The 72,089-nt window shown below is 40.9% G+C and overlaps 1 protein-coding gene across 2 annotated transcripts; it reads left to right on the plus strand.

The window, feature by feature from the left end:
• The first annotated feature begins 23,316 nt into the window (after positions 1-23,316).
• DIRAS2 (DIRAS family GTPase 2) lies at positions 23,317-53,782 on the plus strand. Of its 2 annotated transcripts, none has more exons than XM_002742694.5 (2): positions 23,317-23,674; positions 49,759-53,782. In XM_002742694.5, the coding sequence occupies exon 2, from the start codon at positions 49,795-49,797 to the stop codon at positions 50,392-50,394; it is 600 nt and encodes a 199-aa protein (XP_002742740.1). In that variant the 5' UTR covers positions 23,317-23,674; positions 49,759-49,794; the 3' UTR covers positions 50,395-53,782. The 2 variants fall into 2 exon arrangements, with proteins under 2 accessions (XP_002742740.1, XP_008990752.1); XM_008992504.5 differs by having other exon boundaries at positions 23,602-23,859.
• The last annotated feature ends 18,307 nt before the right edge of the window (positions 53,783-72,089 follow it).

Raw genomic sequence — 72,089 nt, forward strand, 5'->3', positions numbered from 1 at the left:
CACAGGAGAAAATGTAGAGGCAGAAGAGGACACATGCGGGACCAACACCAGGCAGTGAGCTGCACTGCCTAGGAAACTACCTATGGCCAGAGAAAGAGTGGCTTTGGGACATGTCCAGGGACTAGCAGCATGGAGACTTTGCAGCAGCCTGACTCGTGGTGAGAGGCAGCTGACCCTGGTCAGCACTATGAGAGGTGATCTGATGGGCTTCATCAGCATCTCTTTCTCTGACCCAGCAAATTCTCAAAGGGCAGGCAAGTGCCTGACAGTGCCTTGCTCTACCGAGCAACCCCTTCCAGCTAGTGGGCTTTGGCCTGTTTTCACCTCACCTTATCCACCAATATTATCCCATTTTATGGTTGAGGAAATTGGGCACTAAGAGTCAAGTAACTTGCCCACTATCTCGTGCTGGCTTCCCTTTCGGTCCGACTATTGGGGGGAAAACTACTCATTGCCTGTCTACCTTTCTCCATCCACCTCTGGGTTTACAGGGGCACCATACCCACACACATACACATATACCCCCCCACAAACTCACACTCCCCCCCCACGCACACATACCCCCCCAATTTACACACACACACACCACACATACATACACCCCTACCGAGACCATCTCGATCATAGAGACCCCTACCCAAGCAGTGCTGAAGGCATTAAGAAGCAGACACCCAGATAAAATAGCAAAGTGGGACTATCAGGGGCCAACAGCCTTCTGAGCTGAGCTCCTCACGGAGCTGACAGCATTCCAGGCTGAAGGCCTCGAGCAGACTCTGACCCACGCATTTATTCTCTCTGAGCAGGTGATTATTATCAACAAACAGGTGTTCTGTGTTTTCTCCTAGAACCAAGATAAACCAGGTAGGCAGCTGGTGCCTGCTTACCCCTGAACAAGGACAAACCAGAAAGTATTCTACACAAGGGAGCCACGGGGGCAGGGTGACAGATCATGTTCTTAAAGGATTGATTCAACTGGTGTATTATATGCATATACTGTTTTGCTACTTTAGAATGTCCCAAGCAGTTTTCCACTTGGGAGGGGTGGCTAGTTCCTCGCCGCTGTTCTTAGCCAACAATATATTTTATCATACATTCAGCATTTCTCAGCACATCCCCTCACACTCACCCCACACACATACACATATATCCTCCCCACAAATTTACACACACACACAAAAATTCACACACACACACATACATACCCCCACAAATTCACACACACCCACACACATACATGCCTCCCACAAATTCACACACACCCCCACACACATATACCCCCCACAAATTCACACACATATCCCCACACACATGCACATATACCCCCCACAAGTTCACACACACACATTCACATATACCCTTCCCACAAATTTACACACACCACACACATGCCACACACACACACCCACAAATTCATACACACACCCACACACATACATGCCCCACACAAATTCACACACACACCCACACACATACCCCTTACAAATTCACACCCACACACCCACACACGTATATGCCCCACAAATTCACACACATATCCCCACACACATGCACATATACCCCCCACAAGTTCACACACACACATACACATATACCCCCACAAGTTCACACACACACACCACACACATACATATACCTCACACACACAGACACACATACCCATGCACTCAGTCACATTCACAGACACTAACACCCATACATGCACATTCACACACATATGCTCAGTCACATTCATACACACATGCACTCACAGTAATTTCACACTCACATACACATTCACAGATTCAGACACAAACATTCACACACATACGCCCATACACTGACACACTCACATTCACACATACACTTGCACACGTTCTCACACACATACACACATTCACACACATACACTCACATTCACACACATATACACATTCACACACATACACCCACACATTCACATACACATATACCCACACACATTCACACATTCACACACATACACTCACACATTCACACATACACACACATTCACACACATTTACACACATACACATATTCACATACACACATCAAACACATATTCCATGCATTTACCTCCCCAATACCAGACATATACACAGAGATACTTTGCATGTGTAGTTTATATATACTTTTTATTAATTATGTTTAGTTACAAATTTCAGAACCTATTTTGTGAGAAGAAAATACACATTCTCCTATCGCCCTTGCTGTAAGTGCTGCCTTACACAATAAGTGGGTCTTGAGAGTTGAGGGAATTCTTCAAACACCCTAATTTATGTCGCTGCAGCTCTGATCTGAGAATGTGCTCTGAATTAATTGACAAACTTTGCTTTCTTCACAAAAGACACTTGATTGCTGGCTGCCGTCTAATTATTCTGAAAATATCATGGGGTTACAAACTTTAGAAGACGCTTCTCTGTTCATGACTAAGGTTTTACAACCCTGGCACATCACCCTGAATAGAAGGAAAAAAATTTTTTTTATTTAAAGCACCATAGCCAATAAAAATAACTTGATTAATTTAATATAATCCATATTTAAATTGAGCTGGATGATAATTTTTAGTATAACAGTGTAACTGAAGGGTGTAGATTATTGTTTAGAAGGGAACTTTATATTACACAGATAAAATAATCTACTGGTAATTTTAAACAGTCATAAAGGAGATATGAAAAGTGTTTTTTGTTTTTTTAAAGATCACACATTCATGCAATGTGTATGTGTGTGTGCACATGTCTAAAATACTGGTAGAATAAAATATATATATATATAAATCCCTTTAACAAAATGTTAATCCAACCCTATGGAGATCTCTTGCATAGCATGGTGCCTATAGTTAATAATAATGTACTGTACACTTGAAACTTACTGAGAGCAGATCTCAAGTATTCTCATCTCTCTCTTTCTCTCACTGTCACACACAAGGAAACTCTGTAAGATGATAGGTTAATTAGCTTAATTGCAGCAATCATTTCACAATGTATATCAAACCGTCACATTGTACACCTTAAATATACACAACATTTGTCAATTATACCTCAATAAAGCTTGAGAAAAATGATAATCCTACCCCAGGTGAATTTTTTTTTAACCATCACAATCTACATATGGGATTAGTCCAACTATATAAATTCATTTGATTTGAGTCTCACTTTCACCAAATTAGCTTGATTTAGTGTGGAAAATGACCAATTTTACCAGTAGTTTGGAAGCTGGTGAAAATTCAAGCTTTAAGTTTGTGAAAGAAACTTTTGTTTTGCAGTACGTCAAATATATTTATTTTTAGCTCAGGGAAGTAAAGATTTTTCTTAAGCTTAAGCATGATGTAGACTTAAGCAAAATTTGACAAACTATTTGCATTCCAACTATGGTTTTAAATCTGAGACTAGTCTCCCTTTATTCTTAGTCAAAAGTGTCTATGATGTATAATATATTTTTAAAAAAACTTGCATTTTCCTGGTTGCAAGAAGACAGGAAAAAACAGGAGGTGGTCCGCACTCCTCACCAGCCTGCAGTCCCAATTAGGATAAGTGATTGATCTCTGCCTGGTCCTGAGTTTCAGCTGGCATGACTGAAAGGAGTTGCTGACTCCATCTTTGGTTTAAGGCACATTGGGAGTTTGTGCTTGATGGTTGAAAATGTGCTTTCAACATCAAGTAACATTTTCATTCTCAAAAATAAAAATCGTCCTCTTTCCTAGCTGCTCAATTTGCTTTGCAAAGCTAGGGAAACAGAAATAGGGAATCATGGCCTAAGCTTTTCAATGTTAGAAACATTTTAACATTATTTATGGTTTGTCTAGGAGTCTTTCTTTAAAGAGAAAAGAATGAGACTGATTAATGAACAAAAGTAGCTTCTGGTGACTGTTTTAGAATGTTGTGTTTCTTTCTAAATCCATGCCTGGGGGACATGGTTCCAAGATAGTCATGAAAATGGAGAACTTTCTAGAACCTTCTAGATATTTCTAGAGCCTCTTGTTAGGCCCATCGTATCCTCAATTCTGCTTCCTGATGCTTTTCACCACACATGTTGACCAGGTCTGCTCATCTGCCTTGGAGCTCAGTGTGTGACAGGGGCATTAGAGAAATTGATGTTTTTGAATGCTGGTTGTGCCAAAATAAGATCAAGTGTGCCTTTTAGTGCGTAGTGAATCTCTACATCTACATCTTTCAAACTGGGTGATTTTGGACAAGTTACTTGACCTCTCTGTACCTGGCTTCCACATTATAAAAATGAGAGGATAATGGAAGCTTCTTCATAGAGCTGTCATGGAATTTAAACAAGATAATACAAATGCTTAGAGCAATGCCTCTGCAAAGCAGGAGTTAGTATGATGAGATTTTTTTCTTTTTGTTTCACTCTTATAGTGCCAAGAAAGATTTTCTGAAGTGGCAACAACTAGCGTGAGCCCTGACTCTAGGATCCTCATTTACTGTCCATGGTGCAATGTACTGATACACAAATCTTCTATGCAATCAAACACAAGGCAGACAGATGCCATTGAGGTGCCTGAGGATGGGGGCCAGCCTGCTCTGCACCCCTCCTACACCCTCCTCTCTTTCAAGTCAACACTTGCTAAAGGCATCATCACAATGTCAGGGTTTTTGCACTCACTTATGTGAGCCAGGGCTCTTAAAGCTGCCTATTTAAAAAAGAGACATGCTGGGATATAAAAAGCTTCAGTACATAAAATGTTAACTACAGGGAAATGCCAAATGCTTGTATTCATAAGGGAATCATATGAAAACGAAAATATGAAAGCTCAGCTTTTGGCCATCTTTCTAGGTCCTGGGACCACACACTGGTGCTATTAGCCAGCAACACTTATTTTTTCTGCTAAAATGACCAACCAACACACCTCTGGGAATGAAAAGCATGCAGTCTATTGAGTTCTGCAATTCAAGTCTCTTTTTTTTCTTTTTTTTTTTAGATGGAATCTTGCTCTGTCACGTAGGCTGGTGTGCGGTAGCACAATCTCAGCTCACTGCAACCTCAACCTCCCAGGTCCAAGTGATTCTCTTGCCTCAGCCTCTTGAGTAGCTGGGACTACAGCTACCTGCCACCGCACCCAGCTAATTCTTTTTTTTATTTTTAGTAGAGACGGGGTTTCACTGTGTTAGCCAGGATCATCTCAATCTCCTGACCTCGTGATCCACCCACCTTGGCCTCCCACAGCGCTGGGATTAGAGGTGTGAGCCACCACGCCCAGCCGGGTTCTGCAATTCAAGTCATTTTATTAATTCAGATTATGAATACTAATCAGCTTTTTAAAAAATTGTTTTTCAAAGCAGAGTTTTAAAAAGTGTTAAATCTGGGCTATTATGAGGATGGCGATGAAGCACTCCTTAAAATCTTTACTTGTGCAAAACCATCGAAAAAATTATAAAAGAAAAATTAAACAGAAGATGATGCCTGTGGGACAGGCGACATAGGGCAGCCAAGTAGGCTGCAGATGGGCACAATACCAGCAAGCAAAGAGCCAGCTCACACACTTACAATACTTGGAGCCAGAAAATTGCTGCTATACCCTGGGCCAGGACCTGGGACCCAGCTTGCTCTCCAGCTGGCATCCCTTGGTTTCAGATCTGTGATCTTAAAGCTGTAGCAAAGATTACCATAATTGCTGCTTACCCACTGAGATGAATTTTCTTGTAACAAATGAGATATTATTTAAATTTATTTTAGCTGTTTTGTGAAAATTGCTTTGTAACTCCAAGGTGGCATTATTGGTTCATATAGCAACATAATTGCTGTGTGTATTCTCTGTAAAGAAACTGTGAAGGAAATGGGTATGTGTGTCATGGACCATTAATAATAAATGAGGCAAAAGCAATTTACTTTGCACATTTGCACATAATCATTTATATGCCCTTCCAGCAGGTATCTGTGTGTGTGTGTGGGATGTGTGTGTGTCTTCTTGTCATTGTGTTTTATACCAGAGATCTCTGCTTGTGGCGCCTTTCAAACCTGATCTCCAGTATCTGCTCCAGCATAATAATGCAACGGGCAAAACATCTTTCTTCCTCCAAACCTCAGTTTTGTTATTTGTAAACTAAGAGCTAGATAGATACTGAGGCCCTTTTGCACCCACAAGCCTACTCATGCAGGCAGTCCTGCCTGCCCATTGAGCTGTGTGAAAGCTGGGACCCATTTCCACATCACCAGGGGAGAGCTGTAGATTTGGAGCCTGCCTGCCATCACAAATGATTTCTTTATCCACATCACAGCTTTAACACATTTCCTCTTAGGAATCTATTCCAAATGGAAATCTCTGTATAAAATTTAAGAAATGATTGCATAACTGAGGTTTTGTTAAGAAGAAGTGAAGGTGACTAGAGTCTAGATAATGGAACACAAGGACTCAAAGCCATAAATGGCAGTTTTCAAGGCAGGACTTTACATTTTGCCCTTGGCTTTAGGTTTCTCACCTGGAAAAGGTGTAGGCACAGCCTCCTGACATTAGCCAGTCACCTGAACACTTCTACTCTGAAGCAAGATGCAGTTTGGGGACTGCACATGCTTTTTGCATGGTGACACATCAACAGAATTTCTGGCCCCAAGAACTGCGAGCTACACAGTGAAAAAGAGGCCTAACGCCCTGCCTTCTGGTATAGCTGAGTCTCTTTTCCAACATGCAGCTATCCACCAACCCTCACATGTGAGAGTGTCAATGACCAGGTCCTCTTCCTGGAGCCTTATAGGAGCTGTATGAAGAAACTGTGTTCACCCATTCACATCCTGATTTACAGACTAACTGAAAAACACAGAGATTAGAGAACAAAGTCATTAGCTCAATTACTGGACAAAGTTGGTTTGGAAGATGTGGCGAAGATGGGCAGCCGCCATGGCCCTGGGGCTAAGTCCTGAATTAGGCAGATGTAGGCATACACTGGGACACAATCAGTTGTGTTGCTGAGGGCAAGCAGATCTGACGGTGTAGGCTCCGTGATTTCTTCCCAGAGCACCTGCCTGACACAGAACTCCTGAGCCAAGCCGGAGAGGCTAGCAAAGTGGGCAAGAGCTCTCCATGAGGAATCCTGAGTCCAGGAAAAGAGCATGAAGTACCCCTCTGACCCCTCAGCACCAGACTGCTTTCTCAAGCCTACCTTCTAGATTTCCTCCATTCTGACCTGGCCACTGCACACCAGCCCTCATGTGGTCCCAGTGAAAGAATTTGAGCCTCTGCATTAGTCGTTGCCTTGCTGTTTGTTTGCAGCATCAATTCAGATCCTCTGTGTTTGGTGCACAAAGATTTCCAGAGAGTTGTATCCTCCTCCTCCTTTCTTATTTGCCGTCTGCCTTGACCACCACCTGCCAGGGATCCTCTGTGCACACCTCTTCTTTTGTGCATCTCTTTGCTTTGTGTATCTTGGCTCACCCTGGTGCTGTAGATAGCACAAGATTGGTTTGCTTGAGTAATTTTTTTTTTTTTTTTTTTTTGAGACGGAGTCTCACTCTGTCGCCCAGACTGGAATGTAGTGGTGTGATCTTGGCTTACTGAAACATCAGCCCACTGATTTCAAGCAATTCTCCTGCCTCAGTCTCCCTAGTGGCTGGGGTTACAGCCACCCATCACCATGCCCAACTAATTTTTGTATTTTAATAGAGACAGGGTTTTGCCATGTTGCCCAGGCTGGTCTCCAACTCCTGATTACAAGTGATCTGCCCACCTGGGCCTCCCAAAGTGCTGGGATTACAGGCATGAGCCACAGTGCCTGGCCTGCTTGAGCAATTTTAAAGAAGGAATGGGTTAATTATCTTTAGATTTCATTTCATCTATTTACATTTTTGATGTGAAAACTATGTTTAGTCTTAGATCTGCCATTTTTATGGTATTTTTGTCTGAAAGCCTCCATTTTTGCACTTTGCTATTTGATCTGTGCTTGTTTTATGCATAGAGGATTGCCTATGTCTGAATGCTTTCCAAAAATTTGGAAGTCATCTGTCTACTAAAAAAAAATCAATATATTTGACACCAAAATATATTTCTTTGACCTGTTTTGAGATGCTGCCAGAGGGCCAGAAAACAGCAATAGCCCTGCAAGTTTGTCTTTTCTGGGGGGAAATTTACATCTGTAAATAACCTGCATTAATACAGTTGGGCTTTCCCTTGTCTGAATCTAGGACAGACAAACTGAGTCTAACACCTTAAATATCTTAAATAAACATTTACCATCTATTCTCTCTGAGGACTGCTATTTGTGATGCTTTATCTGCATATCAAGACCACCTTTACCAGCTAGGCCTCCTTTTCTCCTCCTCCCACATCCTGTCTTGCCACTAAAACTTGATTTACCACCATAACCTGTTTTTGGTTATGCTCTGAGCCTGCATTCTTTCTCTCAACTCAAGATAGTATAAAACTTCTGTACCCCACTGTCGGCTTAGGTCTTCATTCTGAAGCCTCCTGTTAAATAAATTTGTATGCCTTTTCTCTATTAATCTCTCTCTCTCTCTCTCTCTTTCTTTCTTTCTTTCCTTTTTTTTTTTTTTTTTTTTGTTTACTTTGCGATGAAGTCTTGCTCTGTCTCTGAGGCTGGAGTGCAATGGCACTATCTTGGCTCATTGAAACCTCCTTCTCTCAGATTCAAGCAATTCTCCTGCCTCAGCCTCCCAAGTATCTGGGACTATAGGTGTGTGCCACCACACCCTGCTAATTTTTCGTATTTTTAGTAGAGACAGGGTTTCACCTGTTAGCCAGGATGGTATCGATCTCCTGACCTCATTATTTGCCCACCTTGGCCTCCCAAACTGCTGGGATTACAGGTGTGATCCACCATGTGCAGCCTAATCTATGTTTTTGAGTTGATTTTTCAGTGAAACAGCAGGGGACCAAGGGCTTGGCCCCATTAAAGTGAAATAAGTATGGCCTGAGAAGGACTCTGTACTTTCTTATTTGAGTACTTGTGGACGAACCATAACCTGATTTAATAGGTAAAAAAGATTGAAAACCTAATTTAGGAATATGTCCTATAGCAACGACAGAGTATTGGCCAATCCCAGCAGCCTTACTTAACCACTCATAGACTGCTGAGTGATCAAACCGTGTTCAAATAAGGCAAATGCCAACCTGTAACAAATCCAGCTGTACATTACTTTCCTTTGTCTATAAATTTGTTCTGACCATGAGACATACCTGGAGTCTCTCTGAATCTGCTGTGATTCTGGAGGCTGCCTGATTTGTGAATTTTTTTTCTTGCTTAGTTGTATTCTGTTAAATTTGGTTTGCCTGAAATTTTTTTGTTTGTTTGTTTGTTTTGGTTTTTTTTGAGACAGAATCTAACTCTCTTGCCCAGGCTGGAGTGCAGTGGCACAATCTCGGCTCACTGCAACCTCTGCCTCCTAGGGTCAAGTGATTCTCCTGTCTCAGCCTCCCTAGTACTTAGGACTACAGGCATGTGCCACCACACCCGGCTAATTTTTTGTATTTTTAGTAGAGACGGGGTTTCACCTTGTTAGCCAGATGGTCTCCATCTCCTGACCTCGTGATCTGCCCGCCTCGGCTTCCCAGAGTGCTGGGATTACAGGCGTGAGCCACTGCACTCGGCCTGCAATTTTCTTTGAACAGATCGGGCATCAGAGGTGGGATTTGAAGTAAAATTCCAGCGACCGCCAGGAACACCAGGTGAACCTGCGGAGCCTGTCGTGTTCACTGCCCTCTTGATTGTAAATGGAGGTCGTGGATGAGTTTTCTCTTGGATTTTGAGCTCCACTAACTTGTGTTTCGAGCTCCCTGAGTTTACTTGAGCAATACCAAGATTAGACTGGGTTCAAGATAGAATTGGATTTCATAATTAACTGGATTGGATTCAGTTAGAGGCATTGGACCTCGGGTAGGTACCTTATTTTAAGAATGGGTTCATCTCAGTCTAAGGAATCTAGGACTCCACTTTCCCAGACTGTAGCTAATATTATGTATAAAAATTATGGCCCCAGAATGTGTTCGTTTTTAGAAAAATGGGTTAACCTCACTAAAAAAAAAAAAAGAAAAAAAGCCTAGAGTTAAGATGGCCACAATGGGGAAGTTTTAATTTGTATAAAATTATGTTTGTGAGGCATATTAGAAAAGGGGGATCAAAAACCCCAAAAACAGTGGGACATATTCTTTCATTGGTAAGCAGAGGCCTCTAAAAGACTAAATTAATCCAAATTGTCTCCTTGGCCTGGCGCAGTGGCTCACACCTGTAATCCCAGCACTTTGGGAGGTCGATGCAGGCAGATCACCTGAGGTCGGGAGTTTGAGACCAGCCTGACCAACATGGAGAAACCCCATCACTACTAAAAATACAAAATTAGCCGGGTGTGGTGGCACATGCCTGTAATCCCAGCTACTTGGGAGGCTGAGGCAGGATAATCAGTTGAATCCAGGATGCAGAGGTCACGGTGAGCTGAGATCGTGCCATTGCACTCCAGCCTGAGCAACAAGAGCAAACTCCACCTCAAAAATAAATAAATAAACAAATTGCCTTCTTAAAAGATTCTTTGCAAAAAACAAATGAAAAGCTTAAGCAACAGACTAAAGACAAGATAAAACTACTCTGACTGAACTAACTCCAACTATTCCTTCACTTTACCCATCTCTACCTACATACTCTGAGTCCACTAACCTTTTAGCTAAATTACCTTTTTCACCCTGTAGATGATGGAAAAAACGGACCTTGGGCAGATGCCTCACAAAGTGAGCCCTTCTGATGAGCCAGGTCTGCCTGCTGTAACTACTTTCACTGCATGGTCTAAAACAGCTTAGAGCCATTATGAAGAACTTCCCTGACCCAAGAATAATCCTCAAAAATTTACTGAGGAATTTAGAAACTTACTGTCTTATAGGAGCTTACTGTTTAGGACTTTCTGACCTTTACCAATTTCTTCACACAATATTGGGGTTAGTGAAGCTTGGAAATGGATGGCAGCAGCAGAATGGGACAGACCTGAGGAGGATATGAAAGACCCCTCCAAAAGCTCCTCCCGAGAAGGACCAGAAATAGCTAGAAAAATAATTGCTGAAAACCTCTTAAATTCAATTTATTTTTTCAAGAAATTGATTATTATACAATCTTGTAAACAAAAGAGGGATGAATTAGCTTCAGATTATAGAACTTGCTTAGAGTCATTGTTTGTAAAATATTCTGGGCTCCAAGTACAGCAAGGATTCTTTCCTGCAGGGACTGAAATAGTTTCAACTGCCCTGTTAAATGGACTCGGTCCTGAACTTAGCCATTTAATTAATAAACATAAGCTGGAATGAGAAGTTACACACTGAATTGGTGGCGTTAGCTGAACATTTGAGAGAACTCTACAGCAAGAAAGAACTCAAAAGGCTAACACACTTATGATCCTTCAATTATTATGCAGCCGTTACAAAGGGACCAAAGGGACCTTCTCATTCTCATTTTAAATCACAACCAAGAGGTCCTAGAACAAGAAGTTCTTTACCCCAAGATGTTTGCCTTTATTGCCAATATCCAGGACACTGGAAAAGGGATTGTCCACTTTTATATCAGCCCACCATGAAGCCTCCCTTTAGGCCAAACTGTTTAACCACAGAAGGAGCCCAAGACACCTTAGTCCTCCTGATAAAAATTAGCATTGACGAGGCTCTGAGGAATTCTTCAGTAAATTGCTCCCTGTAATACCTTTGCATGAACATGGAGAAACAGAGGTTAAAATAAATGGGGAGTTGTGTATAGTCTTGGTGGAAACCAGAGCTACTCTATCTACCATAAAGCCTACTTTAATATGCCAACAAATCCCGCAGAGTAAAAGGTTCATTTCTGTGGTGGCGGTTTCAGATTAGGTTCACCGGGTTCCCATATCTGAACTCATCAAATTAACTTAGACGTTCTTTTCAGAAAAACACACTTTTAAAAAAATACGTGATACTGCTCCAGTGAACTTGTTAGGGTGAAATTTACTTTCAAAGCTAAAAGGGCAGTTAAAATTTTTCTCAGAAGGAGAAATAATCTTAGCATTTCCTGATTCTCCTGAACCAGAACTGTTATGCAGTCTACAGGCAGAAATTAATAAGATCAAAACTCAGGCCTGTAATACCCCTGATCTTTCTAAAATACCTAAATGTTTATGAACCTCTTCCCCAACTGATATAGGAAGAATTAAAGGTGTGGAACCAATGAAAGTCCAAATAGATTATTCTAATCCTTTGCCTAAATTACCCCAGTATCCACTAAAACCTGAACCTTGAACCTATTCAAGGGCTCTCACCAATTGTAAAAGATTTAATTAAATAAGGACTCAATCTCGTGTACCAGCCCTAGTAACACTCTAATCTTACCAGTTAAAAAACCAGAGAAGTAAGGTTGGAGATTTGTTCAAGATTTACAGGCAACTAATAGAATCGTAATACCAAGATTTCCTGTAGTCTCAAATCCTCATAGTTTATTATGGAATGTACCCACTGATTCCAAGTGGTTCACAGTAACAGATCTCTGCTCAGCCTTCTTTACATTCCAGTTCATAAATAGAGTCAATACTTGTTTGCCTTTACTTGGAAAAATCAGCAGTATACCTAGACTGTAATGTCACAAGGATTTACGGAAGCCTCTTCATATTTTTCTCAGGCATTGCATCAGGACTTAATAACACAACAGTTTCCTCAAAATTCTACTCTCATTTAGTAAGTAGATGACTTATTGTTATGCTCTCCCACTAAAGAGTGCTCAGAAATTGGCTCAGTTTACCTTTTACAGAAACTCACATATAAAGGTCACAAGGCTTCAATAGAAAAACTAAGGTTTTCAGTGGAAAAGTCTGCTTTTTGGGATGTGACTTAACTGCTGAAGATATTTCCTCTCCTCTGAGAGGATGAAAACTCTTCAAAGTTTTCCTCCACCTGCAGCCAAAAGACAATGAAGAGGCTTTCTTGGACTTGCAGGATATTGCAGATCCTGGGTTTCCATGTTTTTGCTTAAAACCTTCATTGTTGGATGAACTCACTAAAAGCACTGTACCAGAGTCTTGACCTTGGGAAGAGAGTCATGAGCAGGCTTTTAGGACTTCCAAATTACACTAAACCTTTCAGCTTGTTTGTTTGTAAGCATAACAATCAGGCATTAGGAGTCCTTATTCAAGAACATGGTGATAAACATAGGCCCATTGCATACTTTAGCCTGCAATTAGACCCAGTCACTAAGGCATATCCTAATTGTTTAAAAGCAAGAGTGGCAGCAGCCAAGCCGGTAGAAACTTCATCAGATTCCATTTTAGGAAGTATACTTAATTTGCAAGTTCCACAAGCTGTGGAAAGTCTATTAAACCCCAACCAAACCCAGCATTTTTCAGTAAGTAGACTAACATGAATTACTTCATCTATCTCCTTCTAATCTAGATCTAAAATGCTGTCATCTACTTAATGCTGCTACTCTGCTATCTCAGCCTGATGATGGTGAAGACCACAATTGTATAAGTGTAGTGTCAGAAATTTTGGCCCCTCATGTTGATTTATAAGATGCTCCATTGGATAATCCTAAATTGATACTTTCTGTTGATGGGTACTGTGCTAAAAACTTAGAAGAAAAGTATCAGGCAAAATATGCTCTTACCACCCAAAATTAGTTGATAGAGAAAGGAACGCTTTTTCAGTTTAAGTCAGCCCAACTTGTGGAACTTTTTGCCCTCACCCAAGCTTGTCATATAGCTAAGGACAAATAGTAAATATTTCACAGATAGCAGATATGCATTCAGAACAGTACATTATTTTGGTGTGATATGAAAACCACAAGGGTTTCTCACTTCTGGTGGAATCTGCATCAAAAACGGACTCCATGTAGATCAACTCCTTTTGCTATTCTGTTACCACTGCAGGTTGCTGTTGTTAAGATTGAGGCTCATACTTACAGAACTAAACCGAATATCAGGGAAATGCCTCGGCAGATTCTTATGCTAAATCAGCTACTCACACTATTAAGATATGCAATCTGAATGAAATCCATAAGATTAATCCAAGCCAGCTTCCTTATGATGACTTATTTCAGAAACAGTGCAATGCACCTCATTTGGAAAAACAAAAAATTGGTATCTAAAAGGATGTAAGTTTAATGTGAAGCACAGACTCACAGAGAGCTCAGACAGCTGCCTGGTCCTCCCTGAGTCTTTGAAGCTTCAATTGTTGAAAGCTCTGTACTCCACAACTCATTGTGGAACAGATAAAATGGTCCAAAATATAAAAAAATACTGGTTGGGTTATGGTTCCAAAATTGTTAAAATGGTTTATAACCAGTGTTTGACTTGTCAAACTCATAATCCTGGTAAAACAATAAAAAACTTCAGGTGGTATATGTGTACCACGTGATGGACCAGTTGAGCATTTATAGATGGACTTCATTCAGTTGTCACCTTCAGTGGGGTATCAGTATGGTCTTGTAATAGTTTGCATGTTTTCTGGTTGGATAGAGGCCTTCCCATGTAAGAAAGCTGTTGCTATGAAAGTAACTAAGAAATTAGTAAAAAATGATTTTCCTGGCTGGGCACGGTGGCTCATGCATATAATCCCAGCACTTTGGGAGGCCAAGGCAGGCATATCACAAGGTCAGAAGTTTGAGACCAGCTAGACCAACATGATGAAACTCTGTCTCTACTAAAAATACAAAAAAATTAGCTGGGTGTGATGGCAGGCACCCCAATCCCAGCTACTCAGGAGGCTGAAGCAGGAGAATCACTTGAACCCAGAAGGCAGAGGTTACAGTGAGCCAAAATCACACCATTGCACTCTAGCCTGGGTGACAGAGCAAGACTCTGTCTAAAAAAAAAAAAAATTTCCTGTTTCATCATATGATTTGTGAACTTTTGTTGAAAATTGGGCATTTGAATAAAAACAGCCACATTGCAGACTTTGCAGACTGACTCTGTGCAGGAAAGATCCTTGTTAATCAGCTTGGCATGAAGGTTTAAGGTCTTCTCTGACTCTTCTGGGGATGCATCTTCCCTAGGACCGTATATGCACCCTTTTCCCAGTACCCTTATGTACATGACTATTTTTACATGTCTTAATTTTCCTAGGAGTTTTACCCCTTTCTCTTCCCTGTCCTTAGATGTCCTATTGTGGATCTCTGCCTGTAATATCTTCCTTCCAGATATCTTTGGGTCTGAAGCTCCCCTGTAGTTTTTAAGCATTGCAATACGCACCACTGTTTCAATATCCCCTGACCTACTATTCGAGCTGCCACCATTCTTGTGTGATTGCTGAGTCAGGCAAGACAGGAACCCATTCCCTGGGCAGTCCCCAGACAAGCTAGAACACTGCAAACAAGTTCTTCTCTTTTACTTCTTTCCCAAGAAAAATAGCAGGAATTGAGTAGCTTCCTTTGGCACTCTGCTAAGGAGGGAATGGAGCCAAGTGAGCACAAACACAATGCCATTTTCTGCTATTAAGACTTTTCTTTTCCTTGATTGGGCATTCACTTGGTTGCCACAAAGCCTTGACTGGTTTCTAGAACTTTCACTGAGCTATTCAGTCTGTTATTGCTTGATATTTCTCCAGGGAACAAAAACCTAGAGTTCCTAGTTTACCATCTTGCTCAAGTATTTTGATTCCTGAATATTCTTATGTATATTATTTATTGCTTTAGAATCTAGGTGGTGAGGGAGGTAGCATTTATGCACTTCTTTCCTAAATATTTTTTCAACCTGACATGCTGAAGAAATGATGAAAAGGACTCATGGTGCCTAACTTCATATAGCTTATAGAAAAAAGGGGAAGACAAAAATATGCATATAAATGACTAACACACAAAATTGAAGATACTATAACCTAGACTATAAAGCAAGCAGAAATAGGGGCTGGATGATGGAAAGTGTCCTGGGCAGTCCAGGCTGCTATAACAGAATACTATAGATTGTGGATTAAACAACAGAAGTTTAACTCTCACACTTCTTTTTTTTCTTTTTTTTTTTTGAGTCTTGCTTCATCACCCAGGCTGGAGGGCAGTGGCACGATCTCAGCTCACTGCAACCTCCACCTCTTGCATTCACGCAATTCTTCTCCCTCAGCCTCCCATGTAGCTAGGACTATGGGTGCATGTCACCATGCTCAGTTGATTTTTGTATTTTTAGTAGAGATGGGGTTTCACCATATTGGCCAGGCTGGTCTCAAACTCCTGACCTCATGATCCGCCCCCCTTGGCTTCCCAAAGTGCTGGAATTACAGGCGTGAGCCACCACGCCTGGCTAATTTTCATACTTCTAAAAACGTGAAACTCCAAGATCAATGTGCCACAAGATCTGGTGTTTGGTGAGGGCTTTCTTCTAGGTTTGCACATAGCCACCTTCCTGCTGTGTCCTCACGTGGTGGAGAAAGAGTGTGCTAGTGTCTCTCCTCATATGAGGGTACTACTAATCCCATTATGGGAGCTCCCCATTATTATCTAATTCCATTCCAAAATCCATATCTCTAAATACTATCACAATGGGCATTTAGGCTTCAAATATATGAATTTGGGGGAGGGTTACAAATATTTAGACTGTATCAGGAAGTATATTAGTTTGCTAGAGCATCTGTAATAAAGTACTAAAACTTGATGGTTTAAAAAACATAAAGGTATTATCTCAGTACTAGAAGGTGGAAGTCCAAAACCAAGGTTTCAGCTCTGTTCCTTCTAAAGCCTTGGAGAAAAATCCTTCCTCGCTTCTCCCACCTCCTGGTGTTTGCTGGCAATCTTTGGCATTCTTCGGCTTGTAGATGCGTCACTCTGATCTTTACCTCCATTGTCACTTGATGATTTTCTCTCTGTGTGTCTCTTTCTCTCTTCTTATAAGGACATCAGTCATGTGTCCTACAAGAGGTGTTCCCCATAGGGGCCCATCCTACTCCAGTATAACCTCTTCTTTACCTATTCTATCTGTAACAGCCCTATTTCTAAATAATGTCACATTTTGAGTTATTGGGGCTTAGTATTTTACGTATCTTTTGTTGGAGGGCACAATTCAATTCAAAGCAGAAGGTAATGCAACTTTAAACAAGGTGATCAAGGATCAAGGAATCCTCTGTGGACAAGATTTTTAGGAGTATGTTGGAGGCAAGGAATCCAGCAGAACAGCCATGGCCGTAAAAGCACACAGAGAGAAGTATGGTTTGTGTAGCAACCCAGTGGGAGCAGGGGCAGGGTGAATTTTGAGAATTGAAAGAAAGCCAGGCCAGTGGCATCTGTGAGTAGAGAAGAGGATCTGAGATAAAACTGGAGATGAAGCAAGCAGCTGAATCCTGAGAGCTTTATAAGCCAGATGAAGGTTTGGGCATGATTCTCAAAGCTCTGCTCATCCTGGCTGCTGCGGGAACAGAGTGGAGATAACATAGGTCAAGGAGACCACTTAGGAAACTAATACTTACCTGGTAATTCCTTCAATATTTTTTATTCTTCAAAGAGGACCAATGAGTGAGAAGGACAGACAATGTTTTTTTGCTACCTATTATACAAATGGAGAAGATCTAACAGACAGGGAGGAATGAGGGTGTGGAAGAGACAGACACTGGGAAAGAAGAGAGCCTGAGCACAGAGGAGATATGGGCCTGCTGAAGAGGAGGTGTAGCTATGTGACTTACCTGGAATTAGGAGGCTTGAAACCAATATTCTGTTGTGATGCCAGGGAGCAGGATATGGCTGTCGGTGGGACAGCTGGAGTGAGGTGCAGGAAATTTCAATGGAGAAAAGGAGACCATGACAATAGGGGCCAGATGTGAGGTGAATCTTTCAGGCAGCCAGGTAGAGAGGAAGACCACCAGGCCAAAAGGATGGCAGATAATGAAAAGATGAAGAGAAGAGAATGGCATCATCCAAAAAGAAGCAAGATTTTTCAGCTGGGAGGGGAAGATATGGCCCAGAAAAGATTATGTATCCAGAGGAAGGAGAACATCTGCTTGAGATGTGACCAGAAGCAGGGACCTGGAGAACGGTCCTTCCACAAAAAAGTTTAAATTTCCAAGCAATTTGATGAATAGAACACAAGCATTCCAGAGGACGTAGTGGAACTTTTGGGGAGGAGGGAAGGAGAGGAGTGTAATGGGTTGGATCCAGGAATGCCCAGAGCAATGTTAGTGCATGGAGTTACATTTTATGCATATAATCATCCGTTTGCATTCACTAATATTTTGAGTAGACCAAGAGAACTAGGTCAACCTCATATAAGGCAGGGATGAGAAACTCGCTGAGATTACAGAGAACAGATGTCAGCTTTAGCATCTGTGTAGCTCGGGTGAGCTGAAAAGATTAAGAACATATAGCAAGCATGGTGCCTCATTCTTAATGGGGCACACATGGTACAGAAGGAAGGAAGGAAGGAGGGAAGGGAAGAAGGGAGGGAGAGAGGGAGGGAGGGAGGGAGGAATGATGAAACCTTGTTAAACTTAAGAGCATCTAGCACAGTTGGATGGTACAGCCCGAGGGATGATTAAAAATACAGAATCAGGATTGAAACCAATGGAATAACACTATACCTTTATCTGCTGCAAAGAAGACCTACCTCTGAGATTCTTTATTTGCAACAAAATTATGCCATCCTCTAAAAGTCACTCTTGGACACTGCTGGGGATGCCATGGGGTACCACCTTATCCATCACACAGGACTGAAGCTCTTATTACCCCAGTGGCAATACAGTAGAAATACACATTTCAGTCTCACTCTGGACCTACTGATTCAGAATCTCTGAAGGTGCAGCTCAGCAATCTGCTTTTTAGCAAACAATCCAGGTGATTCGGATGCACAGGAGAGTTTGAAACTCATTGCACTAAAATTAGTTTTAAAAAATATCACACATCTATCATTTTGGAGTATCACTGCTGAAGGCTCTCAGCTGACTCCCTTTTTTAGCATTACCTTCTACCAAAGACAGCCACCTTGCCCAAGACTGCATTCCTGAGGAGTGATGAGAGACAGCACACAGACAATGACTGATCCAGGGCGGCTTTCTTGCCTCAATGTGGGCTATCTTTGAAGGGCCACCCCAACTTCAGAGCTCTTATGTTTGGGCTGGTAAACTCATGGACAAGAATGAAAGGAAAATTTTATTTTCTTCTTCCCTTTTGGGGGTAGGCTTTATGTGCTTCCTTTCTCCAAGATCTGCAGAGCATTTTTGCATTTCAAGGCTGTGACCTTAGTTCCCAGGATTTGGCTCCTCCAGAGATTAGGCTGGAATGACCCTGTTGAGGAGGACATGGTGACTGGGTCTTGAGGTGCAAAGAGACCAGGGCCACTCCTGGAGGTGGACATCCTTGCTGGTGACAAGACTGCTGGGAAATTGAGTGTTCTCTGGGCAGGAGAGGCCTGTGCCCCACCCTTTTATGAAGGAACTTTAGAAGGGACAGCTGAGAAGAAACTAATGTTGTGATGTCAGGAAAATCTGCCGAGTCTTCATTACCAGAAACATCAGAGAGGATGGAGTGCATTGTTCTCTTGAGCATATTGTACCAGGCCGCTGACATTTGCTACTGGTCCTGCATGACCTGAGTGGCATTGCTCATCTGGATTCCTACTCTAAGAAGCATCAGCATTATCAGGGACCCCACCCCAGACCTACAGAATCCGAAAATCAGGGTGTGGCTCAGCTGGAAATGTTTGAACAAGCCCCCTCCTCCAACGTAATTCTGATATATTGTAGCATTTGAGATACCCTGGCTTGGAGCTTCTCCACTTCTAACAAGCTTGGGAATCTTCTAGAGATTTTATTGAAGTTAGATTCTGAGATTGAAGTAACTTTTCAAGAATTTTAGAGAAGATATTTTGACAGGGCATTTGCTAAATGTATAATTAAAAAAATAAATTGTAGTGCAATGAGTTTCAAACTCTACTATGCATCAGAATCACCTGGAATGTTTGCTAAAAAGCAGACAGCTGGGCTCTACCTTCACCGTTTCTGAATCAATAGGTCCAGGTAGCGCTGACATGTGTATTTATAACAACTTCCCAAGGTTGCTGATACTGGTAGTACTCAGAAACACTGTCTGAGAGAAAGCAAGATAAAAATAAGACAAGGAGACCCATGGAGAACATAGTCCAAAGGCATGCTTGCTTGCTCAGCACCTCATCAGTGCATCTACTGCATTCTCTCTTAGTTTGTGTCCCCAGTGTGAGAATTTGGTTCTTCCTCTTTGTTGGTAGTGTCTGGCACTCTGTAGACCAAAGTCATAAATGGAGTTATGAGCCCTCACACAGACCATGCTTGCCTGATTGGGGAGCAGAGCTGATGTGTACCTTGTGGGATGTGCAGTTTGTATAATATAAAAGGTGACCAGCAGAGGGTGAGAATGCCCTGGGGCTCAGCAGGTGCATCCCTCACCCAGGTGGGTACCCAGAGTGGTCTGCACTTGTCCAGGAAGTTCTTTGCACAAAGGATCTTCTGCCCCTCAAGCCACATAATGTCTGGGCAGAGAGAAGGGTCGTGTCACCCAGAGAGGGGCCGTCTTTTCATCTGCACCAAGGCCAAGTGTAAGTTTGCAGAGTCCTAAGTGGTGAGAGCAAAGCAGGAACTTGGAAGAGGCTCTTTTTACAGGCACCCAAAGGCCCTGGGGAAAGTGTACCTGTGAGATGGTGGAGAAGGATGGGGCTTCCCTAAAAGGAGTGATACTGGATTTAATTACTTTAGAAAACAAAGGCATGTTGTGTTTCTTCCACCTCAGCATTGAACAGCTCACTACCATTTGCTACTGGTCTCTGCATGACCTGAGTGGCATAGCTCACCTGAATTCCTGCTCTAAGCAGCATCAGCATTACCCTACCCCAGACCTACAAAATCAGAAAATCAGGGCATGGCTTAGCTGGAAATGTTTTAACAAGCCCCACCTCCAAGGTGATTCTGATACATTGTAGCATTTGAGATATTCTGGCTTGGAGTTTCCTCACTTCTAACAAGCTTGGGAACCTCCTGGAGATTTTATTAAAGTCAGATTCTGAGATTGAAGTTCTGGAGTGGGGATTAAAAGTCTGTATTTTTAATGTTTCTAGGTAATGTGGATGCTGCAGATCCATGAATTCACGTTGAGTAACAAAGGTTTATATTAGAGCAATGGTTCTTGACCTTTGACTTCCTGTTTTACTCTTGGCTACTATTAAAACAACAACAACAAAACCCATAGCTATAAACAACCAAAATGTATAGCTCACAGTTGTAGAGGTTGGAAAGTCCAAGATCAAGGTAGATTTGGTGTCTGATGAGGGTCTGCTTCCTGGTTCATAGATGATGCCTTAGCTCTCTGGGCCCTCTTCTATAAGGGCACTGATCCCATTCATGACAGTGCTGTGCAGAGGTTCCACCTCCTCACGTTGGAAACTAGAATGTCAGCATATGAATTTTGGGGGGACACAAACAGCAATTTCACGTTGAAATATGTGGATGTTTGGGTCCCACCCATGGAGGACTGGAATGGAAATTTGACCTTGTTTTAAAATGTATTTATAGCTCCCCTGCTGATTCAAATATGCAGTCAGGTGTCAGGAGCCCCTAGCCTGGACGCAAATGGGACAGGCTCTTAGAAGGATGTAAGTTAAGGGGAAGTTAAAGGAGAAATTTGGGAGCAATCTGTTCCTTCTGATTGATGGAATGTTAGGGATCTTGGGTAGTGCCAAAGAGGCCAGAGATATCATTTTAAGTGAGTTGCTCCCTGTCTAAATGAGGCCTCTGGGCCCCTGCTTCACATTCTCAGAGCAAATAATGATGGCATGTGGCAAAAGGCAGAATTCTTCTGCACCGTGGGATTTTCAGCATGGAACTGGCTCTCTTTATCAGCTCCAGATTTGCTCTTCCTGCTTCCATGCTAGCACTGGCATTTTGCCTTCAGTATTTTTGCTTCTCTAATCCTTTTACCCTCTTTTGTTTACTTCTTACATTCCATTTTGTCATTTAACCTGATAACCTACATTTTGGTTGTCATGGAAAACAACATCCTGACTTTTAAGACTGTCAGGATGGTTGTTTCAGGATCCAGAAACTGCATCAGGCAGTGCTCAGAATCCACTGTCATTGCCTTCAGAGCATCTTCTGGGCTGGCTCTCTGAGTGGCCATACACTGGCCACTGAGTGGCCTTTGCAATGAAGAGGAGACTGGAGGACAGGGTGACCACTCTGTTTTTGGATATCATTAGCGTAGGTGCAGGTCTGCTGACAGTAGCCTTAAATGACTTTAGGAAAAACTGTATTTTTATATTCAAATGGCCATAGGATCAAGGCCAGAATTAGGATGAACTGGGAAACAAAATAAGTTTTCTTGACTATAATTTGTAAACTAAATAGTTTTAAAGTATGATTTTTAAAACATCTATTTCCTGTGAATAGTAGGGCAGAATTTTACTTTGGAAATGAACTTCAAAGGATAACATGGTTTAATTATTCAGAAAGTGAAGATGTGATTAAAACAGATAAATAGGATTCTACAACATAAACCAAATGTAAAGAACTATAAAATGTTAATTTTGCTTAAGTCTTTTAGCGTATTTGGTATGACAAAAGAATGAGCAACATAACCAAGAGAAGAAATATTCAGTCTGTAGTTTAAATTTAAAATGTATCAATGTTACAGTCGAGCACTTTTTAAAACGCCTGCACAGAATTGTTAGCCATTAATCGTTTTCTTGCTGATTCACCTGTTTTTTTTTTTGTTTTTTTTTTTTTTTTGAGACGGAGTTTCACTCTTGTTACCCAGGCTGGAGTGCAATGGCGCAATCTCGGCTCACCGCAACCTCCACCTCCTGGGTTCAGGCAATTCTCCTGCCTCAGCCTCCTGAGTAGCTGGGATTACAGGCACGCGCCACCATGTCCAGCTAATTTTTTGTATTTTTAGTAGAGACGGGGTTTTGCCATGTTGACCAGGATGGTCTCGATCTGTTGACCTCGTGATCTACCCGCCTCGGCCTCCCAAGGTGCTGGGATTACCGGTGTGAGCCACCGCGCCCGGCGATTCACCTGTTTTTAATCAACGTGTCTTTGACAAAATTGTTTATCGATGTCAGGAAATAAACGTGGTTATTTCCTTTAAATGCTAATGTGGAACCACTCCTTGAAAAGGCAGTTCTAACCCAAGCTCGCCAATGGCGGTGTTGTCATAGGATCCCATTAAATTAGAATGTATTAATCTACACTGTGTGGTTGGCTACCAGGCAGGGCATGTCTCCTGTGTTTAAATGAGTCGGTTTTTAAAAGTTAAAATCTGGAAATGGAAAGAAAGACTATATGGTTAGTAGTGATTATAGTTGGCAATGCGAACAAAAGAATCTGGTTCTCTTTCAATGGAATTGTTTTAATTCATTAAATTATCAGAAAATTCCGGTCCTCACCATCTATTCCAGGAGCATGCGGTAGGTGGCACCTAAAAGCTCTTTGGAGGCGAGCAGGCGCCATTTAAGCAGCAGCAGCGGCGGCCTCTGCAGCAGCTGGCACGTCTGAGAAGGCAGAGATTGAAGAGAGAGGAGGAGGAGCAGCGTGCAGCGGCGGTGACAGTGCCAGGCTGGCGTGGCTCAGGCCAGCGCAGGTGCAGGGGCTGCGGGCGGACGGGGCGCGGGGACCACTGCCGGCGGGCGGCGCAGAGCACGCGGCGGGAGAGCAGCTGACAGCGTCGTCACGGCGGCGGGAGGGAGCGCGCTGCGCCTGGGAGGAGCTGCATCCACACACCCTGCGCTGTCCTGTCCTGCGCGAGCGGAGCTCTGAAGAAGCTCTGAACGGAGTTGTGTTCTTCCTCAGGTAATCGATTTCGCCCTTCTGCCGTGGCCTCGCCGCGTCCATACTGGGGCACGGGCGGCTTTGGCTTGATTGTTTGCTAGCCCCTGGAAAGGGATTACCGCTCTCTGGGAGGGCGAGTCCGCGTGTAAAGACTGGAGTTGTCCAGCGGGGAAGAAACCTGCATTTCTGTATCCTTGTCAGGAAGGGTGAGCATCATTCCTACCCTTATCTAAAACATGTTCTTTTTTAAAAAATCTGTATCTTACATATTATTAGGGATTCCGTCCAAAACAAGAGTTACCGTTTTGGAAAATTCTACCGTGCAGGTGTTTCTGTTAACGTGGAAGTTTAATGGATTGTAGGAAAAGTGTAAGAAGATGTAGTCTTACAAAGTGAGAAAAATGCCAAGCGCGTTAGGGACTGCCGTTTGCTTCGGCATGCTTTCATCCTTGACTGCTTCACTTCATGGGCTTGGCTGAGACCTGTCTGAATCTTTGTCTTTTTAAAGAATGTGTTTCATGATATCTGTATGTGCTCCTTTCAGCTCTCTTGTTGTAAGAGCAGAAGATAGGCAAGGAGCTGCATCCTGTCCTTAGTTGTAAGACTGTGGTTTCCTATCAGATGACAATGACTGCTGACAGCTCCCAGGCTCACCTGCAAAGCAATGCTGGCTTCGGGCAGTGTGGGAACCTGCCTCTGTCGTCCTCTCTTGAAAAATGCTGTTTTTCCTCTTTAAAACTCTAATTCACATTCTATGTGGGTTTGGGAGACTTTTAAACTTCAAGCTCTGTGAATCATCTGTTACATCAATTGCATGTTGGAATACAACACTGTGGTGGAATTCAGTTTCTTCCTACTGTGCAGAGACACAGCTTGCCTTCCCTAAGAATTTATTTTACATATTTGCCCTTGTTATCTTTAAATGGATCCCCTAGCATGTGAGAAGCTAGTCTAGCATATCAGAACTTTTCTGCTTCAAACTAAACATTTTCAAAAATATTATTTTTAAGGAAGATTTTCTAGGTAACGCTAAAAGTCTGGAGCATTTTACATTCCAAACCAGTCACAATGTGCTCCATTTCCAGTGGCATTTGGATTCGAGGAGGTGGAGTGGGAGGGAGAGAAAAGAGGAGGATAAAATTAGAATAAATGTAATGAATTTGTAGGGGAATCATACTTTTTTCTTGGTTGTTGCCTGAAATTGCAAATTGTCCACAATTTTATCTATCTCTGGAAATGCAAGAGGCTCTGTGGGCTGGGGACAGGAAGACACAGTTCATTTTATAAAAATAAAAGATACAATGGCAAGGAAACATTTTCATCCCATTTAACAGATGGCATTTAATTTGGTAATAGTCTCGGGTGGGCACAGAGAAAGGAAGGGGCAGGGAGGGGTTATTGCTGTCAATACCAAGGCGTATATACCGAGAACTGCTGCTCACACTTCAGTGATCCCTGCAGATGGGAAGTATGTGTTCATGGTTATTGTAGAAACCTCCAGAATCTTTCTTTGTTACACCTTTAATAGACTTGTTCCTAAGAGGCGACTCAGAAAACATACAGATGGAATGCCAAGTTGTGAAAGTCACTTTTCCGTTCAGTTTGTGTCTAACAACTCAGCGTTCTCAGCAAAGCAGTTTCCTCGTGAGAAGAGCAGAGGAGATCTTTATTTATTTATTTATTGTGTGTTATTCCTAAACTATACACCCACACACAACTTTTACTGTATATGAAATGTATTATTTCAGTGGTAAATACTGCATTATCTTACTGAAAAATTAAAACCTTTTAAAAAACAACTGGGATGCTTTTGTCAAAAAGAGAGTGTATCTGTGATAATAAAAATGTACTATTCATTCTTCTTCTAATTTGGAGGCCAGAGTTGATATGTTGAAAATTAACCCATTGATTTAGGCAAAATCATCATTTCCCTATAATAAATGCAGTAAATTTTTCCACCAGAGAATTTCTTTGTTAGAGGAGCATTCAGTTGTCTGGGGTGAGGTGGTTGCCTGCCAGCTATTTTAAGTAAAAAAGTGTTTAGTGCTGATCTGTAACTTTGGATTCAGATAACAACCATTCCCAATTCTCACTCATAGGGTAGATTGGCTCTATCTATCGTCAGTCTATCTGGTGTGAGTATTGATAGTAGACAGATGTCTCTTTAAGAATAGAATACTGATTTGTAGGACACTAATTGATTTTGGTTATGATTTTTCCAGGAAAACAGCTACTCAATCAAAAGAGAATACAATGGTTGTTATGTTGTCCAAATCGCTGATGGCTTTTTAAGAGTTAAATTTACTAATTCATTCTTACATATTTAAATATGAACTTAAAATTATTTAACTGATGTCAAATAATGCTTTAGTTTTCGTTTATTACATGGTTTGCGAGTCTCTCCTCACTGACAGGGAAGGACTCTTTGAAGTACTCAAAACAGATGCCCCCTCATTCTCTCCTTCTTTGCTCTCAACCACTGGCAAATTTAGGAAAGAGATTCCTTATAGCCGACTTCTTAATGCAGTGTTTTCTTATAAATCAGTACTGTACAATAGAATTGAAATGTGTGAGGCATGTGCAGAGTTTAAAATGTCCTAATGGTCGTAATAGAAAAGTAAAGGGAAATTAATTTTAATTTTAGTTTTTTTAATTTTTAATTTATTTTATTGTTTTTTAATTTTTAATTTTTTTAATTTAATTGATTTTAATTTTAATTTTGATTTTAAAGGTGAAATTAATTTTAATAATATATTTAAGCCAGCATATTAGAAAATGACCATTTAGATATAATCCATAGAAAATACTAATAAGATATTTTACCATTTTAAATGACTGCTGAGAAGGCATCTCAATTTGGATTCACTGTGCTTCCAGTGTTCAATAACTCAAGCAGCTGATCGCTATTGTATTGTCCAGCACAGCTATAGATCATTAATCAATTGATGGTAATTTAAAAAGCTAAGGCATTCGGCGCCATCACTAACTAAGCACTATCAAAAATAAATCTACAGATGGGCTCAGATTGCTATGAGATACGTGTCCTTCTCTTTCCTGTCATTAACTGTTGTGCAGTCTTGAACCTATTACTTGGTTCTCTATCAGAAAGACAAAAGGATTACATTAAATACTTCCTGTGATTCTGCAAAAAATAACCAGTGAGTAGACATGGGGGATCCAACCTGCATGCAGCCTAGAGGTTTATTGTGGCAGAAACCAAGGAAAAGAGGTATGCCTGATGGCATCATCATTTTGCACCATTACTAAATTTTATCCCAAGAAGTACTGCCCACCCTACCCTGCACCTGGGGTTTGCTTCAGCGTAATTCTTGATTTCAGAGATCAGCAACTTAGTCCCCAAGACCCATTATGGATCATTCAATTTTCATATAATTCTTTTTATTGAACAAGCAGCAGCAAACTCATTATAAAACTAATAAACAGCCAGTGGCTGTTCATTCTTTACTATGCAACAAAAATATATTACACAAATCTTTCAGTATTATTCTTTACTGGTATGAGTATTTTCAACGTTTGTGTCTATTTATTTTGACACCATTAAAGTTTAGGGTGAAATCTAATGCTTTAGAAATGATGCATGAATACCGAATTCTTGAAACACAGAAATTAATGGTCTTAATGAAAATATATCTGTTTCTTTATCTAGTCCCTGAATACCTCCATGATCAGTGAGGGCTTGTGGGGTGGGTACCATTTCCATCACATGGTTCTCTGTCTCAGAAATTATGATAGGAGATTTAAATAGGGCAGCATTCTGTATGAAAGGATTTGGGGCAATATTTTTTAAAGCTAATTAATGTCTGCAAAGTGATAATTTTTCTGAGGAAATAAGAACGCAAGAACTTTCCATTATGCCTTCCCATAATAAACACACATGCCCCTCCCTCATTTAACATCTTCAGATACTCATTAGGGCTCAAAGAAGCCTTGGAAGGAGGAAGCTTTCTTTCCTCTGTCATCCTTACATTCTGATTGCTTTATTGGAGCACCTTTGCGACTTTTGAGTTTGGGGATTTCTCTCTAGAAGATGCTGAGCAAAAAGGAAAAGTGATCAGAACCCAGGTTTCTTCATTGAGGAAAATCCAGGTGGAGTCCACTCAGCTCTCTATTTGCATACAAAAATCCAGCTCAATGCCATTTCTGTATAAACTTAGACTCATCTCCCCAGCCTTACCACCCAGTTACCCACCGTCCCAATAACATGCATACAACACACACGATCAATGGAGTATATCATTGCCTCCTTGCCTATAAAACAGTCATCTGACACTGAAAAAAGGATTGACTAAGCCTTTTGCTTCCATTACTTCACCTTTGTGCTTCTCTCTTGGAACCTTTTTGGCCTTCACTGGGTTCTTACAGAATGAATGAGAGTGGACCACAAAATATAAAACTGACATTAGCTTTTTAGTAAGGTCTGTGTAAGTGTTTGCAAGCCAAGAAGAGATAGAACTATGGATAATAGAAATGGCTGGGCAACCTAGATTTTGAAAATAACCTAAATTTCTCTATCATGACAACCACGTACTTATCTATTTTTTAAAAATGTTGCCAGGTTTACATATAATGCTTTGTGTATCTTTTTTGTTCTTCCATTCCTTAAATCCTAGTTAAAATTCCTCCATATATTCAATAATTTCAAGATGCAGAAATAAGTTGTTGGAACAAATCTTTAAACAAAGAATGAAAAGGTAAATATGGAAGCATTTTTAATGGTCTCAGAGTAGGCAAGGGCTTTTTAAGTATGAACTCAAACTGAAATACTAAAAAGGAAAAGTTTGTTAAATTGGATCCACAGAAATTTTAAATTTCTTTCCAGAAGACAATATAAAATAAACAATATCAAAGGGAAGATATTTGTGACATATTTTAGATGAGGCCTATTTTTTTAAACACAGTTGTTCTCAAATTCTGTAAGCATCAGAATCACCTGATGGCCTTACCAAGCCTGAGATTGTGATTTCAAACCCATGAGACTCTGATTCAGCTGATCTGACTCAATGGGGACCTGGTGTTTCTAAAAAGGTCCCAGTGAAGGGGATTGTGCTGATCTTCCAAGCACAGTTGGAGAGCCATGGCCTTAATCTAAGATAATACCATCCTTGCAAACTACTAGAAACTGAGCCAAGAAGAAAAACACACTGGTTTCAAAGATACAAATACCAATTACTTTTAACAAAGGCTCAACGTCACCCAAATTAAGTAAATGCAATTAATTCGGTAATGAGAAACAGACATCTTGTTTCAATTATCAAAGAGTTTGATAATACTCCATATTATGCAAGGTCTGGGGAAATAGCACTCATACACCATCAGGGAACAGGTGATGGAGAAGTTGGTAGTAATTTTCAAGAGCAACAGGCATTCGCTACCAAATTTGAAATGTACCTACCCTTTGATTCTGCAGTTCCATTTATAGGAGTTTTCTCTACAGATAGGCTCAGAAACATAAAATATTTATGTCTAAGGCTATTCATTGAGCAAAAGACTGAAAATACCAAGAAAGTGGTTAATAAATGATAGCGTATCCCTCAACAGAGTCTTTTGAAGCTGTTAAGAAACACGATCTGGCTCTATATATGCTAATATGAACAAACCTGTAGATGGCTTTCAGCTTGCTATGTGTCAGTGTATGATGTTTTGACTTTACAATAGTGGGAATGCTATATACATTCAGTAGAAACTCTTCTTTGATTTTTGATACTTTCCTGGGCTGGTGATATGCAGTGGTATATGGTGTGATCCACTCTCAGGATGCTGGGAAGTGGCAGTGAGCCACAGCTCTTAGTTATCCACATGATCACCAAGGGAAACAACTGATACTCTAATTGACTGTGTTGCCAGAAGACTTTGCCCAACTGTCGGTTAATGAAAGTGTTCTGAGCACATTTAAGCTAGGCTAGGCTAAACTATGGTTTACAGTAGGTAAGTTGTATTAAATGTATTTTTTACATGATATTATCAATTTGTGAGGGGTTTATCAGGACATAGCCACCTGGTAAGTTGAGAAGCAACTGTACATGAAAAGTTGCTTGTCATACTTGCACATATTTGTCTACCTCTCTGACTAAATGGCTATCAATTGATATGTCTCTCTTTGACTATGTACCATTTTGTTAACACTTGATCACAGTGCTGCTTTCTTACCAATGACCACTCAGATCATTTAGTCACATGCTAAATGTTTCACTACCAACCCCCTTCTTCCCATTCAATTTATGCTTTTGACAGGAGACCATTTCTGGCAATTGAGACAAACATGTTGAGTAGGTTGCCATTGTGAGTTAATGTGAAATGGTGAGCCAATTAAGTTAACCCACTGTAGAAAAATATTCAACTTTAGGGCCAGACGCGGTGGCTCAAGCCTGTAATCCCAGCACTTTGGGAGGCCGAGGTGGGTGGATCACGAGGTCAAAAGATCGAGACCATCCTGGTCAACATGGTGAAACCCCGTCTTTACTAAAGATACAAAAAATTAGCTGGGCATGGTGGCGCGTGCCTGTAATCCCAGCTGCTCAGGAGGCTGAGACAGGAGAATTGCCTGAACCCAGGAGGCGGAGATTGCAGTGAGCTGAGATCGTACCATTGCACTCCAGCCTGGGTAACAAGAGCAAAACTCCTTCTCAAACAAAAAAAAAAAAGAAAGAAATATTCAACTTTATTTTGTTGCATTTCAAAATATTGTTGATTTTTGCATGGGTAACTTTTTTGTGATATTTTTATTCTTACAGTGGCATTCTTTAAGAATATTCAGTTGTATTCTCTGTCCTTTAGGGCAATTCCAGATTCCACTGAAGTTGTACCACTTCCATTATGGAAACAAAGCCATGTTTGGGGCAGGAGGGTCTTGCCCTGCAATACTGAGACTGCAGATGGAACCCAGACCTCTTAGTTGTAGGACTTATACTAAATAGAAACGTATACTAATTAGAAACTGTGAGTCTTTACCCCAGCATTGAAAGATATGTGAATACCAAATATCATCTTACCTTCTCATTATCTTAAGACTGGCAAAGACCAACAAATGAGACTTCCTACTGTGAATCGAGTCTCCTATGGCCTGGCCCTTCTCTGGTTGGGCTTTTGACTCTAGTGTTAAGGCTACATTGAAATCATGAATTAAATATCCCATGATGTAAGCATAACCCATGTTTTCCTCCAAACATGTGTTTTCTTGACCTGTTGGTATAGTTGTTCAGAGTTCAGCTTTTGGTGTGGACCTTATATGAAGCATGTATAGCATTTTTGATGAGTCAGAAAACATACACAGTTATCCATTATAAGCTTTCTAGCATCATCATTGCATATTTTAAATGAATATTATATAAGTTTCAAAGTTGCTTGGCAATATTATATGTTAGTCTTAAAGGCTTCCTTCTCCAACATTTTAGAATCCGGCACTTCTTTTTCAGTTGTTTCTAATTTGGATTGTTTGGGTGCCTTCCCAGATTAGCTATGATTATTATACCAAGGTGCAATAAAACATAATTGAAGATTCTGTCCCCAGATACCTGATGGTGAAGCATTCATCCATAGCTTCCCTATTTTTACTGAAGCCTAGACCATGTTTCTGGTCCTCTAGGCTATTGTGATTGCTCCTCTTCCACACGTGTTTGGACTTACCTCAATTGAGCTCAAATGTGGCTTCTGTCACTAGCTGTGTAACAATTCTCTGTGGCTTTAACCATCCAGAGTCTCAGCTCTCTCATCTGTAAACTGGGGCTACGAAGAGCTAAGTCAAAAGGTGTTTTTAAGACGAATCTTGCCTAGAACCTCCGGATTCCAGCTAGGCAGTAAGGATTCAGGCTGTTTGGGTGGTTGATATCTGATGAATGTTTGAGTGGTTCCTCTTTCTCAGTGTCTCAGACTTATTCTCTTTTACAGCTTGGCATGAAGCCCATTGTCTTACAGTTGTACTTTATTTCTGGATGGAATTCTGGCTTCAGCTTCAGCCCTTTCTAATTTACCAGAGCTCACACTCTCAAGTGAATGTTAAAATGTTCCCTTTTTTCCCTATATATCTTTCTCTCTTCATTGAACCAACTGGGATTCTATTTTTTACCTGGTTAAATCCACTTTCCTCCTTTTGCCAATGTTCCTTTCCTCTGTTGACTGGACTCATCGATCCATAGGAGTTCCTGGCTCTAACTGAATTCAATGGTTTTGAACATGAAAGAACATGCCTTGGTTGATATTCTTGTATTTCTAGCCTTGAGTGTTCATCTGTGTGAAGATCCTGGGCATTCTGGCCTTGACTGGAAGCCTGCCGAAAGCTCCTCTGGTACTAAGGACTGTATGAGGTTATTGGTCATTGGATTCAAGACACATTGGTAGCTATTCCCTCTCACAGCAGTTTTGTTAACCTGCCTGGTCACCGTAGAGCAGACGCAAATAAATTTTCATTGATTGGCTCCTAGGTCCTTATGATATGCCCTTGCCCTCTTCTGACCTCCTGGATATTGTTCTTCACTCACCAAAGGTGTTGACCCTTGTTTCATTTTCTTCCTCCTGACCTCATGTTCAGATATCATCCAAGGTAACTCCACTCATTTTCCATCACTGTTCTTATGCTCCACAGGCACAGGATGACCTTTTCAGGACTGGAAACTCTTACATTTCTAGGGGACCAGAGGGAGCCTCCCCACTCTGATCATAGCACTTCCTTTTCACCCTCACCAGGAACTTACATTTGATCTTGCCAGTATATTCAGCTATTACCTTCTCTTTAAAATGTATACATGCCGATATATCTGTATTTCAAAATTATTTTTTAAAAACTTAACAAATCAAAACTGTGTACCATGTGGCTACCAATTCCTTTTTTTCTCTGATTCACAGAGAAACTTTCCTCTGATTCACAACCAAAGTATCAGGAAGTGTTTCTGAGCTTGCCCACTCCTCAATCTACTGCAACCTTCTTCTACCCTGTGGTGCCACTGAAGCGCCTCTTGCCAGGTTCACCAGTGACTTGCATTGCATCGCATCCAGAGGGCACTTGCCAGTTCTCATTTGACTTCCCTTTTTAGTGCCAGTACACACTGTCAAGCCCTCTCTGTTTCACAGTCTTTGCTTTTCTCAGCTTCCGCAACATGGCTCCTCCATGGAGTTGCTTCTCCTCCTCTGATTGCTTTTTTTTTTTTTTAATTTTGTGCAGATCCACTGCTTTTACCAAACATCAAATTCTGGAGTCTCTTGAGGCTGTGTCCAAGTCATCCACTCCTTTCTCTTTGTTCTTGCAAACCATCTTATCCACACACTTGGCTTCCATCCCGGCCTCAATGCAGGTAGCTCCCAAATGTGCATTTCAATCCCAGATGCTATAGCTGGCCCTGGACATGTATCCACCTGTCCACCTGATGTGAGCCCCTGACTGTCCCAAAGGCACTTTGAGATCTGCATGCTGAAGATTAATCCCATGAGTCCTTCCCTAAAACCTGTCTTTTGTCTAGAGTTCTCTCAGAAAATCATTTCATCCTAGCTATGCAGTTCTCTAAGTTGGAAACCTTAGGAGTTTTTCTGATGCATCCTTCTTCTCCATTCTACCTCCTAACCCTTTTTTCCCACCAACCTATCATATAGTTGTCGTTGATGTCACCATAATTGTTTTCTGCCTTCCCTGCTCTCACCTTAGCCCAAGCTGCCTTTGTTTTTGACCAAATTACCCACTTGACAGAGAAGCCAGGGCCCCTTCAGTGGCTGCCCTCTGCCCTCTACAAGCCTTACGTGATGTGATGTCAGCATGCCTTCTTTTCCAGCCTCACCTCACATGGCTTTCCTTTGGCTGCCCATGGTGGCACCTTTCTTCCAGTATGTGAAAGGTTCCATGCTGTCTCCCTCCCCGGGGCCTGCCTGGGGCACATGGTATTGGTCTGGTTTCATTAATCCATCTACAGCAGAGAGCCCTGGATGTCATCAAGCAGCAGCATCGCCCTGTCAGTGAAATAGACACGTGGTCTGCACTAGCACTCTCTGGTTGCAGCCTGGAAGCCCCATCTGAGATCCTGCCCAGGCCACAGAAACACATATCACAGCAAAGCAGAGGTGAAGCCAGAGATCTCTGCTTACCTTGTTCTTGTCTGAGGCAAGTTGCTTTGCCTGCCTTTTCCAGTGTGCTCATTGGAAGCAAAATACAGATGCATGCATGCACTAAACAAATTCTTCTTGTGTGCTACTTACGGGCCAGGCAGTGTTCAAGCATTGGGAGACAGTAATGAATGGAACAGACAAAAAGCCCTTAAGGAGCTTTTAATATGGTGGAAGTAAACACGATTTTTTTAAAAAAAAAGGAAATTACATACTATATTATAAAGCAAATGCGCACTGGAGAAAATAAAGCAGGAGGATGCCACAGACTACTGGGTTGAGGCTGAGGTTGAAAACTGAGATAGGGTGGTCAGGGACGTTCTCATTGAGCTGGTGATATTTGAACACAGGCCTGTGGGAGGCAAGGGAGTGAGCCTTGTGACTACCTGGGGGAAGAGGGAGCAGCCAGTGCAAAGGTCCTGAGGTGGAAGCATGCCAAGTGACTCCAGGAGCAAGGAGGCCAGTGTGGCTGGAATTAAGTGAGCTGGAGGATAATGGTGGGAATGAGGGTAAGGCGTGGAGCAGAGCCCCTTAGCTGTTACTCTCAGGGAGATAGGGCCGATGATGGAAGGTTTTGGGCATAGGAATGATGTGTTCTGCAGCCTGAGTGGAGAATTGATTGGAGGGGCTCAGGGCCTGAGGCAAACTGATCACCCAGCAGGCTGCTGTAGTCATCCAGGTAAGAGACGATGGTGCCTGGAAAGCCTGCCAACAATGTGGAAGGTGATTCATGGTGGGGTCTGGAAGAGTTTGGAAGATATCACTGACAAATGTTGCTGAGGGAGTGGACTTGAGATATAAGAGAACAAGAGGAGGTAAGGAGGACTCCAAGGTTCTTGGTCTGTGTCACTGAAGGGATAATATTGCTACTGACTGAGGCAAAGAAAACTGTAGGGGGTGTTATAGGGTGTTTAGACTTGCACACGCTCTGTTTGGGAAAAGTGCACAGCACCCAGGTGGAGATGCTGAGGCAGGAGAGAGGTATATGAGTTAGCAGTTTTAGGGAGAGGTCCTGGCCATGGGTATGCAGTTGGGGGTGCTGGCATATGAATGATATGCCTTATCAGATGCCCCCACTGACTGAATGAGTAGAGTAGCAGCAAAGGATGAGTAGCAAAGATAGGGTGTGGCTGGTCTCACAGGCAAGCTAGCTGCAGTGATGGTGCCGATCTACCTCTTCTGCTGCCTCCATCCTAGTACAAGCCACCCTCGACACATACCATGATTATTGCTGGAGCCTCCTGACCCTTGGTCTGCAGGCCCTCAAAGAGGTACTTTTACAATGGGGGTCCCATCCTGTCACTTCTCTACTCAAAAACCCTCCAGCTGCCTTCTGTTCTTCTTAGAATAAAAGCTGACCTTTAGCCGTGCTTACAAAGCTCCACACGACCTGCCTGTCCCAGCCCCTTTACTTTGTTGACCTCATCAGCCTTTCTCCCTCAATTCAAGGATTTTTCCATGTGTCTTGAGCATGTTGGAGAAGCACCTGTGTTTGGACCTGCTGTTCTCTCTGCCAGAAGAACCCCACCACCCACACAGGTTTCCACATAATTCATGCCATTACCTTTCTCAAATTTTTGCTAACATATCAGCTTTTCAGGGAGTCCTTCCCTGGCCTCTCATCATCTTTGATGCTCACTACATATTTTGAAATGTAATAAAAATATATTAATGTACTTTTGACAAATGGTTCCACACTGTGGGAAATCTGGCATTTGGAAGGCCTTTACAATTATTTTTAAAATTTGATTTTCGGTTCTGAATTGTACTGATTGGAGAGTGAGTTTTAAGGACATATTTACATTGCTTTGGGCAATATCATGTAAGGGTAGAATCATTTTTATATGTCCCTTTTCAAAATGCTGCCTCTACAGGATGATTAGCTTTCCAAAGCAGGTACTGTGTCTCCCGCCTTTCAATTACAGGGATGAAGAAAATATGCCTATTTTTTGGAAAATATCTGCTATCTGGCCTGCTCCTGAGGACCTATCAAATAGAAAACATTAATAAACTTAGAACAACGCTTTTGGATAAAAGGAAAATACACACCTTGATATTAGTTCTACAACTCTTATTTTTTGCTACAGAGTAAATAGCGAACCATTGTGTGATAGAAAATATTTTCATGGTTGCTGCACATCTCCATGTAAAGTATTGGAAAGATTCTGCTGTATTTTAAAAGTCTGACTTTTATAAATGAAAAAATAACATATGCAAGTGCATGCTATCCCATAGCTCCCACCTACTTTTGGATTCAACATCTTTTCTGCAATAATGTAGTGATGGATGATGCAGTAATTCACCTCTTGCTCTGTTTCTGTCATGTTATCACATATCTTTGTGTAATTTTTTATTTCCATTGGCATTGCCAACCTTTGAGTGGTTTTAATTAGAGTTTTTCAAAAAATGTATTTACTTTTTTATGGTTTAATTCTCTTCGCTGCTACAACTTTCCTTTGTTGGATCACATATAAAAAATGTATTCCCGCAGCAAATAATAAATATGTATTGAGTGTTTCTGATGTATCTGACATTGGGCTAGTGGCATGGATGTGCTGGGGAATGAACCGAAAGTCCCTGCCTTCCTGGCTTATATATTCAAGTAAACAGTAGGAGAGAGAGAGAAAAGAACAAAAAAATAGATGTAAGTGCATAAACACAGAAAGAAGAATATATGTACCAACGTCCCTTATTGTTGAAAGAGAATCATTCTAGCAAATAATAAATGAGCTGAGGTTTATTGGGAACGTTTGTACTTTTGCCCAACTGTTTAGCAAAGCTCTCAAGCTCTCTCTGTGTAACTTCTGATAGGGTTGGCCCTTCTGTATCTGTGGCTTCCGCATCTGCAGATTCAACCAATTGAAAAAAAAATGGGAAAAAAAGATGGTTGTTCTCGTACTGAAGATGTATAGACTTTTTTCTCAGGACACTATTTCCTAAATGATGCAGTATAACCGCTATTTACATAGCATTTAAGCTGTATTAGGTATGGTAAGTAACCTAGAAATGATTTAACGTATCCAAGAGGATGTGCGTAGGTTACATGCAAGTACTACTTCATTTTATGTAAGAGACCTGAGCGTCACGAATTTTGGTATTCACAGGTGTCCTGGAAACGATCCCCTGCAGATACCAAGGAACAACTGCATTGTTTTTTTTTTTCACACTGTCAGCAGTTTTTTTCTATATATCTTCTCTTAAGATTTTGAGAAAAGTGAATTCTAGTTTGTACAATACATTTTAGTGGATTATTGTATATAGTTTACCACAGCAGAAAAATAAATGTTTTTCCAATGGTTTGTGGCTTTTTGCCTTTCACTATTAATAGAAAAACTCAAAAGAGGATTCTAAGCATTTTTTTAAAAATCAAGCTTAATTAAATTTTGCAACACATTGTATTAAGTATTGTTATTAAACTGTGCTGAAAAATAGAGATTTGTTTTTATGTTCTTCAGCAGTGCAGACCGTGTGAGTCACCTATGTAATTTTTTAATTGTAGTAACCACATTTTAAAAAGTAAAAAGACAGGTGAAATTAATTTTAAGTAATATAATTTTAGGCTGGGCAGGGAGGCTCACACTTGTAATCCCAGCACTTTGGGAGGCTGAGGGAGGTGGATCACTTGAGCCCAGGAGTTTGAGACCAGTCTGGGCAACATGATGAAACCCTGTCTTTACAAAAAAATACAAAAAGCCAGGCATGGTGGCATGTTCCTGTAGCCCCAACCACTGGAGATGCAAAGGTGGGAGGATCACCTGAGCCTAGGAGATTGAGGCTATAATGAGCCATGATTAAGACACTGCACTCCAGCCTAGCTAACAGAGTGAGACCTTGTCTCAAAAAAATGTATGTGGTGTGTGTGTGTGTGTGTGTGTGTGTGTGTGTAAGGTAATGTATATATATATATATATATATATATATATATATATATATGCTTTTTCATTTTTATTTTGTTTTATTTTACATTTCATAAATTATCCACAGGATCAGCAATGATAACAGCCACCTAGCCTCCCCAGTCTGAAATGGCAAGATGGTCACAGCTGTGGCTGACAGTAAAGCACTGATATGCTCACAAATAGATGATCATTTTAATTGTAATCGATATTAGAATATATGAATGAGGTTAGAAATTTTTTTTTTATTCTGAGTTTTCAAAATCCAGGGCAGCACATTTCAGTTCAGCCAGCTGCATTTCAAGGGGCCAGTGGCACTGTGTGGGCAGCACAGGTCTGGGAGCTGAGCATTATATGCCATGGCTGATAATGATGGCTTCACACGGTCAGTAATACAGTATAAACTTAAGGCCAGCATGAAGGTGTGCATTTTAATTGGTCTTCTCAAGGTATTAGTTTTGTTTTGTTTGTCTTGTCAGATTCAGTGAGACTTTTGCTGGTTTTTTTCTTTTAAAAAAATTAACTTTAGGTTCTGGGCTACATGTACAGAATGCACAGGTTTGTTACATAGGTATACATGTACCATGGTGGTTTGCTGTTCCTAACAACCCGTCATCTAGCTTTTACGCCCCGAATACATTAGGTATTTGTCCTAATGCTCTCCCTCCCTTGCCCTACATCCCCGACCCTTGCTGTTTTTACTATATAGTGTGGATGAACAAGAAGGAGCCATCTGCCTAGCTAATGCTGCCAATTATATTCATTATGGGTATTATCTTTAATTCATGGTTTTGTTATTGCTAAAAATGTTTATATACACAGTCTTATCTATTTTTATTTTAGTAAAATATATATAACATAAAATTTTCCATTTAAATCATTTTCAAGCATATAATTAATTCAGTAGCAGTAAGTAACTTCACATTATCATGCCATCATCAGCACCATCCATCTCGCAAAACCCAAACTCCATGCTCATAAAACGACTATCCTTCTTCCATTCCCTTAGCCCCTGGCAACTCTCATGCTTATTTCTGTCTATGAATTTGACTGCTCTATGTACCTGCTGTAAGTGGAGTCATACAGTATTTGTCTTTTTTGACTGGCTTATTTTACTTAACATAATGTCCTCAAGGTTCCTCCATGCTGTAGCACCTGTTAGAGTTTCCTTCCCATTTAAGGCTGAATACTATTTCTGTTGCCCTAGTCCATTCTTGCTTTGCTATAAACAAATGCCCGAGACTTGGTAATTTATAAGGAAAAAGGCTTCATTGGCTCATGGTTCTGCAGGTTGTAGAGGAACCATAGTGGTGTCTGCTTCTGGGGAGGCCTCAGGAAGCTTACAATCATGGCAGAAGACAAAATAGGAGCAGGCACTTCACATCATGAAAGCAAAAGGAATAGAGAGTTGCGCGTGAGGGGTCGGGGGGTGGAGGAATGACGCATACATTTAAATGGCCAGAACTTACTCACTATTGCAAAGACAGCACCAAGCCATAAGGGATCTGCTCCCATGATCCTAACACCTCCCACCAGGCCCACCTCCAGCATTGGGGATTACAATTCAACAGGAGATATGGGCAGGGACAAATATCCAAACTGTATCACCTGTCTATGTACACTGCGTTTTGTTTACTCATTCATCTTTTCTGTGGGAATTGGGTTTGCTTCCACCTTTGGGCTATTGTGAGTAATGCTGCTGTGTAAACGTGGGAACACAAGTATCTGTTAGAGTGCCTGCTTTCATTTCTTTTCCACCCAGAAGTGGAATTGCTGGATCATACAGTAATTCTATCTTTAATTTCTTCCACAGATTTTATACCATTTTAGATTACCACCAGCAATGCACAAGGGTTTCAATTTCTATCTTTGCTAACACTTTTTATTTTCTGCTTTTTAAAAATAGCCATTCTAGTGGGTGTGAAGTGGTACTTCATTGATTTACATTTCCCTAATGACTAATGATGTTGACATCTTTTTATGTGCTTGTTGGCCATTTGTATGTATTCTGTAGAGAAATACCTATTCAAGTTCTTTGTCCTTTTTTTTTTTAAAGAAATGGAGTCTTGCTATGGTGCCCAGGCTGGCTATGAACTCTTAGGCCAAACTATCTTCCTGGCTCAGTCTCTCTGGTAGTTTGGACTATAGGCAGGTGTCACTGTACCCAGCTTCTTTGTTCATTTTTCAGTTGGCTTGTTTGTGCTTTTGTCGTTCAGTTGTAAGAGTTTCTTTACGTATTCCATATACTACATCCTTTTCAAATATATGTTTCTTCCCATTCTATAGGATCTCTTAATTTTCTTGGTAATGCTCTTCATTGTACAAATTTTTAAAATTTGGATGAAGCTCAATTTACCTATTTATATGGAATTGCAAGAGGCCTCACATAGATGAAAAAGATCTTGAAAAAGAAGTACAAAGTTGAAGACTCATATTTCCCAATTTCAAAATCATCTACAAAGTTACAGTAAACAAAGTTGGGTGGTGCTAGCATATGCATAGACATCTAGAGCAATGGGATGGAATTGAGAGTCCAGAAATAGACTCACATTCATAGTTGACTGGTTTTTGACAAGGGGGCTTAGACCATTCAATGTGGGAAGAATGATCTCTTCAACAAATAGTGGTGGGATAGTGGATATCTACATGTAAAATAATGAAGCTGGACACCTACCTCATACCATATATAAGAATTAACTCAAATGGATCAATGACCTAAATGTAAAAACTAAAACCATTAAACTGTTAGGAGAAACAGGAATAAATCTTCATGACTTAGATTTGGTAATGGATTCTCAAATGACACCAGAAGAATGAATAACAAAATAATTTATGATTGTTTGAAAGAATTTTTATGCCTTACCAATTTTGTAAACTTTTAGGTGGCTAACACTAGAAATTCACCTAACCACATATACATAGATAACCCATGGGCTGACAGTGATTGAAATAGCCTGAGCTGAACACAGTAGCAGATCAAGCCCTCGTAACTGGCATCAAATACTTTCTTTTCCATACACTTAGATTCGTGTGCTCCAGTTGACTTTATCTTTTGGTATATATTTTCCTGCAGGGGTTAGCATGCTGCATTGGTCATTGGTCATTGTTCAACAGTCCCTAGACCAAGACAACAATACTGTTTGTTATTCACATGATTTTCCTTTTTGTTTCGCTTACTCACATAAAAAAGGAATAAAGCAGACAACGTTCAAAATGTAGTTAGGCTCTTGGCATTCTTAAAACTGTCATTAAGCATGTTTTATTTGGCTCTTTGGAATTTTTGGTCATCATATTTTCCCCAAATGAAATTGTTCTAGACAAATATAAGTGAATCTTATTTGTAAACTTAAAGCTGTGGGCTTATTTGCCTCTTGAAAATGAAACCTTAAAAAATAATTTATGCTATCCCCACCATTCCAAGAAGTACCCCATTTATCTCCACTGACTTCATTCTTGCAGATAGTATGCATCTTGAAATGAGCAGCTAAGACCCTCTGGATGTGTCTCGCAAGACTGTACCTGCCCCACTGCCAGGGAAGATGTCTTCATAACACTGCAAGACAAGATTCCTGGGAAAGCATTTTGCTTTTCTGGATAAAGATGAACTATTGGTGTTTAAGTCTTGTTTATGATCAAACATTTCCCACTAACAAATCTATCATTTTTTAGATTCAGATAAGAAGTTATATAAAGTAAACATTTATTTAAATCAAGATTATAAAAGTACCCTTTTCTACCTAAAGAATTTACACTTTGTTGATTGTTGTTTCTTAATGACCATTGTTCACTTTGTGTTATTAAGAGTTTTAAGGGGCTCTCATGTACCAATTTAAAATATAGGGTTTATTTAAAGTTAATAACATTTCATGGAAACCAGATCAGTAATTGAGCAGAGACAATCTGTATAAACTTCATAAACATTTTAGCTCAGACTGTAGATGGAACATTTAGGGCAGAATAGTACACTAAATTATCAACCTTTTCCAAACATTTTCTCTTAAAGATCTGAATTCTTCCAATCTATAATTTTTTCTCTAGTTTTGACTGTTTTTTTAGACAGCATCTCATTATTTCACCCAGGTTGATCTTGAACTCCTGGGTTCAAAAGATCCTCCTGCCTTAGCCTCCCAAGTAGCTGAAATTATAGATGTGTGTCACCATGCCCAGCTCCATGACTGTATTTTGAAGCAGGATTAATTTAGGGTATTATACAGATAAAGGCTGTGGGTTTCTTTTGCCTGAGATCCTGCTTCTGTCTCATTCACATGAATCCAAGTTTCTTCTAAAATATTCTTGAATGGGAAACCTGTGTCACTCAGTAAATCAAAATGCATTTTCCCTGAATCTAGGTGCCATAAGCCTAATCCTGATTTTCACTGCCTACAAGGTCTTGTTTTGAATCCTTGACACACATTCTTATATTTTATGCATTTTGGGATGGATGGTTTGTTCTCTTTTCTTAATCCTTTCCTTCATCTATCTGTCTATGTATAAGCTTTTTTGGGATTATAAGGGAGAGTTGAGACAATTTAGTTTAACCAAATTCAAGTAAAGGGAAATGACAGGGTTGTGGATCACATCATCCACCCAGCCTTCCCATTCAGAAGATGGGCTGTCTCCAAACAGAACTGTACATCTTCAAGAGTACTCACACTCCAGCTAGCTCTCCCAGCCAGTGTGATGATTCTTTCATAAATCAAATGAAAAACCAGAGACAAGAAGACATCTGGGGAAAATGAGCAGGTGAAAAAGAAGGATTCAAATGAACAGAGACAGAGATAGCTCAGATAAGTGAGGAGAACAGCCACAACCAATGACAATGAGCATTCTCATTGAAATTCAGCACAGTATCACATTTCCTAAGATAAGAAAGTACTTCTATGAAAAAGGGAAAAGCAGAGTACAAGAAAGGCTATTAAAAACAGAAGATGCTGGAGAAATCAAGGATAGATATAATCAATCCATCATGTAATAGAAGCCTCAGAAAGAGAAAAGATGTAGGGGTTGGAATGCTGTAATTTTTAAAAATAGAAGAAAATGTCCCAGGTCATGGGAAAAATTGGGTTTTTAATCCCTTCTCTCTCCCTCTAGCCCCCCAAAAGCAATTCTGAATATATCCTTGTGAATCTTCATGACTCCAAGTTTAAAGAGAAAACTCTGAACTGTTCTAAAGAGAAAAAGAAAAACACAAATTTCTTACAAAGGAAAGATAATCATACTGCCTTTGGATTTTACATTAACAAGCCTGGATTATTAAACTTAAAAATGAAATAACCTCTGAAGAAGAAAGATTTTGAACTTGGATTGCATTCAGGACTCTATCAAGTCAGAGAGAAATTTTAATGCCATCTAAAATAATTTATTAGTATTGTTCATACTAGCACATGAAATGGTTGAAAGGAGACAAATTGAAATATCAAAAGTGGCAACTAAGAGTCAAAGGAAAAAAAAACAACTCCAGAAAAAAGTTGGATCCAAATGTTACCAGCAGAAAATTATTGTTCAATTTACAAAGTTTGATAAAGAATATTATCCTTCTCTCTCAGTGTTTCCAGTCCTACCATCTACTCAAATAGTTACAGAATCCCATTAATGTTCTTTATTGATAGAGTATGTATGTATGTATGCATGCATGCATGCATGCATGCATGTATGTATTTGAGACAGGGTCTTGCTCTGCTGCCCAGGCTGGAGTGTAGTGGTGTGATCATAGCTCACATTCCTGGGCTCAAAGATCTTCCTGTCCCAGCCTCCTGAGTAGCTAGTATCACAGGTGGGTGCTGTCACACCTAGCTTATTTCTGTACTTTTTGTACATATGATGTCTTGTTATGTTGCCCAGGCTGGTCTTGAACTCCTGACCTCAACCAATCCTCCTGCCTCAGCCTTGTAAATGCTGGAATTATAGGCATGAGCCACTGTACCTGGCCTATTGGTAGGGTTTAGAAACAGCCTGTAGAAAAGCGCAGAACACTTATGTTTTAGAACAAACTGTAAATAATATAGGTGGAAATCTTAAATACTAGTGCATACTTTATTTTTCTTATAACAAAAATCAGGGTAGTGGAGGAAGGAATGTAATTGTGTTAATTTTGTAGATAGACGGAAGATATGTTATTCAAATGATAAGTGCCTTATTTAAAATTACAACAGTGGACATCAGAAGATGATGACTGAATTCTCATTCTTTTAAATAGTTGTTATTTCTGAAAAGAGAGACTGGAGGGGTCCTAAACGGAGGGGCCTGGCTATGCATTAAAAAGCATTTTATAATCTTTTTATCTTTTTTTAACCAAATACATGCATGGTGTCCCTTTTTAAAGTGTACTTTTGTAAAGAGTTATTAAAATGTAATCAATCAGGCTTTCTCCTGCTCTCTGTGAGCTTTACTCAGCTCACTCTTTGGTTTCGTCTGGGCAGTTTTAATTTGAGCTTCTGAACTAACAGATGGCCTCTTTTCTCTGTTTCCTCCCTTCCTTGAAGACGAACCTGCCGAGTGTATCCTAGACCCCAGTGACTTCTGCTTCCTTCCAGATTTGCTCCATCAGTTATCCATCACCTGAACTATACAAAATCTTTCCTGCCACTCTAACCCTGCATTACCTTATACCACTCATTGTTTCTCCTTTCCTTAATCTCCGCTTTTATTTAAAGAGAAGTCTACATTTCCTGGCTCTCTAGCCATCTCTTCCATTTCCATCACTCCCAGCTCCATATTGCAACATAACTTCTACTCCCTTCACAGCCCTCCAATATGTCACTTAACTAAAATTTTGTCAGTCTTGATTTAACTCCTGCTTTGTGAAATCAAAGATTTGCTTTATTTCTATCGTACTTGATCTCTCAACACTACTATTCTTTTAACTGGGATCTGAAAATGTATCCTATTGGATTTTTGAGTTTTCAAAGATTTTTTAAATTTGAAATTCATTTTCATGATAATTTTAAGTGAATAAGATAGAATAATCTAGATAATGGCCATGTAACAACACAGTGTTAACATCTGTGTAACCACCACCCACATCAAGATATGTGACATTTCCAACACCCAGCAGGCCACCGTTGGGTTCAAAGATGTTGTTGCACGTATCATTCTTTGTATTACTTCCCCTTCCCCTTCTCCTTCCCCTTCCCCAGCAAAGGCTCACTCTGTTGCAGAGGCTGGAGTGCAGTGGCACAATCTCTGGGTTCAAGCAATTCTCGTGCCTCAGTCACCCAAATAACCAGGATTATAGGCACACAACCACCACACCTGGGTAATTTTTTGTATTTTTATTAGAGACAGGTTTTGCCATGTTGTCCAGGCTGGTCCCGAACTCCTAGTCTCAAGTGATCCACTTCACCTTCCCAAAGTGTTGGGATTACAGGCATGAACCACTGTGCCCAGCCTGTATTGTTTTTTTCTTAATGTATTAATATGTTTATTAAGCATTTAGGGTACTGTTATTCATGCTATGAATATTTCAGGGATTGTTCATCTTCCGTGAGTATATGGGATGTTTCAAATATTTGCCTAGAAGGAATAAAGCTGAAGCCTCTTACCTTTAACATGTCATTTCTCATACAAGGATATGTGACCTGATGCTCTGTATCTGTGAATAATTCTCAGAATCAGTGGACAATGGTTTATATGCAGTGGATTACTGGCCCTCCCGATGTCTATTTATAAGTAAAAACTTCATTGAGACATAATTCCCCCTATTAAATTGTACACTTCAGCAAGTACCTTCACAGGGTTTTAAAGTACAGCCATTACCACTGTTTTAGAATATTTCATTGCCCCCAAAGAAACCTTGTACCTATTATCAGTTACTTCTCGTTTTCCCCCCAGTGCCTACCCCATCCCACCCCTAAGCAACCACAAATGCCCTTTCTGTATATTTGCAATTCTGAATGTTTCATATAATGGAACCATACAGTATGTGTGGCCTTTTGTTACCGGCTCCTTTTACTACCATATGTTTTCAGGATTCATTCATGTTATAGTATATACCAGTTCCTTTTTATTGATGAATAATATTTCATCGAATGGATAGATCACATTTTACTTATCCATTCATTAATTGCAAACATTTGTGCTGTTTTTACTTTTTGGCTATTATGCATAATATTGCTATGAATATCTTTGTATGTCTTTTGTGTGGCTAAGTGTTTTTATTTCTCATGGGCATATACAAAGGAGGGGAATTGCTGGGTCATATGATAGATTGGGCATGTGGTGTTCTTCTTCCATTCTACATGCTCTCTCCCTGGAGAATTTTTTTTTTCTTGAGATGGAGTCTCACTCTGTCGCCCAGGCTGGAGTGCAGGGGTGTGATCTCGACTCACTGCAACCTCTGCCTCCCAGGTTCAAGAAATTCTCCTGCCTCCACCTCCAGAGTAACTGGGACTACAGGTCCCCGCCACCACGCCCTGCTAATTTTTGTATTTTTAGTAGAGAGGGGTTTCACCTTGTTGGCCAGGCTGGTCTCAAACTCCTGACCTCATGATCTGCCTGCTCCCTGGAGAATTTTTGTTTATTATAGTGCTGTTTGTATATGAATGGTATCCAGGTATTTATCACTAGATGAGACCTCTCTGCTGAACTTTCACACTAAACCTCAATCACCTGCCAGATATCTCCTCCTATTTGTCCTGTAAACCTGAACCAATCACAGCTCCTTTCTCCTTCTGTTTACCACTATTTCTCTAAAGCTGCTTTTCTCTTTCACCTTTTGTCTTGATTCATGGTGAGTGTCACCACTCACTTGCTCCCCGAAATGTACTCCTGGATGCCAGTTTACACAAGCTGTCTACCATGACATGAGCATTAGCTCTATTTCCTTCATTTATTTCTTCCCACAAGGTTCTTTCCTCTGACTGACATGCCTTCATCACTTCACCATCTGGCAAGTTCCAGCCCTCTGTGAAATGTTTCCTGAAGATTCCAGGCAGAGCTAGATATCCCACTAGCTTCTTCTCCTGCAAATTTGCTTCCATGCCACCTCCTTAGTGAAATTGCTCCTGACAGCTCAGGTTCCATTAGGTTCCTTCAGACCTCTCTTTTGCAGCATCTACAAAGTTGGGTGTAACGTATACTTTCCTATGCTTGTCCTCCCTCTAATGCCGTGAGTGCTATTGGGTAAGCATTGAGTGTGCACAGTATCTAGAAGACATTTTATAAATGCTTATGAAATAAATGAATGGTTCTAAGATGGGAGAAAATTATTTGTTTTGTTTGTTTGTTTGTTTTTTGAGATGGAGTCTTGCTCTGTCACCAAGGCTGGAGTGCAGTGGTGTGATCTCAGCTCACTGTCACCTCCGCCTCCTAGGTCCAAGTGATTCTCTGCAGTTTGGGTTTTTGTTAGCGAGTTGAAGATCAGTATGGAGTTATTGCCCCAGACCTATCTCATAAATACACATGGAATTTTATACCTCCTCAACTGTCTGACTCCTTGTTCATCTTTCACATTCTTGTTTCCACGCCACCTCCTTAGTGAAATTGTTCATGATATCTCAGGTCCCATTACATTCCTTTAGACCTCTCTTTTGCAGCACTTACTGGGATATAATTTATTAAATATTTGTGAAGTTGTCTTCTGGATTGATGTCTACTTTACTTGGTTCTGAGTTCCATGAGAATAGAGATCCTTCCTTAAGTCTCCTCCGCCCAGTTGTTTCCTAGTCCCTCATCCAGAGCCTGGTTTAGTGGAAGCTCAGTGGAAATTTCTCTGGGTAGTTGAATAATTGTAGCCATAAGTACTTTACTTTATCTTTAGCGTTTGCTTCCTATGTGTTGGCTGCCAGTTTAGTAATGGAGACAGCTTAACGTAGCTATGTTGAGTAAACAATACCACATATTCAGCAAACTCATAGAGTGTGTGTGCTGTGAACCAACAGCTCTTTCAGATACATTGGGATGTAGAACTTGTTAAGACATGTTATCTTCTAGCTAGATGCTTATGCTCTAGTCTGGAGCTAAATAACCATAATACAAGGCAAAACAGAGTTAGGAAACTCTCTCCTAAGCAAAAAGAGAGTTTCATTCTGAGGATGTAGAAAGAAACAAGAGTAGATTCCATTGGCCATTTTCTATGGTTTAAATGTGTCCCCTAAAAGTGCATGTGTTAGAAATATCCCCAAATGTGTATGTTCATGGTATGTTCAAGGGGGGCCTTTGGGGAGGTAATTAGGAATAGATAAGGCCGTGAGGGGGCTGGTCAATGCCTGTCATGGCATCAGTGGCTTTATAAGACAAGGAGAGAGATCTTAGCTGACATGCTTGCTCTCTCTCATGATGCCATGCTCTCCTCCATGTTATGATACAGCAAAAGGCTCTCACCAGATCCAGCTTCTTCATATTGGACTTCCCTAGGCCCTAAGCCCAGGGAAGATGCAAAGTGAGCCCGAGAGGCAGCATTCCAGAACTGTAAGAAATCGATATCTTCTAAAATTATTCCACCCCTGGCATTCTGACAGAACAACAGAAAACAAACTAAGACCCCATTGAGTTTTTTTTTAATGTAGAACAATTTTTTCACAATGCTTCAGCCTCGAATTAATCATAATTATCTCATAAGCATTTGATAGACTTCATCAAACTCCTAAGCAGGCTCCCCTGCTGTCTTTTGTTGTTAATGAACTTCCTAACAGTCTTTTATATTCTCTGTTAGCACTGATGTTTCCTTAGTTTCTTGGAGGGTTTGGGAATTCCAGAGTGCACCCAAGAACAGCTGTGTATTGAAGTGAGCAGATATGTAGGCAGACATACAAGGCAAAATGAGAAGGTGGGATGCCTCAGTCCGGGGCTTTGACCTGATGTTCTGTCTACCAGGAGAACATATTCACCGCACAAACACACCTCCTTCCACTGGTAGTTATGTTTAATACTTTCACTGGACTCTAAAACTGATTTTGTTATTATTTTTCCAGTTACCCTAAAACTAGAAGAAGGAAAAGTCAGCACAATATCTGCTTACAGAAAAGAATGAATTCCATGCTTCACACTGCCATGTTACTTATCAACTTCAGTTTTAAAAATGTATCCAAATTTGTATAATTCCCTATTTTATATGGTGTTATATGTCCTTCCTTACTAAAGAAGGTACAGAATGAAAAATTTTTGATAGGTTATGAATTAAGAAGGCACATCTACACATCCCTTAGACCAGTGGTGAGGTTTGTGATAAAGAGTTGCTGCATTCTTCTCATTTCAATGACCCTTAATGAGTAGTTGATGCTACTATCCTGGTAATACCCTTATGTTTCTTAAAAATAAAGCTTATAAAATCATCTTAATTTTGATGAATAAAATGACTATCCAAACTTATTATTTAACTCTTCCTGCTTAATGGAGACAATCTATACCATCGTCTAAGTAATGGCCAAGGCACGGTGACAGCTGGGTCTACAAACAGCCTGTGGATGGGCATTGACATCCACAGTGCTTTGGTTGTATCCCAGCCTTCCCTCTTAGAGGCTGTGTAGCATCAGAGACATTCCTTTCCCAATCTCCTGTTTCCAGTTTCATCATTGCACAGCAGAGATAGTGGCACCAACTTCTGCAGAGTAGTGAGGATTTCGTGAGTTAATATAAATACTGAATAAATATTAAGAACACCCTTTCTCCTCAATCATCTCCCTCTCCCAGTATTTGTTCACACACACACACACACACACACACACACACACACGTATGACCAGTATATTGAGTACTCAGTTCTTCAGGAAAAACAGCAACGATATGCTGCTGCTGCTGATGATGGTGATATGTGTGCGCGTATGTGTGTCTGTTTTGGAGGGGTGGTTAATTTCTCTCCTTATTGCCTTTCCTTGGTGCTGCCTCTTGGGCTCACTTTGCATCTTCCCTGGGCTTAGGGCCTACTTGGGAGCAAATATGCTAATTGTCATGGGCCAATAAGGAGAAAGAGATGGGCTCCAGTGAGGCCCCCAGTAGCCTGTCCTTTTGAAAACTGCAGATTGACCAAATTCATTGGATTTAGAATTGTAGCCACTTTAAATGTTATCACCTTCCATTTTTAAGCTATCAAAAGAGGGTAGAGACATCCTTATTAATGCTTTCATATTTCAATTATTAATTCTCTCAAACATCTGGTTCCTTTGCTAGGTGTGTCCTGGCTGATCGTTGGAGCTCTCCAGCAACATGCCTGAGCAGAGCAACGATTACCGAGTGGCCGTGTTTGGGGCTGGTGGTGTTGGCAAGAGCTCCCTGGTGTTGAGGTTTGTGAAAGGCACGTTCCGGGAGAGCTACATCCCGACGGTGGAAGACACCTACCGGCAAGTGATCAGCTGTGACAAGAGCATATGCACGTTGCAGATCACCGACACCACGGGGAGCCACCAGTTCCCCGCCATGCAGCGGCTGTCCATCTCCAAAGGGCACGCCTTCATCCTGGTGTACTCTATCACTAGCCGACAGTCCTTGGAGGAGCTCAAGCCCATCTACGAACAAATCTGCGAGATCAAAGGGGACGTGGAGAGCATCCCCATCATGCTGGTGGGGAACAAGTGTGACGAGAGCCCCAGCCGTGAGGTGCAGAGCAGCGAGGCGGAGGCCTTGGCCCGCACGTGGAAGTGTGCCTTCATGGAGACCTCAGCCAAGCTCAATCACAACGTGAAGGAGCTTTTCCAGGAGCTGCTCAACCTGGAGAAGCGCAGGACCGTGAGTCTCCAGATCGACGGGAAAAAGAGCAAGCAGCAGAAACGGAAAGAGAAGCTCAAAGGCAAGTGCGTGATCATGTGAAGGCCCTTCCTGCGGGAGGAGCAGCTGTGTGTCCCCGGCACCTCACTCTCCCCAGTGACACCCACCGTCGTCAGGGTAGCATGTACAATGCCCACGTGTTAAACATTGCATTTAATCGATATGCGCCCTAGTATCCTTAAGAGGGCGTTCCACACCACCAACAATAAGCCACCCCCCTCTGGAGTCACAGAATCTGCCAGGCGGTTCAAGTGAACATGAACGTGCTCAGCATCCCCGGGACTGAGCGGTGCCAATAATTTCTGAAGGTGGTGATCAACACCTGAAGATGGGAGCACGTGTACCCACGAAGCAACATGTGCCGAGAGAACTAAATATCATCTACATGCATGTGAAAGCGTGTCAACCCAGAGCTACCTGCACCAACCCCAGACAGAAGCCAATCACATCTTTGGGGGAGGAGAGAGGCAGGAAGCAGTGAGAAGATCAGATGTTCCAAAGTGGACCACAGTTGGTCCATTTTACAGCCTTTTTAAAAAGGATTTAAAAATTCAGCTTCTCCCCCAAAGGGTGTTCATTCTTAATTCCCACCTGGCCTGTTAGAAGCCTTGCTACCCTGAGGGGATGTGTTCACCTCACGTAGACCTAGTTGGGAAGTATCATTTTAACCTATTAGAGTATTTAGCTTCATATACAGGGATAAGTTCACCAATAGTGTGCTTCTCTGTCAGAAGTTCTTTAGTTTTTCAGTGAGGATATCCTGACAGTATTAAAATATTGCAATAATGTTCCTGTGTGTTATATATCGAGGGTTTTAGAAATGTGATTTTCTTCTTTTGACCTGTGAGGACTATAACTTCTTTCAGTCCTCAGATTTTAAATACAAGCAAATAAAGTTGCTATTTTTGGACATTTTTTCCCTCCAAGGTGGTATTCTTCTCTTAAATAACTCGATCTCTACTCAGCTGGGTAGCAGCCAGCAAACGCCATCAGACAACCAGAAGCACATTCATTTTTGTAGCTGCCACAGACATGTATAGGCCACACTTTGCACCTTAATGAAATACTTTGAAACAGAAGCTACTCACTGTGTTTTTGATGATCTATCTATATTGGAAATATATTCCTGGAAAATGCACTTAAGTAATGGTAATTCTCTTGCATGTTCCGTTATACATGTCTTCTAAGAACTGTTCGATGCAGTATTCACTCTAGAAACAATTATCTTCTTCTCCTAATGATTTTGTGTGCATCTTTAATCTTTCAAGCCAAATTATAGCCATTGCAGGTTTCCTGTGCATTAGCTTGGGGATAGGATGGTGGCTGGAGACAGGCAGGCTGCTCTGTCCTGGGCAGAGCCCGCTCAGCTTAATTATTCTGCCATCGCAGAGCCTGGTTGGACTTGGCTTCCTGAAAACTCCCACTGATGGTGCCTGTTAGATCTCCTGTTTGTTTCAGTTGGCAGAACATGTACTGGCCCCAGCTGCGTATCATCCTCCTAGCAATCTTCCTGTCACCTGCCTGGTGGGCAGAAGAAGCTGTAGTCCCAAGTCGCACGTGGGCCTTCCTGGGGGTGAAGGGGGGTGCTCCCTGTCTGTTGGGTGGCAGTGCCAGCACAGTCAGGGCTTAAGTTGGGGATATTTGGCCATGTCACCTCCTGCAGCTGCTGTTTCTCCTGTCCCTCCTGTGCAGGGCTTGCAGCAGCAGCAATGTGGCCATCTCCATCCCCCAAAGCACACTTGCTCTCTCAACATGTCCTAGATTTCTTTAGTCTTTTCTGGTTCAGTTCCCTTGTACTGATCTCATCCTCTCTGGTCTCCCAATAACTCACCCTTGGGATGTGTTTAGTGTGTGGGAGGTGCCTTTGAGAACTGCTTGACTCCATGATCTCCTAGAACAAAACCACCCTGACTTTACAGGCAGAACACTCATGCTGAGCTGAGAAAGCAAAGAAGTGGCCTGGGAGCCAGGTGAGGGTGCAGAGCATTTGGGCCAGTCCTGAAGCCCTCTTCAAATTCTTCAAGCAGGCTTGTTCCGTTCTAGAAAGCTGTTGCAGCATTCGCAATGATATTTTTAGTTGGCGGATTTTCTGGAACATTTGTTTTTCAACTTGTCCTGACAACTTTTTCTGTGTCTATTCTGAGAGAGAGATGATTGAGTTTTAATTTGGGTATAGGTTAAATGGAAGAAGAAACAGAAGTTCATGGCCAAAATGGGGTGTATCGATTTTGAGTGGGTTCTTTGCTAACAGTAGAATGTGATCTTTGCCACTGACTGTAGTGTCAATAAGGCTTTTAATGTGAAATATTCTTGCAAACCATCCCATTTCTACTGATTGTAAGCCAGAATTTCTTTTATCCCTTTCAAATTGGTTTCTATATGTTTAAGTGTTTAGGGCTTCATCAACATGAGCTTGTGATTACTGAAAATCTGATCTCATTCAGGATATATTTGTTTTTTTTTTCTTCTTCATATTTTGCCTGTAAATTTTTGGCTAGGAAGGCTATTAAAGCCTCAATTATGGGTCTTCATTTTGAGATCATTTTCTATGAACTGAACTGAAGATATTGATGGTTACCCTGAAATCATCTTTTAGGAACTCCCCAATTGACTCAGGGTTTGAGGAGTTAGTATCATGGAATCAGTTTTTTTTTAAGCATTTGTATGTTTCCATTTACAAATATGTAGCTGTGGTTCTTGAAAACATGGCCTACATTGCAAATGGGCACAGCAGTTTTTGACCCAGCCAGAATAAGTTATATAAAATTAAATATTGCTTCGAAGATGGCATTCTGGGCATGGGCATGGGGCTCCATGACTTCCCTTCTGTCCCCATGAGTCCCTCCTCCATCCAGCGACAAGCCATGGGCATGCATACAATGCAGCAAGACCAACACAAGAGCAATATTGAATTGTTCATTCTATCTAAAATTACATGTATATATTTACCTTCCTGCATTTTTGTAGTATAAAGTCATAAATTGTACATATCTGGAAGCTAGTATATTTGTTTCACTGTTTGTAATATTTAAGAAATCCTCATTCTTTGTATAAATGTATTAAATATTTTAAAAATTGCTCTGTGATACTTAATTTTTTTCCCCTGATTTGTAATGCGTTGCTTCTACATAAGTTCTCTGGAAATATCTACAACTAATGGGACACATCTAAATCCTTGAAGACACATCCTGGAATTCAGTACCCCACAAGGACAGTATGTATACAAAGTATTTGCAGAGCATGACTTTTCTATGTGTGGGATATCAATGTGTAGATTTATATTTAAAGTGTATTTATTGTTACAAGTCTATTCTCTATTATATTTTATTTACTCTGCGGTTATAAAAATCACCCTTGCATACAAGTTTCTAGTTGCCAGTGATGTTCTGGAAATAATGGGACATATTACAATAAAGCTATAGTTATGACACCTTGGCTGGAAGGTGGTGCTGTTTCTTAATGGGTTAGCTGGTCTAGAATGGCCTTGACTTGGTGACCCCTCAGCTGCTGTTCTGTGCTTATGGCCACAACAGGAGGATATCAGGCTCTGTGCAGATCTAGCATAGGCAACAGTAGCTCTCCCTGGGGTATCCTGTGAAACTTTTCCCACTGCTCCCTGTCATTGAGTGGAAATGAAGCAGATGTTCCAGACAGGGTAAGGGGAGAGAGAAGGAGTGGGGCAGGGTCCTACTTGTCTCAAAATAGAAGTGAACACAAACTCTCTTCACTTTTTTTTAGTCCTGCCTCTCCCCACAACCCCAGGCTATGAAATTGTAAATCAAAACTAAAATCCTAAGCCCCCCAACTGACTGATGGATACTCCCCTTGGCCAAGGGCATTCCAAAGTTAACCTGAAGAACTAGTTAGGGCCGTGACAGGAAGTTGGTTCAGACCTGCCTCATTATACCCTCCTTCCCTTGGAATTCAGGCACAACTAAACAGCATTACCAATAAAACATCTAAATATTGATAGACCATTTAGGTCTGATAAGAGGCATTTTCTTCTACTGATTCTTTCTGCATAAGAGGAAACTTGGTTTCCATAATCCTTTATCTTAATCCAGACATTCCCTTCTACTGATTCCAGTCTTTAAATAATAATCTAACTCCTTCAACCAATTGCCAATTATAGGTAACCAATCTTGAATCCCCCTATAACCTGGAAGGAAGCCCCCACTTTGAGTTATCCCACCTTTTTGTACTAAACAACTGAATATCTTACATGTATTGATTGGTGTCTTATGTCTTGCGAAAATGTGTAAAATGAAGCTATAACCAGCTCATTTTGGGCATGTTTTCTCAGGATCTCCTGGGGTTGTGCTTAGAGCCAGTATTAACTCTTATTAGGTTCAGAATAAATCTCTTCAAAAATGTTATAGAGTGATTCTTTTCATTGACAAAATGAGGTTGTTAAGTCTGGGACAAGTCAATGCCTGAGACATGGGATTGCAGCAGAGAAACAGGTTTAATTGTAGGGTCATCCAGTGAGGAGATACGAGGAAACCTCAAATCCATCTCCCAAAGGACTGAGGGGCTAGTGATGTGCCACAGTGTGAAGTGTGGAAATCACTCATTGGCCTAAGAGTGCAGTGCATAGTCATGGGATGAGGATGAAGAAGCTGTAATCTCATGCTGATCCTATCCTGTGGGGTCTTGAAATTGGTTGCTGGAATGTGGGGCCTGATAAAAATCAACTTATCCTTAAAGAAAAGCCTTATGATTCTAATGTCAGAGATCCTGTCTATAGGAACAACAGGGGTGCAAATCAATTCTTAAACCATCTTATAACCTTAATGCCAGAAATCTTATCTACAGGAACAAAGAGATAAAAATGGTCAGGATCTAGTACTACATGACTATTAGCAACAAGAATGTGGGCCCAAGTGCAGCCTGATTAATGCTTAATTATAACTATATTTCTATCCAGAACCTGGCATGCCATTCTTGTCAACCCTGTGGGGACAGTTTGTGCCCTAGCATTGCTGCTGAGCACTGCTTCTGTTTGATCTTTATTTCTCTTTCTCCATACTAATTGTAAAGTAAAGCTTAATTTTGATGATTCAGAAATAATTGATCAAACGCTAAGGACAAAATCCTCACTCTGCCACGGAATGGCTGAGTGACACTGGGTAGGTTCTTACCCTCTTACTGCTTCTGCAAAATGGGAATTATTAACATCTGTAGGGTGGTGGCCCTGAGGATTAATTTAATGATAAGCACAAAGCACAGAGTTGGCTTGTGACATATTGAGCTGTCAGTGAAACAAAAATCTGCTGACTACATAGCATTCTATCTGGAAGGTTGGCGGCAATGTGAAAATCAAACTACACAAGCACAAAAACCACCAGAAACTTCCGCTTCCTCCAGCCTCTTTATCAACAGCTTTCCCGGTCTTGCTGTCCGCATGCCCCTCCCCACTCCAACATCCAACCCACTGTCATTATTGCAACATTAGTCAGGGCTCCCATTTATGGAGATAATGACAATCAGCAGGCCCCATTAGGCCCCATTAAAGGATATTCTGGTGCTTATCAAACTTTAATGCGCAAATGACGCACTTCAGGGTCCTGTGATTCAGTATCCTCTGAGGCAGCAGGGCTGAGTGGGGCCTGGGAGTATGCATTTCTCTCAGGCTCCCAGGTGATGTTTCTGCTACTGGTTCAAGGACCACACTTTGACATGCAAGGCTGTAATCTACTTGCTCTTTCACTTTGTTGCACATGGGAATCACGTGGTAAAGGAGTTTGGCAAACTGTTGGTTCCCAGACCTCCTACCCGCAACAGAAACTGTGTGTTAATAGGTAATTCTCATATGGAATCAAATTTAAGAACCACTGCTATTAGCCAAGTTTAATTGGGAATGCCTGCCAGCTCCCTAAGTCTTGGGGCGGGATGGAGATGGGAGCAGACTTCGTTAAATCAAGTTCCTCTTCCCTTACTTTTTTTTCAATCAGTGGTATTGAGGGGCTCAGCTTTCTCTATGCATAGCATTTTCCAAGGTTAGAATTGAGAGAAAATTGTAATTTAGGTATAGAGCATCTGCCCACCTGTTTTACCCTGGGGAGTTCCCTCAGGGCTAGGTGGGCAGTGATGTCCCAGGTTGTGGTCTGAGCCCCAGCAGCCATCTGGAGAACTCCTCCTTCCCCTCCTGATCCAAGCATGGCACACTCTATTCTTAACAACTCCTCAAGCTTCTTCAGTGCCTGCAAATACAGAAGACAGGTGCCCCTAAAGCCATCTTTGCAAAAATTATGACAGTGAGAAAAATCTAACATAGAAAAATTATGAGTGAAAGGAATGTGACCTAAGAGATTCCATATCTTGCTTCCAACCTCCAAGCTGCCCTTATTTATTCCTAAGCTTAGGCCAAACTAACTTTGGAATGAATTTATAGTTCAACTTCGAAACACAGATGTTAACATCCCTTCCTTGAGCAAACTTCTCCTTGCCTGGAGACCAGACTCTTTTGTAAAACTAACAAATTAGCCGCAAGATTAGAAATTATTATTTTGGGACAGAGTCTTGTTCTGTTGCCCAGGCTGGAGTACAGTGGCATGATCTTGGCTCACTGAAACCTCCTCCTCATAGGTTCAAGTGATTTTCCTGACTCAGCCTCCTGAGTAACTGTGATTATAGGCACGTGCCACCACACCCAGCTAATTTTTGTATTTTTAGTAGAGATGGGGTTTCACCATGTTGGCCAGGCTGGTCTCGAACTCCTGACCCCAGGTGATCCACCCATCTTGGTCTCCCAAAGTGCTGGAAGATTAGAAATTATTATGAAGCTACAAGATTTCTAACATCTCCACTTTTTCCTATATCTAACAATTCTATTGTAAAACCTAAGATTGGTGTTCGAGATATTTTTCAGACCCTGCATCCTGATGGACTAGCTTGTGCCACCCAGACTCGTCAACTGGCTCATCTGGTCTGGTGGCCCCCACCCAGGAGCTGCCATAGTGCAAGAGGACAGCCTTGACTCCCTATAATGCCATTCCTAATCCAGCCCATTTAGTACTTCCCATTCTCTAGCCCCCTGTCCACCAAACTACATTTTAAAAACCGTAGCCTCTGAATTTTCAGGCAGTCTCATTTGAGTTATAATAAAAGCTCCAGCCTACTGCTTAGCCATCTCTATTTGTATTAAACTCTTTCTCTTTTGCAACTGCCTTCACTTGACAAATCGGCTGTATCTGGGCAGAGGGCAAGATGAACCTGTCAGGCGGTTGTGCCCCAATCAATCCTGCCTTGGCTTTGCTGACTTGCTATTGCCCCAGATACTGTGATTGTGGGATCAGTGGCCGCAGTTTCTTGCATTCAAAACTCAGTGGCTGCTGATGCTACGGCGGCCACATTCACAGGATTTCTTTAACCCACAGCACTGGCTCTGCCCTGCCAAGGTTGCTGCTTCAAATCTGGGCATGAACTCTCATGCCTTCATCTTTTCACATCTCTGGATTGTTCTCATTCCCTTTTCCATTTCTATTTACCTTTCTTAACTAAAAGGGCTCTTTACCTATCCTACTATATCACAAGTCACTCAGGGGCTCTAAGAGGCAGGCATCTTCCTAAGGCATTTTAATGTAATTCCTATTGTCGCAATGATAATAATTATCATTATTGTTGCTATTATTTGTTTATTCCTTGAGGACAAGGTCTGCCTCAAACAACGCGGAAGGAGTTAGCTTAGGTATAGGAAAACAGAAGAAACCACCATACTCCAACCTAACTTCTGTAAGGAGGGAGAGAGGGAATTCAGAAGAAAAAATAAGCAGAGATAGAGCTGTTCATCACGAATGTAAGACGAAAGTTATGCAGTTTCTTTGTTAGGGGCAACACAGGGATATAAATAGAGGTGAAATGTCTTATTTGCCCTTGCCAAAAATTAAGACTACATTTTTTGCAGTCCTCTTAATAAAAAGCACACATTAGCTTTCAAGAAGTACCTCTCCAAGGGTTCACGCTCACTCTGTGTGCGTGCACACACACACACACCCTAACAGAAATAAAGCAGCCCCCAAAGTTAGATACAACAAAATACCACGAATATCCCAATCTTAGCATAAGTATCAGGATCTCTGAGCAAGCTGGAAAATAAGCTTTAAGATATCATTGTCTCTATAAAACTGGCAACATACAATTACGAAGTGTGTGTGTCAACATGTACTGCTTTGGTTATGCTTGGAAATCCCTCTGCCTGGAATTCCTCTGCTTGGAAATCCCTTCTCTCTGTCTCTCTGCCCATCCCTGCATATGAACGTGTCTCCTAAACTAAGGCTGCCCTCAATTGGCCCCCTCTATGCTTTTCCCAGTCATGTAAGCCCAAAGAATTTCTCTCTCTTTGAAATTTTTCTTGATTCTTGCTTTCTTTACCTTTCTGGCTCTTAGGACATTTTGTTATATAGAAATTATTTCTTCATAATTCCGATTTATTTGATACCATTTAACCCAAGTTCATGATTGAACCCTCTCAACAACCTGAACTATGCTTTGGGCCAGTAAGTATCCTGTGCACATTCCCGAGGTGGGAATCACCTGTGCAGTTCTCGTCTTCCCATTCTTCCCTCTTCTGAGCACAGAGTAAGATTGCACTTCCTGGCCCTCTTGTTGGTGACACTCTATGGGTTCTGCCGTGGAGCTGTGAGTAAAGGAGGCCCTCCTGAAAGTTGCCATGTGGAAGTTGCTGAGGGAAGGTGCTCAGTGAGGGTGCTGAATCAACTGCATGCTTTTTGCCAGTGATTACGGTTCTTCTACTCAGCCCATCACCACTGGACTGTCCCTGTATTTAAGTTTCCCCAAATAAAACCCTGTGTCTCATTTGCTGGCTCTAGGTCTCTGGTCTCTTGAATCTGGTGCCGTCCCTACTGCAGTGAACGTGTTTGTTGCACGTACTTTCTTATTTTTGTTAAATTGCATTTTTCCTTTGTATACATAACTCATGGTTCAGTGAAACAAAAAGGTCCAGATAAAATAGTAGCAAACTAGTATAACTGCTATGCAAAACAGTGTGGAGATTTTCTAAAGAACTAAAAGTAGATCTACCATTTGACCTAGCAATCCCGCTTTTTGCAGATTTTCTCAGAGAGAAAGACCGATTGGTCTTTAGTTAACATTCCTTTACATATTGATGAATATCATGTAACATTAAGAGCACACAAGTGGAAGAGCATAGCAATAGGGTGTTAGCAGATTCTGTTTCGTGCTTGGTTCAACTCGTCCTATGCTGGTGGAACACACGTGAGCAGTCAACGGAGAATCCATGCCATACAAGAAGATATTCTGTTATTGTTATTTGTTTAATTAGTGATGATTTTTTTAACGGAGGATATGGGGCTGTAGAAAGTACACTGGGGTCAGGTCCAGCGGGGACTCATGATGACTTACATGATAAGCGAAGAGTTTTACTTAAATACCAAATCACAGGCTGCTTTATTTTGCAGAGAAGTTGGTGGTTAACCATATGCCTCCTGCTCTTGATGGATTATTTCTTATTCAAGGGAATAATGAAAATTGTGAATATAATTAAATCCTGTCCACCAGCATCTTGTGGTTGGCTGTGTTTAGGAAAACAGGGGGAGGGACAGAGGCTTGATTGAGTACCCTGGCTTTCAGCACTGAGCATGGTGACCCTTGAAGGGAAAGGCACTTACCATGGTCTTGACATTAGAGATATGTGAAACTGTGTTCTTTTTGATATTGGTAATATCAGTAGCATAATCAAACAGCATATTTCTGAGACATAGTGAGTACCTTGACAGGCAGATGTTATGGTTTTTCTTCCATTAAGGAGAGTACATTGTCTGTAATTAAGTCTGGCAGAGGACAAAAAAAAAAATCTCAAATAATAGTTACTTAAAAAATACATTTTCATTCATTGCTGCATAAAAAGAGTCCACGGATCCATGAAATCATGAGCTATCCAGATTATTTAGTTAATTCATGTACCCCATCCTAGGTGATTCTAGGATGTGAGTGTGGGCTGCATCCTATGGCCCGTGATGACTGCTGGAACTCCAGCTATCAAATCCTCTGCATCCAGGGGAGGGACCCAGAAGAAAGCATGCATCCTCCACAGCACTTCAGAGAGCACTGTAAGCAAGGAGCTGACGTTATTCATGCAGCTACTCTAATAGCCAGGGAAACTCAGCAAAGGCTCAATCATTTTTATCTTGGAGGCCATATGGTTATCTAGAAGTTGGGGATTTTTTATTAAGAAGAGAAAACTGAATATTGAGAGAAACTGGCTGTTTTAAGATATAGGTTTTATTATTATTCAGGTATGGTGAAACCAACAGATCAGGAGAGGGCTACCTTTGAAAAGTTAGTTACCACTCACAGTTCCTAATAGAAGGGGGCATGCCATGCCAGGTGGAGCTGCAGGGGGAAGCACCAGGGTCAGTGAGGAGGCTGAGAAAGGAGGGGTAAAACATGCACAAGAGCCTTTATCATGTGGCTTCTGTAGGAAAGGCAAGGCAAGGCAGGGCAAGCAGGTTTAGGATTGGTTAGCTTGAATAATTTCAGCAGTCTCTGGGACTGTAGGTCTATCTCTTGTCATCATGTGCCTGGCCCTGGAGTAATTAGGGCAGGAAGATGGTGGCCTAGATGGTGAAAACCTGAGAGAGAAGGTGGAGAGGAGGCGGGCTCTGGATTGGTTGGTTTGCATACATAAGGTGTGCTCAAAGGGAGTTACTTACTGCTTTTCGGAGTTCGCTAATCCAGATAGAATGCTTCCAGGGTCACCCAGATATCAAAGCATCAGAAATACGGAAAATAAAAAGACATGATTAATAAAATGCCAATCTCTGTCTTTGATAGGACATCAAGATTTTATGAGAAAGTAAAATGGCTCAATCATCAGCATTTCCCAGATATTTTATGATTTTTCCAGATTTCCTAGAGAAATAAAGCAATGCCATATTATGAATAATTTAAAAGGATATCCAAATGCTGAAAAAAGAGCATGAGGAGACCCTTTCTAAAGCCAAATGAAGTAAGTGACTAGAGTAAGAATCTATTTGCTGCCATCTCTTTATTGAAATTTTAACCTCTGGCTTTTGGGTATTTCATGCTCTTTGGCTACCATTAGGTAAAACACTGAAAATAGAGTCCACTGAGAAGCCTTTCCCCCTTTCTGCATCCATTTTTAATCATAGTGCCCGAACTGCCGGCCAAAATAATCAACTACCAACTGTCACTCATAATGAGCCATTATTCCTCTGACTTAGGAGTTTCTAATTTGGTAGGCGTATATTAATATGACCAAAACCAGACTGTGACTAGGCAGTGAGATGTGATGACCTTATGAAAAGATGAGAGCATTTCTGGTGCCTGGGGACACTGCTTCCCCCAAGCATATGACATTTTCCCGTGGAGTCTGTTCAGTTCTTCCATTGTCAACAGACCACACAGGGCATCCATGTCCCCAGACCTCTATTTAGGGGGCCTTTACATGTCCAGACTGTTGCATGGTATGAGTGGAGGATGGCAGCACACCACATCCAAGGATGCTCATTTCACTGTCCCATCTGAGAGCTTCTCTGGTCGCTTACAGTCAGTGTGCTCTAGAGGACAGCTCCTATTGGGTCGCAAACCCAAATGTGTCCAGTTTTTCAACTGCACTCAGTGACTTGAAATGGGCTGTAGCAGGAATATTTCTACCTTGGCAAATGCTACAAATCAGGGTTTCCCTTTTCTTCTCTGCAGAACTGGTTGTTAAGCTTTTACCAGCACACCGTTGCTTGCAATGGACAAAGCACATAACTTCTCCCCTCTGAGAGGCTGTCATTCTTTATATCCTTCCTCTCCCGGTTCAGTGCTCTCTATCTTCATCCTTCTCTCACCAGAACCTTCCTTGCTGACTTCCCAGCTTGTCAGTTACCAGTTGATTGTTAAATTCACCCTTATAAATTGTATTTTTGAATTACACTAGAAGAGTTTTAAAGAATTATAACCTGTAAACAGTATGGTAAAAATGTGTGCAGCATTTTGGGAACATTCTTGGAAACATTAGAAAAAAATTATAATCCACTTGGCCCAGCATCCACTTTAGGCATATCTGAAACTAATGTGAAATATAAAAGAAATAATCTTATACTCAGAGATGCTCTTTGTAGCCTTAATTAGAAGAGTGGAAAAAACCTAACAGTCGAGCAGCATGGAGTGGTGAGAAGTGATTGTCAGAATAGCCACCCTGAGGCACTGCCAGTGACTTAATTATCAAAAAAAGTTTAAATTGGGTTCACTAAGTCAAGAAAGTGTGTTTTATATACTTTAAAACCATGTGTTTTAATGGGCTTTTTTTTTTCTGTTTAGTGTTCAATTAAGCCAGAAAATTAGATTACTCGGAACACTCGATTAATTGACTTTTCTAATTGAGATTTTTACAATCACATTTAAAACAAAAAGCCTTGTAGAGTCTTTAGAGTAGGGCTGTTTGTTTCTGCTGTAGGCTATGTAGCTTTTTTAGATAGATAGAAAATAGCAATGTCAAAAGCCATCAAGAGCTTTGATTGGGAGCAGATTCACACCCCAGTTTCCCCAGCTGTAACTGGGAATTATGATAATATCTCTTAAGATTAAATGAAACCACACACAGGTAAAAGACTTGGCACAGTGCTGTCAATGATAAACACCTGGTGTCACGGACATGATCATATTCGCCCAGTGAGGGCTGTTCCCAGGCAGGATGCATAAGGTAGTATCCAGCACCTTATCTCATTCTAATCTGAGCACTACTTTTTTATGTCTTTGTTTTTCTGATTGTAATGTCATGCTTTCTAATAATCAATGAGATTAAAATATGTAGTTTATAATTACTTTGCTGTAGGTTTTCTTCTTTAGTCTATATTTTCACTGTTTCTTTTCACATTCTCTTTTAAAATCTGCTGTTACTTTCTTTCACACAGAACTCAAACTGGTGCTAAATATAGTAATTTGAAATAGCTATTTTTACCCTTCCCTTTAAGGTTCGCTTTCCTTCTGAGTGTTTTGAGAAGAGGTTTGCAGTGGGCTCCTGCTGGCTCTTCCTAATGCAGACCCAGGAGGTCCCTTCTGAGGTCAATAGACCTCCTTCCTCCTCCTCCACTGCAGGACTGACCAGGGGCTCGTGGTCACCTTGCTGCAGGTTAAGGTCTTCTGATGAGCCCTGTCCTCTCCACGATGCAACATCTGATGGGCGTGATGTGTGACAAGCAGGGGTGCCCTTCCGAAGGCTTGTGCTCAGTTGCATCTGAAAGAAACCCCCAATGACAGTGGCTTGAGCATACTTCTTCTCTTGAGTCATAAGGATGTCTTCAGGAAGCATCCCAGGGGTCCTCAGGATTTCTCTAGGCTTCTCCATCCTGGTTACTTGCAAATGGCTGCAGGAGCACCAATTGCTATGCCATATTCTAGGTGGCCAGGGTGAGGAAGAGCAAAAGGGAAAAGAGAGCCTTCCAGCCAAGTCAAACTCCTCTGCTTTCTGGAAGGAGCTTGCTGGAAGCCCCACCTAACAACCTCTACTCATCCTTCACTGCCCAGCACTGTCTCACAGGGTCGCCCACCTACCGGTCTATTTGTAAGGCTATAAATAATCTTATACTCAGAGATGTTGTTTGTAGCCTCAATTCATAGAGGAATGGGAAGGGAGAGGGTCAGCTGTGAGCTGGGCACATTGCCAGGGGCCTCGTGAAATTGGTATGCTGGTAGGAAAGGGGAAGGGACCACCACTGCCTTGTCCTTTCATCGTCGACATCATCCCTGACACATCTGTGTGTTTTGAATCCATATCAAATGTTATTGAAGAGTTTCATAGAAAGCATCCTCATTTCCTAGCCTGGCCCGGTTGCTGCCTTTGTTAGAATGTCTCCATCCACTCTTCAAGAAGCCCCACCCCATCCACAGAAGAAGGCTTGCCTTTGGACTTCACCCCCTTATTCCCTTACACTCAGCAGCCACCCATTATCTTAATTATTTCTTCCTAAACAGCACTTCTCTACTTTGAGTAATGAACTGGTAACTTTGGAGAAAAAAAGAGATACGAACCCCGGGTAGAGATCTATACTATGTGTACTTAATATTACTTGATATGTCCAAATATAGAGCTTGCTGAACTTCTTAAACTTACAGTTTTATGCAACTTTAAAACAAAAACAAAATTCCACAGAAGCTTCAAATAAAACCATGCAATCAATTAATATCAAATTAGCATCATTAGTCTAGTGGGAAATAGAGTTTTTTCCCTCCATGGCTGCTTTTGGTCAAATACAGCACCGATGGCTCTGATTCTGCAATTGTGCAGCGGCTACAGCAGATTATGCTATGTGCTAGCTCAATTATTCCAGCATATTTCTCTTTGCAAGTCACTGCATAAAAGCATTATTGCACAGTGTGTCAGATGCCATTTGGGCCCCATTCCTTTCTCATCCTAAATTAAGTTAGTTTCCTAGGTTTCAAGGGTATTATACATACAAGGAAGCATCAAGGTGGGATGCCACACTAGGTGATCCTCCAGTCTTGGCCAACTGTGCTCAACTCCTTCTGTCTTCCCTCCATCTCCACACCAAATTTTCCCCTAGGCACTACCCAAAATTAGAAACTTCCTAAGTGTGTGAAAACCTGGGAAAATTTAAAACTCTTGCTTTGATTAGGCTCTCACTTAAGCCCATCATCTACCGTAATGAGGATAAAATAGAGAAATGGGTGGTGGAGGAGGCCTTAGAGAGTAGCAGCTATGTGTCGCTCACATTTTTGAGACTAAAACAACTCAATCGGTGTGTCCCAGTGCCTTGGGCTTTGGATGTTAATTTGTCATCTGTGATGGTTAATACTGAGAGTCAACTTCATTGGATTGAAGGATACAAAATATTGATCCTGGGTGTCTCTGTGAGGGTGTTACCAAAAGAGGTTAACATTTGAGTCAGTGGACTGGGAAAGGCAGACTCACCCTTAATTGGGAGGAGGGGAAGGTGACACAATCTAATCAGCTGCCGGAGGCTCCTCGGCCTACAGATGGCCCACTGTGGGATCTTGAGATCTTGTGAGTTAATATTTAATAAACTCCGCTTTATATATCTATATCTATATCTACATATAGATCTATTCCATTAGTTCTGTCCCTCAATAAACCCTAATTCATCATCATAATTGTGTATGAAGTATGAGCAAAGCATGGCATAAGTGATGTGAGAAGGAAAAACAAAGCCTATTCACTCATCTAGGGCAAAGTCTCAGGGGAGTTTAGGAGAGTTTAACACGCTGGAAAATCTGACCCTATGTATGGCAGTAAGAAACTTACCAGTCTTTTAGTAGTATACTTTTACTATTTTGCTATATAATTTAACACCAGAATTTATTGACTCGAGTTGAGAAAATAATGGCCACACAGCATCCCAGCATTCTATCTGGGTTTAGAGTCTCCATTAAGCAGTAACAGGAAAAGGGAAAAGGCAGGGTAAATATTGTAGGTGTTGTTTCAGAATTATCTGTGCCATTTTGTGGTCAAATTGAATAGATTCTGTTCTGATTCTGACAGGAGTCAACCTTCTCTCATCCTCCAGGAAGAAATGGGACCCTAGCTGAGGATCACTGGATCCATGAGTGCCATGAGCCACAAGGCGTTGTCGTTTAGGCCTTGGTTGCCCCACTTCATGTACCTGTGATATGGAGGTGCTCTTGCCTTTGAATGTGACTTGGATAAATTTCTTCTCATGGTCTCTCCTCTACTCATTACATGTAACTAACTATGCCTGGTTTCAGAAAATAATTCTGGAAGTAAGTCTGAAAACAGTTCTGCAGAATTGAACTTCCTAATCATGCCAGTCAGCATTATGTTATATGGTGATAACAAACAGTCCCAAATATCAGTGCCTAAAAACAACAAAGGTTCATTTCTTGAACTGCTGCTTTTCCCCTGCGCCTTTGCTGGGGCACTCCTCCAACAGGATCTAGGATGTTAATGTAGCCCTTATTCTCTGGAAAGAAAGTGACACACATTGTTTCTGTCCATAACTAAATGGCCAGAATTAGTCATATGTCTTTGTCCAAGCTCAGAGGAGCCAGAAAATACAATCCGGCCATGTTGCTAGAGGGAGGAAGCCAGTGAAGAAGGAAATAGCTGTGATCAGCATTAATGACTACCCATCTATCCAGCATTCTAGCTGGGTGCAGAGTCTCCACTGAAAGCGAAAATACAATGGGAAACTGGAATTAATCTTTCTATTGTGGATTCTATCCTCATAGAATTTATAGTTTTTACTGAGGATATGCACTTTCAAAGGAGGACAAGAAACCTCTATACCATGAGTCAAAAATGAGACCATCTATCATTTGAGGAAGATGCTGTCTGCATAGCCAATCACCCCTGCCATTTTGGTGTACTATCTCTAGTTATTTTGTTCAATTATGTTCAATTTCATGCAACATCCAACTGAATGTGTATTTAGATAAGATCATAATCAAAGTCTCATCAGAAGAGCTTGCTGGAGGAAGTCCCATTGCATAAGATTTTGGAGGCAGAAATATCCCTATATGAGGTAGATAGAGGAAGGCTATTTTAATTTCCTGTTAATAAAAGCACCAGCTAAGGTGGGAAAGGTGAGGCAAGGGTAGGTGGTTTTAATGAGGTCCCGGAGTGCATCCAAGGCTGGAGCAGCATCCAGGCAGAGAGTGAATTCTAGACATGGAACTCGTTGCCATGGTGATTGGTTGGAGGAAGGTGGGACCACTTTTAAGAAAAGGAATTCTAGATTATCTGAAGGAAAAGAGATGCACTTAGCCTCCACATTGTCTAATTCTACTGGGAAACATAATTAGATGACATTTAGAATTATGTACATCACATCTACTTTATTATGCAGTATGAAGAAAAAAAATGAATGCAATTAGCAGCCATGGAAACCCTGGCAAAATCTGACAATATTTATATTTCTACCTCTTGCAACACTGCCCCCCCCAAAAAATTAAAAATTGGAACTGGAAACCAGTCAGAAATCAAGTACAGAGAAAAAGAGCCTTGATTTAGAAAGAGAATGGTACTAGTAATACATTGTACTGTATACAGTCATCCTCTGCAAGCTGCAAAAACACGCTCAACCATGGTGATAGTGCCCACCTTTTTCATAAATGCAAGTTCCCCCTGCCTGGGAAAAACAGGTAGATAGGTGCACCAAAATACCAAAGTAATCTGCCCAGTTCAAAAGAAATTAATAACATGATGGACAGATAGCACCATGAATATCTGACTGGAAATTCCCTATCAATATTAGTTTTTTATGGAATGTAGGCAATGAATGATAGGAATTAGTGAGCTCCTTGAGAAATATGATATGACTGCCAAGGTGAAAAGCAAGCTTCAGCTACAGTAGTTAGGAAGTTTCAGTGGCAAATGAAAACCACCTTTGAGATTTATAGAAAATGAATTTTTCTTTTGACATCACTCAAAATGAGTATCTTCACTTTCTTTTTCTAAGAAGTTAGTAGTAAATACAAATAATAATAATAAAGGAACAACAAAAGGTAGGCAACAGAGGAAACTAGAGAAACTAGAGAGGAGTTGTTCGTGAACGTTAAATCTCTGCTTTTCTAAATTCTGTGGATCTAGTTAAGAAATGGGAAGCCTATGGACATCTGACCCATTCTACATACGCTTTAGGTGGAGGAAGCCCCAAGGTTAGAGCAGATGATGCCTGTGTTTGAATGAAAGACGAAAAGACTGAGTCTGGGTTGGGCACTGTGACTCATGCCTGTAATTCCAACACTATGAGAGGCGGAGGCAGGTGGATGGCTTGAGCTCAGGAGTTTGAAATCAGTCTGGGAAACATAACATAGACACTCTGTCTCTACAAAAAATACAAAATTTAACTGGGTGTAGTGATGCACCCCTGTAGTCCCAGCTACTCAGAAGGCTGAGGTGGGAGGATTGCTTGAGCCAGGGAGGTTGAGGCTGCAGTGAGCTGTGTTCATGCCACTGCACTACAGTCTGGGTGACAAAGTGAGACCCTGCCTCAAAAAATAAAAAAAAATTAAAAAATAGAAGACTGAGTCTGGGGTTCTGTGGTCATAGGGGATGAAGGAGGGTGCTAGGGGAGAAGGTGGCACTAAGGCATAACCAGGGTCTAAAGGCGAAGAATTCCTGTGGTTTCTGGACCTATAAACATGGTCCCCCCATGAGTACTGGTGAAGCCCAGCTTAAAAAGATAGCTGCCATCCAGACTTTGTTTCCAGCCATTTAAAAAAACTAAGAGCAAAATGACAATTCTCTTTCATTTTTCCAGGGGAAATCCATCAGATTGAACCTTTTCATGGAGTCAGAATGCATTGAGAAATGGGACCCTCCACAGACCTGAGGCCACCTGCAGGAGAGAAGGCTTGCAATCTCACAAAATATGAGAGCATCTTCTTTGTATCAAGCTGAGACTGATCGGCTTTTCAGCCTTATTTCTGAAAGCAAATATCCAACAATCCCTATTTCAACAGGGAGAAAACTCTTCTCACTATTTGTTTCTTTTCCTATCCTCCCACCAACTCCAGACACCTTGTTAGAAGAGAGGGGAAGAGCCTCTCTGTAAAGTGTATGCATGCAGATGAAAACCTCTTACCTTATGCAAACGTGCCAACTTGCATCCTAAAACAAATATATTTATTTATTGCCTCTCTTTGCATTTACATGGTTATACAGAACTCAACTTGTAAAGATCTGGTGCCAGCAACATATATGAAATGTTTTATATGCAAAAGAATATGAAATAGACTTGCCCTAAGACCCAGCAATTGCACTTTTGGGAATTTATCACAGAGAATCGAAAACTTACTTGTATGCAGATACTTGTACAAAAATATACAAAACAGCTCTATTTGTAATAGCCCCAAACTGAAAATCAATCAAATGTCCTTCAGTAGATAAATAGTTACACAAAATGTGGTATTGGGTTGCTGTAAAAGTAATTGCTATTTTCACTACTTGCAATGGCAAAAATTGCAATTACTTTTGCACCAACCTAATACATCCATACCATGAAATACTGCCCGGCAATAGAAACAGGTGAGTGATACACCAGCTGAGATGGACGGCAAGGAAATTAAGCTGAGTGATGAAAACTGGTCTCAAAAGGATATACAGAGGTGATTCTTTTTAGATAACCTGTTCTCAATGTCCATGGCTATAAACATAACATAATTAGTTATGTTCACAACATAGCCATGGACGTTGAGGATAGATTAGGGGTAGCCCTATATTAAAGATAGGGAGGAGGGGTTGGTGTGGCTATCAAATTGAGTATGTTGTTTGTGGTGGTAGTTACGTTAATCTACACATGTTGATAACGTTGCACAAAGCTACACACACACAAGCATACTCATGTGTATAGTGCATGTATACTTTGTGAAATCTGAATAAATGCTAAGGATTGTGCCAATGTCAATTTCTCAGTTTTAGTATTGTATTATAATTGCAAAAGATGGGGGAGCCTGGGTGAAGAGTGTTCAGAATGTCTTGACATTTTTTTTTTGCAAGTTCCCTTGTATCTATAATTATGTTCTTTAAAAAATGTTAAAGGCAGTATGAAGCTAAGTAATCCAATTGCTGCTGCTCATTTCATGCTATTTCTCCATTAAAATGTCTGAGAAGCCTCAAATTCCTGTCCTTTTAAAATGTAATAGGGATAATATTTTAGAACACCATGCGAATACGGCTATTGCATGTAAATAACATTAAAAATTACAACGGAAAATTTAACAGGGATTCAAATGTCAAAGAATCACTGTTAGTGAAAATACTGGTGAACTACTAGCCCTTATCCAACAGACTAAACTTCAAAAGGGAATAAAAATTGTGCTCAGTGTACATTAAATAAGAACATCCATGATTCAAATAATTACAAATACTTTAGGACATAGTGTGATGTATTGTAAATCTTCTGAAAGCTTTCTAACCCTAATTCTGTAAGAACAGTAGGCCTGATGCTCTGGTGAACTTAACAATACAGCTTGATCCCAGAGTTCAGACTGTGTTGCAGGGGGGAAGGGGGCGGGCACAGTTTCATGTTTAAGGATTTTCTGAGGATGTTGGTCCCATCTCATTCAATACCAGAGCACAGTGTATCTCCATGAAATATTCTGGGTGTTAATCTACTGGAGAGAGAGAAATGAATTCAATAACTTTTTAAGAATGCTAGAGACAGAAGCAAAATTTTCCAAGAACCACCATATATCCCAGATACAAAAGAGAAATGAAAATAGAAGTACTATTCCTGCAAAGATAAAACATCACCTATTTATCTTTAGTGTTGAAGAAAAGAAAGGAGGAAAAATAATAATTTACATTTGACTTTGGAGAATGGTAACTTTTTTATATTCTATTTTTATATTCTTGCATAGTTGACATCTTTAATGGAAACTAATATATTTTACTACTTAAAATGATATGCTTTCATTATAGTAGAATTTTACTGGTATGCTCATTTCAGAAAGAAGTTAAAATTTGTTCTGTATTCTGAACTGGTTCCCAAATGACCTACTCTATTTTAGCATTAAAAACTGTTACTTTACAGAATGGTAGAATTCACTAAATTAAGAATTATGCCTCTAGCATGATATAGTCAATTTAGAAAACTGTAGCAAAGTAGGAAAAGGCACAAAAGGCTGTGTGTTATTTTAGATAAAAATTTGCTTTTTGTCTAGGACCACACATTGAATCCATGTTCACGAATATTTATTGGTTGATATCTTGATGTGCCACACTGCACATGAGTTTCTGTACCATCATTCCCTGCTCACTGTAATTCAGCCTCCTGCCACATTGTTTTTCTTACTACCAGTGCCTCTTTGTACCAAACTTTTCCTTCCTTCATTCTACTTTGCGCATCACAGTGAACAAAACTTTATTTTATACTGGGTAAGTTTTTGGTAGTTGTGTTTTTTTGAGGAATTGTTTAAATTTAACTAAGTTTAATTTACATCTGTAGGGTTGTTGATGGTATTCCTTTATTATTCTTTTAATGTCTGTTGGGTCTGTAGTGATATCCACTCATTCCTTCTTGGACTGGTAATTTGTGTCTTCTGTCTTTACTTTTCATCAGCTTTTCTAGAGATTTACCAGTTTTATAGTCACAAAGATCAACGTTTGGTTAAATTAATTTTCCCTATATCTGGTTTTGATTTTCATTGATTTCTGCTTGGATCTTTATTAATTCCTTCCTTCTACTTCATTGGGGTTTTTGGGTTTATTTTACTCTTACATTTCTATTTCATAAGGTGTAAACTTATGATTGACTTGATGCCTTTCTTCTTTTCTTATGTAAACCTTATGTTTATAAATGTCTTTCTAAGCACTGCTCTTGCTACATCTCACAAATTTTGATGTTGTCTTTTCACATTCATTTTATTCAAAATGTTATCTTATTTCTCCCTTTAAATATTTTCACAAGGATTGGAAAACTCACTTAGCAACCATGGTAGGCTGAATAATGGCCCCCCAAAATGTTCACATCCTAATCCCTGGAATCTCTGAATATGTTAGTTTACATTGTAAAAGGGACTTTGCAGTTGTGCTTAAGTTAAGATCTTAAGATGCAGAGGTTATCCTGGATTATCCAGTCGGGCCCAGGGTTGTTAGAAGGGAAAGGTGATGAGGAAGGGGTGACAGGCAAGAAGAAGCAGGAAACGACAAGAAGGCAGACCTCTCCTTGAGCCTCCAGAAGGAGGGCAGCTCTGCCAACACCTTAGTCTTAACCCATAAAACCCATTTTGAACCCTGATCTCCA

This window comes from Callithrix jacchus, chromosome 1, assembly GCF_049354715.1.
Source record: "Callithrix jacchus isolate 240 chromosome 1, calJac240_pri, whole genome shotgun sequence".
NCBI classification, from domain to species: Eukaryota; Metazoa; Chordata; class Mammalia; order Primates; family Cebidae; genus Callithrix; species Callithrix jacchus.

Coding starts and splice junctions, on each gene's coding strand:
- DIRAS2 (XM_002742694.5), top strand. CDS start 49,795: ATGCCTGAGCAGAGCAACGATTACCGAGTGGCCGTGTTTGGGGCTGGT.